This window comes from Echiichthys vipera, assembly GCF_963691815.1.
Source record: "Echiichthys vipera genome assembly, chromosome: 17".
NCBI classification, from domain to species: Eukaryota; Metazoa; Chordata; class Actinopteri; order Perciformes; family Trachinidae; genus Echiichthys; species Echiichthys vipera.
This window is the reverse complement of record NC_139842.1, coordinates 2475306-2547394: the sequence shown is the minus strand read 5'-3', so window position 1 is coordinate 2547394 and position 72089 is coordinate 2475306.

The following is a 72089-nucleotide window of genomic DNA, read 5'->3' as shown; positions in this document are numbered from 1 at the left end:
GTCTGCACCTTCTCACACAGGCTGCTACAGCGCCGCGGCTGAAGGGACAGATACAAGAAATCTGTCCCTTCAACATGCCATCAAACTGTACAACAACAGTTCATCTGTTCAGAAAAATACAATCGCAAGCACCTTATGTTTTTCTCATAATCTGTCCACTGCACCTTAGATAATTATATGTTTACATTTGCAATACAATTAGACCGCTTATTTATGCATTTATGTTTTTTAGGTATATTTTTAAATTGTATTTCTATATTACTGTTTTGATGTGTCCCAGCTTGGGATCAATACAGTATTTCTATTCTATTCTATTCTATTTTTTGGTAAAAGGAAATGAGGCGCAGTCAAAGTTCAGCGAAGAGTTTGGCGCTCTTAATCAAGCACCTGCTCTGAGTGCCACCACCGAGGGGTTTACTTTTGAAAGCCCGGTTTGGCGACCACACTAAAGGCAACCATGAGGGGGGCTGTGACAAAACAGCTCTATTTGAAGCGCTGGGAATGAGAACAGGCCGCCTCAGTTAATCAATGATTCAAATAGGTCTGATGTTTCAGGATTGGTAGGCGGTTTTAAATCAATTGTCCAGAGCCAGAAAAATTGTCAAGAAAAGGACAAAAAGCATACATGAGATCGACACTGGCATGCAGTGAATACATTGAGTTTTTATCAAGAAAAACACTTATATTTGCCTATTTATTAAAGAAACGTTGATTTCATTCGCTATTGCAGCTACTTTGTTTACGGGAAATGCATTGACATCGCACGCTGCAAGAATAACAACCCCTCCCAAACAGAAAACAGCCAACATGAACATAATGTCAGGCTGAATAATGAAGTGGAACAAAATGGCAATTCAGTCTGATTGTCAGGCAACGTTTATACAGCATCATCTCTCTGCCTGTGATTGAGTTTGCATTCAATTTGAGGGTTTGGTTTGCTGGACGAACGGGCACTTTGTCTCTACTTCTACATTCATCATGACCTGTGTGATGCTGCTGTAGATCCTAATGGATTTGACTGGTCTAATCTTTTGGATCTAATTGAATGAGTGCAGTTGTGAAATGCTGTGTGGGGTCGACCATGCACAGAGCTCGAGGGAAGACCTCATAGAGTAATAATAATGTCAAAGGTATTTGGAGCCATTGGATTACTTTACTTCTGTGCACAAAGCATCACGTAATAACCTTTAAAAAAAAATACAACAACACGGTGGTGTAGGGGTGGTTAGCACTGTCGCCTCACAGCAAGAAGGTTCCAGGTTTGTGTCCCGGCTTGGGCCCTTCTGTGTGGAGTTTGCATGTTCTCCCCGTGTCTGCGTGGGTTTCCTCCGGGTTCTCCGGTTTCCTCCCACAATCCAAAGACGTGCAGGTGTTCGGTTCATTGATGACTCTAAATCACCCGTAGGTGTGAATGGTTGTCTGTCTCTGTTTGTCTCTATGTGCCCTACGATAGACTAGCGTCCTGTCCAGGGTGGACCCCGCCTCACGCCCGATGTCAGCTGGGATCGGCTCCAGCCCCCCCGCGATCCCGACAGGGACAAGAGGTTGAAGATGAATGAATGAACAATGTAGCAGTTTCTCAAACTAATCCGCAGACCTCACAGTGAGCAGTTTTTACAGAGGAAATAATCCACACTTGAGTTTCAAGCGTGTTTATTTGAATCAGTGTCTGAATACAGTCAGTGGAAGAAGTAATTTCAGTGTTATTACCCCAACGGATGCATTAAGAGTCAACAGCAGCATTCAGATTGTTGTGAAAAGAGTGGAGTGTTCGCACACCATATGCAAGATTTTATAGTGTGTGTTCAGGTGTGTAATGTAAAATTAGTTTGAGTGTGTGTTCAGGCTTGGCTTTCTGCTTCATGGTGTCTGATGTTGCTTGGTGGGTGCACTGGGGATAACTACGGCGGCCCATGGCGGTGACCCCTTTCTTTGTTAGGACAGCACAGGCGCCAATTCTTCTCACGCTTGTATTTTACACCTCTGTCCTCCGCTAGATGGGAATCCTCACCTCATCACATTAACCTTACCTCAGAACTCCAGATAGCATCTTGTTGTTGTTGTCGACAAGATCAATGGACCACAAAAAGCTTAGTGTAGAGTTTATGAAAGGAATTATGAAACAGTTCTTATGAGTTGAGCTTCCCGAGCGAGACTTTTCTTTTAACAACTCTGCGGTGTCTGGCAGAGAAATTTCAGGTCTCCTGTTGAGTCAATATGTTTCCTCTCGAGCTCTGTTGGCAAAGACGCTGAAGAGAAATAATCACTTGGTGTCCTCTACCATTATTGTTTTTATGACTGATATGATGATGTTATTTTAAACCCAGTCTGTCGTGTGCCAATGTATTTATACTTAAATAGGAAGAATTCAACAACTGAAACTGGCTTTTGACTGTTAAGGGTGGTGTCGGTTGATCTAACTCAGGGGTGTCAAAGTGATCCAGTAAAGGGTCGCTGTGGCTGCAGGTTTTCATTCCAACCAATCAAGAACACACCCGATCCAACAAATCAACTGTGTCAAGACAGTTCAGGTGATTGCATGACTCAAGTCAGGTGTGGTTTTGCTTGGTTGGAATGAAAACCTGCAGCCACAGCGACCCTTTACTGGATGCCTTTGACACCCCTGATCTAACTTGTGCTGTTAAATGGATGTAGATGGTCTTTTCTATCAACAATGAGGAAGCGTTTTTCATTAACATCTCTGGCAAGATGAGTAATGTTGATCCAACCATCCAAAGTTTGGGGCCGAGTCGTGGTAGCAGGCTAAGCACGGTATTCCAGACGTCCATCTCCCCAGGAACATTTTCCTGCTTTTCCGAGGCATTCCCAGGCTAGTCGATCTATAAATAATCTCTCTCCAGTGTGTTCTGGGTCTGCCCTTGGGCCTCTTACCAGTTGGACGTGCCCAGAATGTCTCTAACTATCCTGATCAGATGCCCAAACCACCTCAGCTGGACCCTTTTGATGTGAAGGAGCAGCGTCTCTACTCTGAGCTCCTCATCCTATCGCAAAGGCTGAAAGCGTATTTAAGACGCTTGTATCCGCTGTTCCTTCAGATCTCATGACCATAGTGGCGTTTGGAACATAGATGGACTGGTGAGATGAGAGCTTTTGCTTTCCAGCTCAGCTCCTCTTCATCAGGACGGTCCGGTACAAAGCCTGCGTCACTGCTAACGCCTCACCAAACCACCTGTCCATCTCCGACTTCTTTTTACCTTGAACAAGACTCAAAGATACATTCAGTTTTGCTCAAAACTTAAGAAAAAGAAAAAGTCTAATCAATCCTCAAGTGCTGTGGAGGACAACAACAGGGCATTCATGTGCAGTATAAAAGCCGCCTATGGGTAGAAAGAGACCGTCTAGACTGGATTCAATGTCAATGATGTGAGATGTCAGCGAGCTCAAGTCTGGGTTGTCTAATATCTCTCTGCCTTTAACGCACCTCAGGTTCAACAGCGGTACTCGTGTTGAGCTGACGAATCGGACTGTGAAACTTTGGAGATGATGCACATGAACCTATGCTCACTGTTTCCTGGAGCTCCATGTATTTTAACAGTTAACTGGAGCCGTCTAAAAATCATGTGTCGCAAAGCACTCGTCAAAATGTGACACGTTTACTTTTCAGCCCTGTTACACACCCATCACTCCTTCAAATCTATTTTGCGGATTAATAATTAACGCTTCAGGTCGGCCCCTGCTGAAGGCACCGATCAGAGAGGAAGCCATTTCAAAACAAACAATACGACATGGCCCTGACTCCCTGTGTCGCACTGAGAGAGAGAAAAATTACAACATCAAAAATGAATGAGGAAACAAGTTTGAAGTTACACAAAAGAGACGATTGTATGTGAAGTCATTTTTCAAAATATTCAGAATAGCTTCCTTTTAAACTTAATTTACTGTGCTTCACCAAATAACTGAGAAAATACTTAATACAACCTTTTAAAATCCAAAATATTTTCAAATATATGGCAATGGGACCCCAATGCCCCTCCATGACTGATCCATGAACTATACTTTACTATTATTTAAAAAGCAGTGTGCGTCCGATCCAATGTGTTTTCTGTGTGTGTTACTTTTTATGGGCTTTCATGTTACCAATCAAAAGGGTGTCAAAGCATTAAAAATGTATCTTCCACAAATTTTGTCTTGAAATATTGAAACGGCTGGGATGAGGATCAGCACCTCTAAATCTGAGGCCGTGGCTCTCAGCAGGAAACCGGTGGATTGCTTACTCCAGGTAGGGAATGAGTCCTTACCCCAAGTGAAGGAGTTCAAGTACCTCGGGATCTTGTTCACGAGTGAGGGGACGATGGAGCGTGAGTTTGGCCGGAGAATCAGAGCAGCGGGGGCGGAGCTGCAGTCGCTCTACCGCACCGTTGTGACGAAAAGAGAGCTGAGGAAGGCAAAGCTCTGGGTCTACCGCTCAGTGCTGGTTCCTACCCTCACCTGTGGTCATGAAAGCTGGGTCAGGACCCAAAGAACCAGGTCGCGGGTACAAGCGGCCGAAATGTGTTTCCTCAGGAGGGGGGCTGGAGTCTCCCTTAGAGAGAGGGGGAGAAGTTCAGCATCCGTGAGGAACTCGGAGTAGAGCCGCTGCTCCTTTGCGTTGAAAGGAGCCAGTTGAGGTGGTTCAGGATCATCTGGTAAGGATGAACCCTGGGCGCCTCCCTAGGGAGGTGTTCCAGGCACGTCCAGCTGGGAGGAGGCCTCGGGGAAGACCCAGGACCAGGTGGAGAGATTAGATCTCCACACTGGCCTGGGAACGCCTCAGGATCCCCCAGTTAGAGCTGGTTAATGTGGCCCGGGAAAGGGGAGTTTGGGGTCCCCTGCTAAAGCTGCTGCCCCCGAGACCCGACCTCGGATAAGAGGCTGAAGATGAGATGAGATGAGGAATATTGTCTTAAAAAACTGTAGTGGCTGTGGGGTTACATTTACCTACCAGAGCCTTTCCCAGCATGCAGTGGTTCAGGATGGGGTCTCTGGACAGACTCTGGGCCTGGAGGCCACATTAACCACTGGTCCACCGTGATGTTTAAAAACTAAATCTCTAACCCAACCAAAAACTCGTGCCCTGAAGAAAACGTACGAGTCGTTCTAACAAACCGAGGCTCCTGCCTGAGCAGCTTCTTTCTGTGAGTCACTTTCTCATTGTGAGTGTCAGAGTTCATTTTTCACACGTCAGGACGGCGGCCATTTGCCACTTTTGTTGTGAACCATAAACACAGAAACAAGCGTGTCAAAGAAGGATCAACGACGCCGTTCTCTGTGAATAAAAGACAGAGAGGAAAGAACAGACGAGGAGCTGCGATCGCACATATCAATGCAAGTGCTCGTGTTTGTTTCACATAATTCAGCTGAGGACGAATCGATGAGAAGCGTACACTCCCATTCTTTTATAGATGCCATGCAGCAGTTTGCTTGTTTTCTGGAACAATATCTGAAACTAATTCTGTGAACAAACAATGACATTAATGAGAATACAACTAATGAATACAGTCATACTTTTCATATAGATTCAGACCACTTTGATCCCTGAGGTCTTTTACTTTATACTTTTACAAATATGTTTATTGTACTACGGTGTGCTAAGTAAACCATTTGTTCTTGAAAAGCATGATGACACTAAAAATCCTAAAATGAATCTGTATATGGGGTGCCCTCTCTACCAGGTGAGCTACTGGGTGCTCCATATACAGATTCATTCGATGCATACTGCGTCTGTACTGAGGTTGGACTCCGACCTACGGCCCTTTGGTGCACGTCATCCTCTCTCTGCTGTACTACAAAATAAAAGCATCTGTATGATTCATAGGATGTCTGTAGAAAGTCACCATGAGTTCCACAAGGATCCCACATTGGTGCGTTTTTGCTTTGCTGATAATGATGTTGAATGCAACATATATTAAGTATTTGCTATAAATCAAAGGTTGAATATGTAGAATCTTGATTAAAAGCTATATTTAAAAATAAAATAAAACACCCACAGGGCGTTTTGACGGGGAACAGAATGAACGTATTGCTTTTCCATAAAAAATATAGTCTGAATTAATATTTTACATCTTTTTTTGAGGGGTTTGACAGTGACTTCCTGTCCCCTTCTGTTTCCATGGTAGCAGCCAATAGCGTTGGGAGTTGCTGGTTGCCAGGGTTGTCTGTTGTTGGGTGCAGCTACTGTATGCTGGCACTGTGTGAAATGGAGTTTGCCAATCCTGCAGCTGCTTGGGAGCCTCAGTGAAGGGGGCGTTCTTTGTCCCAGCAGCTGAGTGAGCGGAGACGGGCAACAACCAGAGTCACTATAGGCCGAGCATTCACTCCATGGACTGAGAGAAAGGAGAGGAACGCCATTCAAACGCACGCCCCCATGGCTACGCTGCTCCTTGATCGCTAACATCCCTTTCATCTGTACTTAGCTGGAACGGCTAACGCTAACGGCTAACGCTAACTGTCAGTCAAACTCCTCTAATCCTTGTTTTTATGCTGTGGTTTTCTGGAGGGGACGGGTTCAAACAGGTTCAAACAGACTCCGGTCTCCTGTAGCTACTGGGCCGGGTCTGACCAACCTGGCAACCCGGCTGCTGGACTTATCTTTTGTTGTTGCGACTACGATCTTGAGACACTAGATACAATTTGCCAACATTAAGAAAAAAAAACTGGTGTTGCATGAATTGCTATCAGTGCCTGCTAGCATGTGCCATTAGACAGGAAGCTGAATGTGCGAATTGAGTCGATAATGTTACAGAAAAACGTCTTAGCATGACTTTTAGTGTTGCTAAACTTCTTCTAAACCATAAACCAGAGATGTTTCTGTTTTGTAAATGAGATAATAGTAAACCAGAGAAGTATTGGGGAGGGGTAAAGAGCTTTTGACTTGGTTCGAATTGCGAACTCCTTGAGGGGCAGACTACGCTTTCAATACCTTTACGACTTCTCATTAAAATTTCTGGTTCTTCAATTTTAACATCATCTTATAAACGAGACACTGAAAGAAATGAATGTCCCCCGAACCTGACATCCAAAAGTGCTTAGACACCTGAGAGAATATTAAAAGTTCTCTCACCGGCGTCCGTCCATGTAATGTGATATGAAAGATGGGCGGAAAGCAGAGCGGAGTGGAGGCCACCCTCTCATCACCTGGTCACCCAGACCGGCAGACAGAGCGGTCGCCGTCTGTCCACGCGTCTGATTTCCATCCCCTTGGCACACTGGGTAATAGAGATCAGTAATTGGGTGCTATAAATCCTGGCCGAGGACAAGGTGGGTCAGAACAGGCTGATTACTTAGGCATTACAGTCAATCTAAGCAAGTCCTTGAATTGAAAGATTTGGTGAGGTGGATTCTCATTATCGGGCTCAGTGCATGTATGCATTTGTGTGGAAGACTAAGGGCCAAGGTCCCCTTCCCTTCCCCTGTGGTAGGATGACATTACGCAATGCTCCAATGCTCTCAACCGGGCACACTCATAAACATCACAACACATTTATTTTCCTCACCCCCCGCAGTTTTATAAGAATGTTTTTGAGAATTGCCGGTGGTCGGAGGGCCCGCCTGGAATTTTAAGACCTCTCTGCTCAAGACGGCTCCTCCGTGCATTAAGGACCTCTGCCCGGGCGACACACTCACGGCAGGTTCAATGTTCGACCACGGGAAGGTCTCGGATTTCAATCTGCAACAGGCGTGCGAGCGGGACAGACTCTCGCCATCTGCCTTCATCATCCCTCAGCTTCAGTTTCACAGAATGTTGTTTATCTTTCAGTGTCGCTCGGCAAACAAGCTCTCGAGGTGATTAGCTCTGTCGTTTAACACGAAGCAGATTGATGGCTATATGGTGAAATGCACCTTTCCGTTATTTTTCATCTCAGGGCCAATGAGCTTAATCCATTTTAAGCTTCTCCGTTATAAAAAAAAGCAGTCTTTGGAAGGTGAATTAAAGTGTAAAGCCGATAGTCTTTCTCAGCATTCTCTCCAGCTGAGGGTGTGACTTACTGGATTATGGGAACAGTAGTTTCTGCTCCAACCCCCTTAAATTCTGTGATGTGGCTTTTATATTCCTGCCTATTTTCATATCGTATTGTATCAAGAGCGCATCGACACATTCTGACTGTGAATTTCTTCATCACAAGTTATCCTGCTCCTTTTGTGCCATCACTCCCCAACCCCCCCCTCCAAAAAGTCTTTTATTCACAGTCTTCAAAGTCATCTGTCTGGGGAAAATATATATTTATATATATATATTAAATAAAATCAGCAGAAGCCTGAAAATGTAAAATCACGTTATGACTAGTTATGTAGCTGGGATCCAAAAATTTGCACTAAATGAGCGCGTGTGATGAATGATCTCATATATTCGGAGCTGAAGGAATAAAAAAAAAATAAAAATAAGCAAGAGAAAAAGAGATATATGACAAATTTATGCTGTGGCATCAGTGCAAACCCCTACAGTGTGAAGTGTTCCCACTCAGAAAAGCACTCATGCTACCATCATCCCTCGACTCCTATAACAGCATGCTACTTCACTTAGCAGCCTCCATTTGGGATGCAGCACAAACACGGTTTTAGCGCTTTTATCTTAATGCACTGCAACACTCTGTAGCACTAAAGGCATGATTATTGTACAGAGAGAGGAGCGGCGTGTATTTAAGCAAGACCTATTTAGACAGGAACTTAGCACCAACCTCAGCACTCAGGGGCAGATGGCTTTGTGATTCTCATTGCTCATTCAGTTCATTCTGTTAAATGGACTCTTTGTATATATATTTTAATATAACACTAATTCCTCGCGTCGTTATCCCAGTTTAAACCATAATATCCTACTGAGTGTGTTTACTGTTTTGGAGAGCTATTTATCTGCCTGATACCAGACTGTTGTCACTTTAAGCATCTGCCGGCTGCTTTGGCGGTGAAATACTCCTCAAGGGGGGAAAAGAGCTGAAGGTTAGAGGGATCACAGCGAGGTTGGGTTGCTTATTTCCATTTTTGTGATGGGAGCTGAGCGGCATATGGCTGCTGTCCGCTTTGCGTCGGAGCCAGGTGTGGAGGCAATCCTCGGCGAAGCCTCGCTCTGCCACACCCATCCGGCGGCGTCATCCTCAACGACGAGGATAAAAATCGGCCCCTCACCCTCGGACTCAACGTGACAGCGAGGCTTGTTCTCACACTTTCAGACGCCGCTGATTTAATAGAGGCACACTGTCAGCGCTGACCTCATCCACTGATGTCTTCACAGCTAATGCCCTAACATGTGACATTGACACTCAGCAAGACAAACATTAAAGGGGGAGATGGATTGACGGAGAGACTCATATGTCTCTCGCTGGATGGAGGAGAATGATGGACATTAGACAGGAAGACAGCCGGGTCAGGAAACAACAAAATCAAGCATGACCTACTTTATTTTGTGAAGTCTCGTTGTCATGTAATGTTCCATCACATTATGTCATGTCATGTTAGTGCGGTGTGGGCAGCTATGCACCGACTATATTATCATAGAGTAACCTGTAGTGCAGCACAGTCAGAGTTCGTGCTAAATATTGATGATATGTTCTGGGGTCTTATGTCAGTTCGGATAATGTTATGCATGCTTATTATTTTGAATAACAACTGAAACTATTTCCATTCATTAAACCTTAATTAATACTCCGGGGATCATTGAGGGGGCGACCCTCATTTACAAAGACATGGATTCAATACAAAAACAATAAGGAAAGGAAAAACAAAGACACGCTACAGACACGCTAAATCAGAAAAAGCTATTAAAACTTTCCAATTAGAGACAGTTCTTTGACATTAGGATCTTAAGATCACGGCCTGAGCACTATGGGATGTCTGCGGTAGGTAAAGATATTGATCCCAATAGCGTTGGGCGTTGCGTGTTGCCAGGGTTGTCTGTTGTTGGGTGCAGCTACTGTAGGCTGGCACTGGGTGAAATGGAGTTTGCCAATCGTGCAGCTGCTTGGGAGCCTCAGTGAAGGGGGCGTTCTTTGTCCCAGCAGCTGAGTGAGCGGAGACGGGCAACAACCAGAGTCACTATAGGCCGAGCATTCACTCCATGGACTGAGAGAAAGGAGAGGAACGCCATTCAAACGCACGCCCACATGGCTACACTTCTCTTTGATCGCTAACATCACTTTCATGTTACAGTAACGGCTAAGGCTAACGGTAACGGTATCCTCCTGTAGGCTACTGGGCCGGGTCTGACCAACCTGGCAACAGTTACGGTGACGGTAACTGTCAGTCAAACTCCTCTAATCCTTGTTTTGATGCTGTGATTTTCTGGAGGGGACGGGTTCAAATAGGCTCAAACAGACTCCGGTCTCCTGTAGCTACTGGGCCGGGTCTGACCAACCTGGCAGAGGGGACGGGTTCAAACAGGCTCAAACAGACTCCGGTCTCCTGTAGCTACTGGGCCGGGTCTGACCAACCTGACAACAATTACATGGAGTCAATACAAAAACAACAAGGAAAGGAAAAACAAAGACACGCTACAGACATGTTATAAAAAGAATAAATCAGAAAAAGCTATTAAAACTTTTCAATTAGGGACAGTTCTTTGACATTAGGACCTTAAGATCACGGCCTGAGCAACATGGGATGTCTGCGGTAGGTAAAGATATTGATCTTAGAGGGGATCATTTACCGATTACCGGTATGGCGGCCAATATATTGAACTCTTGAGCCGGATGAAAATAGATCTTCTCTATGTGGGTTGTGCACTGATTTTGATTTTGGGGCGGCAGTAGCTCAGTCCATAGGTGACTTGGCTGGGAACAGGAGGGTCGCTGGTTAGAGTCCCTGTGTGGACCATGAATGGAGCGTCGACTGGTGGCTGGAGAGGTGCCAGTTCATCTCCTGGGCACTGCAGAGGTGCTGTTGAGCAAGGCACTGAACCCCCAGCTGCTCGGGGTGCCGGTCACTGGCAGCCCCCTCGCTCTAACATCTCTCCATTAGTTGCATGTATATAGGTCCTGTTTGTGCGTGTGTGTGTATTTCGGGCCTGTGTGTGTAAATGAAAAGATAGAGTGAAAATTGAATTTCCCCATTGCGGGACAAATAAAGGAATTCTTCTTCTTCTTCTTCTTTGCACCGATATGACTCTGTAAAACTAATAACTTCATTAAAAGAGGTACTGTTCACTTAAACGTGTGTTTGAGCTGTAAACTAAATGACTGTGCTGTGATGGAAAACATGAAAGTTGGCGATAATATTGACATTTCTTAGCAAATTGATAACATTCTGCATTTCATGTTTTTGCAAATGACTCAACATCTGCTGTTTTATTTCAGCTAAACTTGGTGAAGTTACTGAGAAATAAAGAAATATGTAAAAATATAATTAAAACCTCAAACAAACAAACAAACATCAGGGTCCGTATCAGGCATCTGTTTCTGCTTTATGTGTTTTGTAAAAGTTGTCATATTGCCACATTTTGGAAAACAAATACAAAGGATCGGTCTGGCTCTAGTTAAGATGTGAAATAAAATATAGTTACATAAAAGTCCTGGTTAGCACTGTCACCTCACAGCGAGAAGGTCCCTGGTTCGCATCCCGGCTGGGGCCCTTCTGTGTGGAGTTTGCATGTTGTCCCCGTGTCTGCGTGGGTTTTCTCCGGGTTCTCCGGTTTCCTCCCACAGTCCAAAGACGTGCAGGTGTTCGGTTCATTGATGACTCTAAATCACCCGTAGGTGTGAATGGTTGTCTGTCTCTGTTCGTCTCTATGTGTCCTGTGATAGACTGGCGTCCTGTCCAGGGTGTACCCCGCCTCACGCCCGATGTCAGCTGGGATCGGCTCCAGCCCCCCCGCGACCCCGACCCCGGGATAAGCGTTGAAGATGAATGAATGAAAAAGTCCTAACATTTTGCGATTACAGTAGATCATCTGATAGATACATTAAAATAATTGAAATGTAAAATAAACACAAGACTGGCGTCCTGTCCAGGGTTGTACCCCGCCTCACGCCCGATGTCAGCTGGGATCGGCTCCAGCCCCCCGCGACCCCGACAGGGACAAGAGGTTGAAGATGAACGAATGAATGATAAAATAAACACAGTTGTGTTAAAACAATTAGAAGTTGGGTGGTTGAGGATCAAGTTTTTATGTCCAAAAGATAAAAGTGTATTGATTTCGGAACATAAAAGTGATCCAAAATGTATTAAAATAAAAGCAAATTGATATTCAAAGCGTTATATAGAAATAAAAATGACATTGCAGGCATTCACTGGATAAAAATATTCCACCACCCCCCTCATACTTGAAACTCTAGCATGATACGTAACAGTTTAGGAGAGCTGATGTCGTTCTATCTTCGTTCACGGAGCATTGACTTATGTTCCTTCCTGAGCAACAGAAGATGAGAGAGCAACGATCGCTGGCTACCAGAGGTATCAGAGCTGTGTTCCTTATGTCATTTTAGTATCAGGTATCTATTGTGACACGAGGATCGATACTTGCTAATTATAAATAATGCCGACTCGCCTCTTTTGGTCCAACGTGAAGATTCTTCTTCTATTTGCTGCTCAGTTGCGGCAATGCAACATCAATGTCACTCAATGGAGTCAGTGGAGAGACTAGCTGTCATCTAATAATGGTAAATGTACTTATAAAGCGCCTTTCTAGTCTTCTGACTACTCAAGGCGCTTTCACAGTGTTTGTCACATTCACCCGTTCACACAGAGGACATCTACATACCATCTAATCTAACCATTCACACCACATTTACACACAAATGCACAGCACGAGGAGCAATTCAGGGTTCAGTGTCTTGCCCAAGGACACTTCGACATGCGGACCGGGGGAGGTGGGCATTGAGCCGCCGATCTCTTGAATGGAGGACAACCCACTCTGTCACTGAGCCACAGTCACCCTCTGGTCCTCAGACCCTCACAATGAAGATGTTGCATTTGTCAAATGGCTGTTTTCAAGGTCAAGAATTAACTTGTATGCTCAATTGTTCAAACTTATCAGAATTCATCAGATAAAAAAATGTACAGTTCTGCTACCAAGGAGACGGCAGAGGTCGGAGACATATTTATGTTGAAGGATGTTCTTCAGAAAAGACAGTTTTCAGACATAAAGAGTAAAGAACGACCAGAAGCTCCTCTCAGATGTTGTTTTGCAGGCTGTGCCCCTGCTTTGTGATTCCTGTCAGGTATTGAGAGCAGCCTGTGATGTCGACTCACGTCTGAACGGATGTCGTATGTGATTCTTAACTTAATCGGAGCTCAAAGTTCTCATCAATGAAAAGTATCATTATCAGCAATAACTTTTCCTGGTATTGCTTGGTATCAGACTGCGACTGTGGCTCAGTGGAAGAGTTGGTCGTCCTCCATTGGATCCCCACCTCCCCCAGTCCACATGTCCACATGTCGAAGTGTCCTTGGGCACGACACTGGACCCCTTATTTGCTCCCTGTGCTGCACATGGGTGTGTGAATGTGGTGTGAATGGTTAGATTAGATTAGATGGTCTGTAGATGTCCACTGCCGTCAATGTGAATGTCTGTGTGAACGGGTGAATGTGACAAACACTGTGAAAGCACCTTGAGTAGTCAGAAGACTAGAAAGGCATTACATAAGTACAAGTCCAGATCAAAATGTATGGTATCATGTGTCCGTATGAGGGCGATTTTGTTTCTTCATGCAGCTTATTATGACCCATATACACTCATAGCGTTGGTGACCGGCTGTAGTGATCATGACAGGAGTGAAGGAGAAATTAGGTGACGTAGTATAAAGAACGACAAAGTCCGAGGAAGTGGTGGTGGATGTTGTCAAACAAGCACAAGACTTTCCCATCTGGACGACCTCTAATTATTTTGCTGTACCTGAAGATCAATCAACAGATACATTTTTAAGCTGAAATAACTACATCACGATGAGGTTTATAATTACTGTGAATTCATACTTCGTGTCAGTTCTATCTGCAAGAAAACAAGCAAACGACTTTGATTGATCAAGGCTATGCTAACGTTGTAGCTGCTGCTGTGCATCAACACGACAGATACCTCATCTTCACAACTTTCCTTCCTTTTTGTCCGGTACAGATTTTGCATATTCATAACATTGAAGCCACTCCCTGTGAATCCACGTCTGTTCGCTTCTCTGCATTGACTTTATATGTATTTGTGCCACGCAATTCGTGAGACACGTACTGGACTGAACATACCATTAGAAGGTGGAAGCTAATGCTTTGTGGTCGTATTGGGTGGAGCACCTATTGGTACAAAAGTTAGGTTTGTCTCTGCTCTGTAAGAGTCATGTCTGGGAAGGCGAGAGGAAAGATGTGGTCAAAGTCAGGGATAACCAAAACACAGTAAACACTACCAGAGCTAGCAAAGAGCAGTTAGCTAACAGAGGCTTCGGTAAGGCTGCTGTGATCAGAGCAGTGAGCAGAATACAAGAGAAGCAGCTTGTTTAATCAGGGATGTTTACCAGGTTATGTGAAATAATCAGCCTTCAAAAATTGCTGGGACACCCAAATTTAAAAATTCCCAGTGGTGTTTCTCGTTGCCTCCAGATTGAGCTGAAACTGAAATAGTTTTATAAAGTAAAAAGTAACGGAAATGAAAGGAAAATTACTAGTTCGACGAGAGCTCGTGTGAAATAAAGGGGAACTGAAGCCAAACTCCAGCTCTGAATGAACTGAAGTGAGAATGTGAAACTAAAGTAACCTTGATGTGATCCTTCTCCTTGCCACGCTGCGGTGTGTTTTATTATATTTGTGTTGTATTTTATTCTCTGTTCATACATAGCTGAACTCTGCTTAATGGACTAACCTGCCAAACCCACAGCAGCGCAAACACAAAGAACCTGCTGTTTTGAAAATGATTGAGCCATGACTTGTCAGCGAGAATCTGCTTTTGCCCTTGAATGCTAATTACTCGATGTTTATGCGGAGTCACGTACACGCTCCCGAAGGATCCAGGAGTGGGAACGTGGAGGCTGGATTTCCAAACTCTTAAAACAAATCTTAACATGTTGTCAGCATAACAATGTCAATAAAGTGACACTTCACTTTCTGTCACTGAGATATTTTGTAGTCCCCCAACAGGAAAAAGCTTCAATGAAATCCCTCCCTGGCAATCCGCATTATCTCAATCTGTGACACAATTTCCACAATCAGCCTGACAGCTGCCCTGAAACAAATTAAAATGTATGAACTGGAAATGCAAATGCAGTCCAACTAATTCCAGAAAGTTTCCTGTTGTTTAAATGTTTGCTGTAATCATCGTTCATGCTGTGCGGGGCAAAGCCAGAGGCATATTTTATTAATATTTCAAACTATTTTTACAGAGATGTTTCCGGCAGAAAAAGTTGCTTCAAAAGTTTCCCAAAGCGTCTCTACAGAGTGGAGTGCCTGCCGGAGACTCAGTTTGGAGCTTACTTGTGGTTTAATTAAATTAGTTTAGGACTTTTAGATGAGCTCTGATTGGTAGATTTGTGCAAATTCACAAATTCCCATTGAATCTTATGTATTCATCCCTTTCATATTTAAGGATATTGCACTGATGAGATTATATAAGATCAGTTGACAATACTGTTGTGGGCCAACCACTCTTGGGGTGTAACTTGGTAAAGATACAAGACAGACACTAGGAAATCCAACACATGCTGTCGGTCGTTTAACAAAACGTTGGCTCCTAAATTTTGCAGACCTACCTGAAAGAGAAGTACGTTTGGGACCAGTGACGCCGCCATTTAACCAAACTGAAAACTAGTTTGCCAGTGTTTTTGTTTGGCTGTAATAGTAGAACCCTCCACATGTTACTTTGGATACTTTAGTGATTCAGTAGTAGCCTCGTGAGACCATCCTGATCTCTGAGCTCCATTGTATTGTACATGCAGATCAGTCCGGTAACGTGCAGCAGAGAAAATGTTTGGTTTGTCAAGCAAACGAACCAATCAGCGTTGTTTTCTTAGGTGTTATTAAAACGAGAAGTGACTGTTGAGTGAAAACAACATGGAGGCTTCCACGGATGAGATGAGCAGCTATGGAGCAAGCCGCTCACTAACTCTTTGTTCTCTGGATCCTTCTGTTGAATATGGACCGGGCTCCTGAAATTGGGCCTTTGATCCGTAAATTCACGTTAAACACAAAGGGAAAATCTCCTTTACCCACATGTTGTTTCCTTTCTGAGCTTTGCCTCAACGCTGTTAGCACGTCACACGCTTCAGTGATCTGATTGGTTGGTTTGGCCCGTATGTTGGTGATAGATAGATGGTTTATCCAATCAGAAACCAGGATTTTCGCCCCTTCCCAAAATATCTTCAAACGAGAGTTCCCAGATGGATCTGCTGAGACAATAGGAATCAATCCATCTGGTGGTTAATTTAGTAGTGCTTTTCCATAATGTTGAGGAACTCACAGATTTAAAAAAAAAAAAATGGATGCAGCAGAGATATCCTGCTTTTTACTTCCCGAAACACTGGATCCTACACTTCCCACAATGCATCTTAATAGTGCCTCTTCCATAGAAATAGAGTGAAAGTAGAACAGACTTTGAACTCTTTCAAAACTCTGCAAAATTCGCCGGATGACGCTGCTCCACTCAGCGGGGACTTCTGCCACTTAGACAGGTCAAACACAACGTCCACACTGCCGAGACACATACCTTGATGACCACTGCACTACAATGGTCACAGTTCTTTGCAATTATACACGTAAAATTGGCCATCGCTCTGACCATCCTGCTGTGTTCATTTGAATAGGAATGTCAGTTTTACTCTCATTCTATTTCTAAGGACTCTTCATTACACCCTCCCTGTCTGGTAAAAGTCCTTCAAACATGCACAGGTACCAATATCTGAACCATCTGCTGTGCATAACAAAAGCTAAAGGTTATCTGCCCAAATCTCACCAAACTATCATCTTTACAAATCTTTTCCTACCGTGCAGATCAGAATCCTTGTGTACATTCACTCCATGTGTCAACATCTAATCAGCCAAATTTGGAAATGCAATGAGGGGAAGACAAGGAGAGAGACAGGAAGCTAAAGAGCAATGAAGCTGAGGGAGGGAGTGGGGGAGGGGGGGTCAACACAGCCCACCACTGCCTGGCCCTGACACCTTGTGAAGAGTGCTCATTCATCACGCGGCGCAGGGCTTGAGCCTCCGTAAATCACTGTGGATAAAGGACGCGCCATAAAGAATGGAATTGTGAAGGTAAGGGTTTTAAATCCCCCTAGATGATCCGAGATAAACACGGAGAGACTTTTGACAGTCCCTCGTTACCGCCACGAGCGAGAGGAGCTGTCACCGCTCCCTCCTTGCCTTTCATCTCCTGGTAACAGTCTGGCTGCTAATATCCTCAATTATCTCTGCAATATGTTGCAGGGAAAAGGGAAAGTTCCGAGGAGGCATTCACACAATTTAAAAGTTTTAATTTGACAGCTTGTGGTGTAATGATGACTTGCGATGAGGGTAGAGGGGCCCTGCAGCCCACACAGAGTGTGTGACAAGCGATTGGACTGGACTGAGAATGGTTTGTGGATGTCAAGACTTTCTGGATCAGATGTCAGGAAGCCAAATAGATGTTTCACAGGTTGATGTGGGGAAAGAAAAGCTCTAAGCTCCTAATTGTGAATGGCAGTGGCATTTCATCTAGTGGTGGTTTTTCGTATGAAGGCAAAAAATTTGTTCATTCCCTTCTGGTAATTTTATTTTTTTTTTACAACACAATTAAATTCTTCACTCTCCGAGATGATACCTGTAACAGTGTCTCACGTTGATGTCTGCAGCACCTCCATGACATTTACCTTGTCTTGTATCAAAGAAAAGTAATAAGGTAGTGTTGCGCAGTGCTCTTTTTCTGAACCGACTCCTGTTCCTAAATCCATCCGAAGGTGCAGGAGTAAGAAAAGAGTGCATTTGCATAGACGGAGCAGCCGTCTGTCTGATAATGACGGCTAAGTCACAGTGCGTGATGGAGACACAAAGGGCACAAGACTGTCGCATGAAGGTTGACTCTCAGGAAATATCCTCCCACCTAGGTACCTAGGCAGGTAATTGTCTTTTACCCTCCTTTTTTCCTATCTGATATATATACATAGCTTCAACTTAGAGGATAAACCAATCGATCATTCCAAGTGTCTCAAGTAATAAGTGAAAGTGATAAATCACAGCTTTGCACTCAGGTTTATGAAATATCGTCTATCCTGCAGGTGTGGATGCATTATCTAGCAGTCAGTGTTCCTGGGCTTAGGTGCTGGTGTCAGAGCACGTAGGCAGCACTGTGCTGCGACTAATAGGAGGATCCGCCTACGGTGGAAGTGCCTACTCCATCAAGGGCTTTGTGCTGCAGTGCAATTAGTACACAAAATATTAACATAAGGATCAGACGTGGTGTTCCTGCCAGGGCGCAACTTAAAAGTTCAAGGTAGTTCACATCGGCATAGTTGTGATCTTCTTTCACTGGAGTAATTGCCTCAGGTCCATTCGGCTTGAATCAGTGTAAGGTGAAGTCAGTAGCCGCAGTGGCATAATGACAGAGTACACACTTTCCAGCCCACATTAACAGCCTTTTCTTGATAGATAAAAGTCCCAAATAATGGCTTCTGTGATGGAGTGAAACCAGGATAACAAATTGTCCCTTTGTGATAACAACCCCCCTGTGAGCTTCCCGGGGTCTGAGAGATAGACGGACAGCTTTGAGAAGAGTCAGGTCCGCAGCAGCTTTTGCGCCAGGGGAAACGCTCCATGCCCTACACAAGGATGGATAGTGTCGATTTGTAATGGTTCCTCTGCTTTTGACAGAGTAACCAAACCCGCAACTTTCATCCTCATTGGCTGAGTGAAAGGGCATCGGCAGTAGGAGCTGGCCTGAGATAAGCGAGGTCTGTCGCTCCGGCTGGTATGTTAGAAATCGCAGCTACCTCAATCATGTGCATGAGACAAGCGAGCTGTCTCCTGTGACAACCTCCCTCTGACTTGACATGCAAAAAAGAAAAAAAAAATGATACAAGGCGGAGAAGGAGGGATGGAGAAGAATCAGGGCTGAGCAGATGTGGGCGGCGATGTCTTCCTCCACAACTTTGATTTTACGTTGCATAATGCAAGATTGGAATATATATTAAAATGCTGTAAACATTTCAAAAAGTAGAGCTGCAGGAGAGAAGAGTGTCCAACACTTATTAATTAAAAGCCTCCTTATTTGTCCAGCTTTAGCACAAGTGCGGTTAGCACTGTCGCCTCACAGCGAGAAGGTTCCAGGTTCGCATCCCGGCTGGGGTCCTTCTGTGTGGAGTTTGCATGTTGTCCCCGTGTCTGCGTGGGTTTTCTCCGGGTTCTCCGGTTTCCTCCCACAGTCCAAAGACGTGCAGGTGTTCGGTTCATTGATGACTCTAAATCACCCGTAGGTGTGAATGGTTGTCTGTCTCTGTTCGTCTCTATGTGTCCTGTGATAGACTGGCGTCCTGTTCAGGGTGGACCCCGCCTCACGGCCGATGTCAGCTGGGATCGGCTCCAGCCCCCCCACGACCCCGACAGGGACAAGAGGCTGAAGATGAATGTGTTTCTGCTCAGTGTGCAGGAAATGTACCTGTTTTAGACTTTCCATCACTTCCCGTCGAGACTTCCTTCAGGAAAAACTCTCTCCAGGGTCAACTGGTGAAGTTAACTGAACCAAGCTAATGAAATCCTCTTGAGTGAACTTCTCTCTGTGCATGACATGGAGCCGCCAAAGGAACGGTTGACAAGAATGCATTTAATTTACCCGTAATGACCCCCCACTCCCACTCCCCCGAGGAGGGTAATGAAATTCTGTTAAGAGCGAAAATTGGCATTTAGAAAACTCTCCAGCGCTTTCACACCCGATCGTTCATTCAGTTCCAATAAAACCTTATTTTGGAATTTGTTGCGGACCAAAAAACTAAATGCCATCACCTCCAGTGTATTGGGTGGGTGCAGGATTGTCTGCAGCACGTATATTAAAGCCTTACAAGCAATCAAAATGAAACAATCTGCATATACACTAGGGATGGACATGGTGTGTCATTTCCATATTTGAGTACTATGAGGTGACTCAACGCAATGAAATAATGTTCACTAATCAGTAAATGTATAAGTTTCATCCACATTGCATTTAGTCACATGATGTAATTTCATTATAATGAAAAAGAATGCAAGTAACGTTAGCTAACATAGCAATAACATAACTTACTATCAATGAATCATTAAAACTTTATTTGTCAAGTGTAGTATTTAGGTGCAAGTGATGATAAGGAGGTGTTTTGTAGAGACACACGCTGACGCTGTCTTGTCTGCATATAAAAATGTTTATTACAAAAAGTACAGCGTCGTTCAAGTCTCTAGAAACCTGGGGAGCCTTTGGCCAATGATGGATAAAACTCTGATCCTCAGCTTTTATAAAGGGAAAGACAAAGAGAGGACAGAAACATCTGGTACAGCAGAAACACAGGGTGATCTCATGATAGGGGGCAGACCTGGGAGGGGATGCCCACCCGAGACCCAGGAGGAGGAAAAACATACCATGAGGCCCTTTATCCCCCAGTATATCATGTGAGCATATAGGACACCACAAAAGCACCTTTCATACAGGTGCAGTTCAAAGTGCTTCACAGATGACGAGAGAATAATACAGAAGAGGTGTCGACCATAAAAACTATTTAAAAAACCAAAAGACCAAATCAAAATAATTGACAATAATTGAGACCAATGAATGAATGAATGCTTTATTTCAAACATATGAAAAAAAATAAATTACACTTGAAACACGAGTCATTAAAAACCCTTTGTATGTTTGAAAAGGAGCAGGAAGAAGCATTAGCTTATTAATTCCTACCCCTTCTCCACTTAGTACCTATACTATAGGTTTTCTTACTTCCTGTGTATCCTGACTAATGACGATTTAAAAGCTATAATAAAAGTACAAGTGAAATAAAACGATGTTAAAGAACTAGATCAAAAATAAAACAATAACATAGATTTCAAAGTTAAAATAATGTAAATAATGTACGTAAACCATTCTAATACAAACGTCCCTCGTAACGACGAGCCGACCACCCGTGCAGCTAACAGCTAACACGTAGCTAATGTTGCGAATTCAACCGTAGGTGCTTTGACGGAGTACTGACGTCCACATTGTGAACTTTAATGCTCATGACAATCCGTTTGTGGTTTGCGTGAATTTAACCGTTTTTGCTGCACCGGTGTTTTTATGTCCTCTGACTGCGTTGGGCTTGAACGGATGCCTTTGATTGACATCTCACTGAATCTCTTGTTTGTTTCATTATGTTTAGTCGGGCTCTTTTTCAACCCGTACCAGTAATAAATGCAACAGCACTATATGTTAGGAATCAGCTTGCCATCCATTTGTGCAGGTCAGTACCATCAATGGACGTTTTCTCTGTTGCTAAGTGCTGAAAACCTTCTGTTATATGTCATGCAAAGGAGATTACACAACCTCGGCTGTGTGTTGTATGTGGGTGTTGCCATGGACAAGCACAGTACTTTGTTGATCAAAGTCGCTGTGAAATACTGTGAAGATATTTGACAGAGGAGTTGGGCTGAGGAGATACATGTTTCTTTTTTAACCCACCCCACCAAGTGTGTTCTCGCTCTGGAAAGGCCTTTGACTGTTTCTCCTTGTTTTGACCATAAGCACAACACAAATCTCTTGTTATTGTAAACCAAAAGCCAGGCATTAGCTATTTGGCAAAGTCTGAGACAGGGGTATTAATCTCATGACCACAGTTCACTGAACTCTGCCTTGAAATATGAGACTCATTTCTCCTTCCTGGATAATCAACTTAGGGCTGGAAGAAAATCAGATATTTCACCTTGAAATGCTTCATAACTTGCTTGCAGGGTTTTAAACTCGTCATGCTCATGCCTGTTTATACTAGAATGAGAAAAAACCTAATGAAATAAACGCTGGGGTTCTGCAGAATAGCTTCTCTTAACCCATGCACACCACTCTGTGCATGCCAACAAGCCAATGAATCAAACTGCATGAAAAGCTCATATTCACTGATATGTTTTCCCACTTTTAAGGCTGACAGCAGAATTTGGGGGTCTCACCGCTGCAGACTATTTTCACCAATTCTGGTCCGTGAATTGGTTTTCCACACTATTTTCTTCCAGGGGGACACAGACGGAGACCTGGTAGACAGTTCTGTGCCTCTCTGACTGCATAAGGAGTGGATTATAGGCCAAACATTTCCCTAAAACCTGACATTACCCTATCTAAACTGAAAATATGTGGTGCAGTATTGTCAGGACTTAACCACTTGAACACCAAACATATCGTGTACGTGACTTCCCCGTCGTAACCACGAGCTCATGGGTTCCATTTGAAGCCAGCACGGGTCTGATTGTATAAAAAATGGACGTAGCCTCTCCGTCGAGGTTCGTTCTCTCAACTTGTGCTAATCCTCCTTGCCTGGAGTCGACATCTCCGCCTCATTTCCTCTTACCAAAAAAGGGCAGGTATGTGACGTTGGAGGGAGGGGCGTACGTCTGTCTGGCTGACGTTTAACTCCGAGGAGAAGTGAGGGCCAGAGGCTAGCTGTCACTCAAGAGGCCACGCCCCAAATTATTCATAAACTTTAACCTCCAATAAAATAAACACTAGCCCCTCCCCCTCAGTGTTGTCATGGAGATATGACCTAAACACACAGACTAGAATGTTTTAAACAGGTTTAATGATGCTGTGTAAACGGCCTGTTTAACATGGGGGTCAATGAGAAACTGCTCTATTATGAAACCTGCCCCTAGTGGACACTCAGAGAACTGCAGTTCCTTACAAGGAAATCACTATGGTTGGGGCTTGGTCTGATGTTGTGCTCATTGACGTCTAAGACAACTGAACCAATCAGAGCTTTGCAGGAGGGATTTAAAATGCAATCTTGTGCAATCTTCTTGTGCTTCTTGTGACAGGAAAAAAAAACCTCAAAAATAGAGCAGATGTAGGTTGGTTGACCCTTTTACTGTTGTATTTCCTTCATAACTCTTACCGAACGTTATCGACAGGATGGATACATTGGTCACTAGTGATGATGACATACATTACATACAGTATTTAGTGGTGTTCTTCAGCCTCTGCCTGTCTTTGGAGGTGCAAAAAGGATAACAAAAAGTAAAGTAGGGGTATATAACGATGCTTATTATTGGAGCACTTAGGTCTGGCTACATTTATACAGTATCGGCAGTTCGGCCATTGTAGACTGACCTTTTTTTACCCACCCTCACACCTACACACCCACACACACCCACACACACCGGCCTAAAAAACCCTCCAAAAAACAATTTACAATCATGGTCTCGCATTTTTAAAAGTTTGGAAAACCCCAATTACTTTGAGGGACTTGAGGAAAAATGACTATTCATGAAGGTGGTAAGATGTTAGAGGTCAAAGTGGTTCCCTGATGGTTCCACGTCCTCGTGCTGAGCAAAGCCTCCTCTGTCACCTCCACTGCTGCTCTCCTCTCAAACAACGCTCTGCATTCAATCCTTTCAGGAGAAACTGTGCCCTTCCTACCAACATGCTGATGTTTAATTCATCCCCGGACACCTGGGGGACACTCATAACAACAACAGAGAGAGGGAAAGAGAGGAATTAGAAGGAACTAAATGTTTGCTTTGTGTTTTCTGTCGTTGGATGTGAAATGAATCGAGGGCCTAAAACAAGACCATGAAGACTTAAGACATTTGAGAGGGAGCATCAGGGACGGACGGCTATGAAGACAAATAAACCCGGGCTCCTTCTGTTTTGTTTGACTTCAGGAGTGGATGGGGGCAGTGAAGATGTGGCCGGACACCTCGGCGTGCTCCCACTTAATCAGAGGTTGATTAAGCACACTTTCAGAGGCATGGATTAGGGGACTCCCCTCGGACTCTGCTAAATTGGTTGGAAGGGAAGGAAGACAGAGTGTTGAACGCTGCTCAGGGAACTTTTGATGTGTCAGTCAGAGAGTCGGGCATGGTTTGCTTTTATTGACCTTCCCATCCTTGATTTTTGACAGATCCCCTGGCGCTAGGGTAGGTGGGGAAGGTTAAAGGAGATTCAGCTTTTGAAGAATTTCCAAATTGTGCTGATCCGGTAGAGCTGCCACAAGCATTCCTGCAATTCATAACAATGAAGGGCAGTGAGCTACGAAGCATTTGCAGCCTTGGCGTTTTTTTGTAAGATTATATATCTGTCATTTTTGCTTTATTTGACAACAATAGGAAAATACATATGGCGAGGATCCTGGGGGGTGGATTCAAATACAGGATGTTGCACCTGCACAGTGAGAATCTGCCACCAAGTCCTGGCCAAGTCATTTTTATAATCTGGTACTTTGCATCAGGCTTTTGTTTGTTGTATCCATCATTAATAGATTCAGCAAAGTACTACAGCTGAGCTCTAAATATATCTGTATATATCCATGGACAGTGTGTGTGTCATTTATGGATTTATGGTTAATAATAGTCTGATGTTTTTTCTGCTGTCAGGCTGGTTTGTAACCCCTTCACAGAAGGAATGGCATTACTCATGTTGTGGCTGTGGCACCGCTATTAATGTAATGAGTCAGGCTGTTAATGTGATCCCGCTTCAGACACAAAGGGGATCTCTCAACCTGAGCTCCTGCTGCAGACAGGAGACCTCTGTGCCCTACATAACAACGATGGGACGTGTCATCGCTGATTTATTTTGCCCTTGAACCTCCTAGTGATAGGACCTTGTGGGATAGCCTTTAAGAGAAGCGCCCCGAGATGAAATGAATGCTCTGTTCCAAACTATTGAAAGACGTGCACTACAGCTGAAGGCTTTTAGAGGGAGTGCTGTAATCTGAAATGTGCTATTTCTCACTCGTAGCACAGCTCTAGGACGGGCTGATCAGATAGCCAGAGATGAATCTGACTTGACCTGTGAGCAGCAGTCGTTGCCTCCTGCATTGCCGGCCATGAGAGGAATTTGCAATGGATTCCAGATAGATTGAAATCAATTCAAATTCAGCTGAGGCACTATACCTCGATAAGGCATTGCCACACTGATACTCACACATTTCATAACGAATAGATAAGGATTAATGTAATTTCAAACTGTCAGCGCCTGCCAGATGGCATGTCATGAATGAGCTTATCACTTTGCCGTGATTTCATTTACGTCCAAGAACATAAACAGACGGTCCATTCGTGTCCTTTCCGTAAACATGACTCCATGGAGACCGACCACGCGGCTGCACCCTCACAAGTGTTTTAAACAGCCTTATTAACTCTGTCCACTTGCTCGTGTAATTATTGTGTGCTTACAAAGCGGCTAATATCCAACATGTAACCCGTGAAGACACACAATAATTATGGGACCGTTTGAGTGACAGAGATCAGCAAAGCAAACAGAGGAGACCTGTTCTCAGCCTCATCAGGAGGAGCCGTGGGAGTGTTAGTCCAGGTTAATAGGCATCCTCTAGGGATGGATTAGCTGGAGTTAAAGAAACTTAAGAGGGAGGCATTTGAATTCAGTATAATAATGTCAAATACCTGAAAAATCGAGTATAATCTCACCGCCACAAGCCATTTGTAAGTTCTTGGTCCAAGGCATTATGAATTTCCCTACACAGGCATTAAACAAAACACTACAATCCTGTGAAAGAGCGCTTTATTTGAGTTGGACACTCTGTAGTACCATCCAGAAATAGCCAGCCATCTGCTTCCTGCTTTAGCACTAGCCAAGCACTGAGCTAGAAACATCCTCCAACTGACTGAGTCTTGAGTAAGGAACAAAGGGGGGGGAGGACAAAAGTGCTGAGTCATACTGTAACTGAAGACATTGCCAGACCAAAGTCCAGCCCGGTGTCTGGATCCTGAAAGTCTTACTTTTATAAGATGAATGCCACTTTTAGTAGAGTGGACCCGTGATCGATTGGGATGTGAAGTGGCTTAACCGTGCCTCTGTGTGTCAATAGCTTCACCCTTTCCCTTAACCCTGTGATAAAACACAGGGCCCGAGGTACTAAATCTCAGTCCGTGCACACCTGTGAAACTGCCTGTTTGACCTCATTTTTGATCTTCTAACTAACTTTATTTACTAAGATTCGTCTTGACTCACCGTCGAGAGTGTCCAAACTTTTACTTGAGCAAACCCAAGCGAGACCAGAGAGACCTAGAGGAGTTAAAGGTTGAATTGACAACAAATTAGGATGCGCTCCACAGCGCCATAGATTGAGACAAGGATTTAATTGGCTCCATATCAGGGTTAGATAGCACCGTCGTTGACTTCTGATTAGGAAAAATAAAGGAACAAGGTGACTTGATATTGTGGTGATAAGCAAAAAAATCCCAACTCGATCCCATCGATGCTTTCCTCGGGTGCACGTAGGTGGCTCACCTTGTAACCAATGACAGTGGCCGCAGTGGCTCGCCAGTAGATAGACATCAGAGGTTTTCTAGCGAGCGTGCATTGTCATACATTTATTGCTGTGTGTGCACTGTCTGTTTTCCTTACGATCGTTCCAGTTGTTCTCAACATACTGTTGACTTAGAGGTCAAGCCGCGCAAAGGCATAAATTTTCTGGAGCGTTGATGTTGTCTAATTCACAGCATGTCACACAGCGGCTCCTCAAAATAAAGGTCACCTCTGAGAAGCACTTTACGGCTTTATATCTGTTTTATAGGCAGCCGTGCAGATTCACCGTGGCACATTTTCAGAATCTGAATCACCTTTGTGAGCTTTTTACCTTTTATACAGGACTTTGTTTCAGTGGGAAGCAAAGCGTGTGCTCCTGGGCTTCAGTGTGATCGAGGTTAATCAGTTAATCACCCAGATTATTAAAAGAAGTGGATCTGTTCAAACTCATTTACAGCTAAGTAGGTACATCATCAGACAGGACAGTCACACTGAAGGGATGAGGACTCACTCAGCCTTTTTATATTTCTTCATCCTATCGTTGAATTTGGTTTTCACGTGATTATTTTTGAATATGTGCGTGGAAACTACATTATCTTTAATGGTTGCGGAAAGTTTAGGCACCTCCAGCTCCTTGGTTAACTTGAGGAAAAGCCCAATAGGGAGGACATGTTCTGTACATCCTGTACTCCTACAGAGACTCGCTGGGAATATTGATAGTGAGGAGAGAAATGCAGCATCCTTGTGAGGACTGGCTGAATGGTGGACGGAGTCATACTGAGGCCAAGGTAATCTTCACCTGGTGTGTGATTGTACTTTATATAACACCAGCAGGCATTCAGGCTGGTTTTGGTGAGGTTGTGAAAACAGAATTATAAACCAAAAATGAAAGCACAAATAAACTAATAAGAATATCCTCAAAGCAATTTCAGTCAAAAGCAACTGGACTGAAAGACGTTTCACCTCTCATCCAAGAGGCTTCATCAGTTCATGTACGCATCTGACCAGGACCAGGACCAGGACCAGGCTGGGACTGGACCTGGACCAGGACCAGGACTAGGCTGGGACTGGTCCAACTAACTGGTGTGGAGATCCAGGTATTTAACCTCTCACAAGGCCGATGATGTCACCCCCTTTGTGCTCCAAGTGCCAACGACCGTCGTTAGAGTGACAGTCGTTGGTGGGAAGTTGGTTTCGACTTCGTGCTTTGAGGATAACGATGACCTGGACGATGAGAACATTCACAGGCCTAATAAGAATATCCAAAAGTCAACAAAATAAAAGGCAGGCTTTGCCCATTCACTCACCAAATAAGCCATCAAGACAGTTTTTTTTTTTTTCGTGTATCGACTATTAATGAAGAAATCCTAGGGAGTCGCTAACAGTGCCACTGCCCCCCTACCGCGAGGTGTCCTGGCTTTGGGGGCGAAACATCAGTGAACGGTGGCACCAGCTGAAGACCCTGCAGCTGACCTCAAAGTGCACTGGAGGAGGTGCGACAGGAAGAGATGCCAAGCAGCTTAGCTGTATTATCTAAAATGGATGCGGCTAACACTGGTTAGCTCGGAGCAGCACGTTAAAGGCATTCAAAGGTCTTTTTTAACCACTAATACTGCTGAAAATGACATCAAACCTCCAAGGCTGGTTTTGGTGAGGTTGTGAAAACAGAATAACAAACCAAAAATGAAAGCACAAATAAACTAATAAGAATATCCATAAGTCAACAAAATAAAAAGCAGGCTTTGCCCGTGCTGTTAGGTAACCCCTTACTCGTTGCCTTTAAACAGGGAGCTCCAAAGTTTAACCGTAATCAGTTAAAGTGAAAAATCTGGCGTAATCTGGTTTATTTTTTCGGCAAATGCACTCATCAAATAAGCCATCAAGCCAGTTTTTTCCCCGTGTAACAACTATTAACGGAGAAATCCTGGAGAGTCGCTAACATTTGGATGCGGCTAACAGTGATTAGCTCGGGCAGTACGGTGAAGGCATTCAAAGGTCTTTTTTAACCACTAATGCTGCTGAAAATAACAGCAAACCTCTGCAGCAGCATGAGAAGAGTCCCTACACACAAAACAAAGCACCAACAGCGTAGTTAGTGAAGCCAGAGTTTATTAAAAGAGTGTTTTAAAGACTTACCTGCTGGCCCCTGTACCAGCTCCTCTCATAGTAAAGTCCATTACAGTGGATTACCAAAGTCAATCCCAAAGGAAGGAGCCCATTGGTGCTTTGTTTTCTGTGTAGGGACTCTTCTCATGCTGCTGCAGAGGTTTGCTGTTATTTTCAGCAGCATTAGTGGTTAAAAAAGACATTTTAATTTAATTTATTAAAGTGTGATTTCAAGTAGAGGAAGAAACTCCCACACACGTCTTCTACACCTGCAATAGTAGGAGGTTTAATGGGACCTTTTGAGAAAATAACCTGATGGAGGTCTCTGAAGCGAAACCTTCTCATTAAATCTGATGTTATTGTGTAGAAGTGTGGAAGACAGTGTGCAGGAGTTATTTCTTCTGCTGCAGTCTCCGATGCGTTTGTATCACCTGCAGGCGTTCTTGCCTTTTGTTTGTTAAAGCAAGTCCATCCGGGTGTTTGCACAATTTCTAAAATCTTAATTGAACTATAGTTTTCCTCTCCTGGTCCCTAAATTAAATATCAATATTGATCTTCTCCATTACATAAACTTTCTTAAGTCCCTCTCTGTCCAGATTTGGAACCCAGCATCCAACTAGTGTGGTGAAATATCAACAATCTTAGCTATTTTTACTGCACGTGATATTGTTAGAGTTAAATTTAGTTTTATTCATAGTGCCAAATCCTAACCAAAGTTATCTCAGGACACTTTACAGAGTAGGTAAAGACCACACTCTATGACTTATTTATGATTTACAGAGACCCAACAATTCCCCCGTAGAGTACGGTGGCGTTGAAAACCTTCACTATAACAGACAGGAACGTCAGACAGACCCAGCTCTGTGGAGGACGCACACCTGTCTGCACCGGAGAGAGGAAGAGAAGGAGAGAGAGAGAGAGAACAGACAGACAGATGGACAGAGAGAGACAAAGACAGAGACAGACACACTTCCAGTAACTATAATAATATCTATAGTAATGTGAATATGACTTATTAATACAGCAGAATAGTAGAAACAAGCACAGCTAAGGTGATAGATTATAACAGCAGCAAGAAGCGTCATGCAGGACCACAGCAGCAGGCACCACCACCATCAGCAGAGACCTGCGAGACGACAATACCTGCAAGACTATAATAATATCTAATACCATTATAATGATACTATTCTCCTCTTTACATTTTACCAGAATTTCTTTCTAAAGGTGATGGTTGTTGTTTCAAAGCGTTCCATTCAGTGTGCGACAAAAGGTAATCCCTCAATCGTAAGTACCTGAAGAAATCCTGAGACAATCCGTATCATGTAATTGTTTAAATGACTTAAGTGTTTCTCCATTAAACATCTGGTTTATGGTCATAAAGCCTTTCCTTGTCCAGATTTGGAACCCAGCTTCCAACAAACTAACTATTGTTAAAGGAGCACCTATTTATTTCCTCACCAGAGACCAAACCCTGTACGTACAAACGCAGAGTTCTTTTCCAAAACGAGATAAAAGCCAAATTTAAAAAAAATGAGTTTGAGCCACTTTGCTGTATACAGAACCTATTCACTGCTTCATCAATGTTTCTGCCAAATCGCTATATTTCCTTGTTTAAAATGGTCTCAAGATGCAGTTCCTTTCCAAAATGACACTAAACAACCAAAACCAAACAAATACAGACTGAAAGTGACTCAAAATGACCACAAATAAATGCAAATCAACTAAAAATCGACGTAAAAACGCCACAAAAGGTGCAAAATTACCAAAAGTGGATGCAAAACTCTCACAAAGGTGTGCAAAACGACTACAAAGACGTGCAGAATGACCGTAAATAGTTGTAAAATGACCACAAATTGACCCAAAGTCATTACAAACGACCAAAACCAAACAAATAGCGAACGCAAATAACTCAAAACGACCACAAAGAAAACAGAGAGCGACTCAAAAAGTTAAAAGTTGAGAGAGTCCCTGTTTAGGATGGTCCTCAAGATGCAGTTCCTTTCCAAACCGCGACCAGCGCCAAACCTATTTTTAGCCTAAATGCGATACGAAAACGATGATGTCATCGTAGAGGCTGTAATGTGTTTATGCTACAAACAATGTAAGGAACACCGTGACTCAAGACCTCATTTACGCTGTCGACCTATGTTTATCCTTTATTTTGAATATACATAGTGTTCTTTTAATATCGTAGCCGGTTCCTTTGAAGAGTGGTCGATCAAAACACCATACAGAGCTAATGTGTGGCGCCTAAATCCATCAGCCGTGCAGGATGTCTCCCACATTTAGCAGCTACAGTACATGTTGATTACAGGTTGAGCCCTCTGTGGCGAGACTGTGTTGACATTATGTGTCTTTGTCTAAGCTTGTTATCTTTGTGCCCCACAGTTTGCTTTTACTTGTTCCAAAAAAGCCTCTCTATGTATCTTTAGCTGCGAGCATATTAGTCTCCATGGAAACTAATTTTACCAATACTTCATTGGCGCCAATGACCCTGTACTGTTACTTAGCTTCTCGCTGCTTTGTGTGGAAGTGTTTCATTTGGGAGATTATACATTCAAAGGCAAATTGAGGTCCTGCTGGTTTTGTGGCTGGGATATTGAATAAGCATATGTGGAAAATACCAAGCGTGGTACAGAAATGCATCATTTGCAAACGGATTGTGATACATTTCTGTGCTTCTTAGGCCCCCGGGGGATAAAGGCACGTGTAATTCCAGCAGTACAGCAGGAATTTGATCAGGTAGACACAGGGTGTGGAAGGTAGAAGCAGATACATTTGACTGTTGTATTACACCATAAGAATATTATGGCGACTGTGGCTCAGTGATAGAGTGGGTCGTCCTCCATTTGAGACATTGGCGGTTCGATCCCCACCTCCCCCGGTCCACATGTCGAAGTGTCCTTGGGCAAGACACTGAACCCTGAATTGCTGCGCATGGGTGTGTAAATGCGGCGTGAGTGGTTAGATTAGGTTAGATCAGGGGTCTGCAACCCGCGGCTCTTGGGCCTCATGCGGCTCTTCAGTCCCTTTTCAGTGGCTCCTGTAGCTTTGCCAAAAAACAACATGGTAATAGATGATTTCTTTTTTTTGAAAGTGCACAATCTTTCAAAGGGAGCACCTGTTCTCTTGGAGTTCAAGGTGATTTTTAATAAATATTATGTGAAACTAAAATATACGTCACATGCTACGGCTCTCGCTCAGCGCCTTTCCCTGCTAATCTGGAGTTTCCGACCTGCGCTGTCAGGACGCTAACCGTGGATAAACCCCCCCAAAAAAAACGTATCAGAGGAGAATAGAGTGTTGCTTTCACTGCCAACATCGATGACTTACCTGTTTGCTTGATATGTGGTGAGAAACTAGCGAACAACAATTTCTTTAGGTAATAATAAACATAATAGTAATAGGAATGAAATGTCAACAGTTTTCTTTATTTTTGTTCTATAATTTCATAAATTTCAATAAACTGTAGTTTTTTTTGTACATGTCATATCACTATATATACAACTTTATGAGCTGTGATGTCAAATATGTTTTGCGGCTCCAGACAAATTTGACTTGGTGAAGAGGCGGCAAAATGGCTCTTTTGATAGTAAAGGTTGCAGACCCCTGGATTAGATGGTATGTAGATGTCCACTGCCATCAGTGTGAGTGTCTGTGTGAACGAGTGAATGTGACAAACACTGTGAAAGCGCCTTGAGTAGTCAGAAGACTAGAAAGGTGCTTTATAAGTACAAGTACATTTACCATTTACCAATATCACTGACCCTTTAAGAAAACACATTTGACAGCCTCAGACACGGACATAATGAGGCTGGTTGTTTTTTATGTAACCGTATTTTGCTTCCCGGGGTTCGACCTGCTCTCTGTATTGAACAGTATCTGTTTTGGGATTCCCTCTGGATCATTTACACTCTTTCTCTCTCCAAAATGTCCACAGATAATTGCTGGAAGGCAACGCCTGGGAAGGTCAGCCAAGAATCCCACCGTGGGTGCCAAAGTGAAATCTACAGGACTACAATTACTTGGACAGACTGAGGCGGCAGAGCAAAGTGAATGACAGGTAGGAAATAATTCATGTGAATCACCTGCTGTATTATGAATAACCACCTGCTGAGAGGACATAGCACGGTCAGTTATCCTCAGAATTGGATCTGAATAGCCCTTTTTGTCATTTGTTGGTAATTGCCTTAATTCTCTTGATAATATAGTGAAATTAACCTCTGAGAACATTTCTTCCTTATGGCATTTATGAGACAAGGTTGTAGTTGACATGCCAGCAGTCACACAATTATATTTAGATTATTCTACGCGGCTCCTATTTGGCTTCCTCTTTTGATGTTGACACTTGAGAGGAGTCCTTCTCTGCCGCTCATAATTCATAATCTTCGTTTTTACCAAAACATACAGTGTTGGAGCCGACACGAAGGGCGTCCTTTAAGGAAATCCAGGATCACTCACAACTACTTTCTATTAGGGGTACAGCTGACCTTGTAGTGAACAGACATAAAAGGCTGTCAGTCAAACCATCACGCCGTCTTTGTTTCTTTGTGGTTGTCATTCTCCAGAGGAGTCAAGCAGCCACTGACTTAAATCTAGTGATTCTGTGCTCCTGGCAAAATGCTTCTCTGTCCTTGTTTCTACCGAACTCAGCGACCGCCTCAGGGTAAGGTGGGAAGAAGGTGAAAAAAGGAAAGTTTGAGAAATGCGTTGGGGGTGGTTACAGAATGCAATCAAGGCCAGGAGATGGTGAACTAGTTGAGATGTGCCCCATAATGATGCAACGGCTATCAAGCAGTTTTTCATTTTTAGGTTTGTATTTGTGGAAACGGCATCAAAGCCTGTATCATAACCCTGAATGTAGCTTCAGGGTTAGAACAGTGAGGCCAAGGGTCAAAGGCCTTAAAGCTGCATTCTCTCTAACGTCCAGCAGGGGGAGACTCCACTTAAAGCTGCATTCTCTCTAATGTCCAGCAGGAGGAGACTCCACTTAAAGCTGCGTTCTCTCTAATGTCCAGCAGGGGGAGACTCCATTTAAAGCTGCATTCTCTCTAATGTCCAGCAGGGGGAGACTCCACTTAAAGCTGCATTCTCTCTAATGTCCAGCAGGGGGAGACTCCACTTAAAGCTGCATTCTCTCTAATGTCCAGCAGGAGGAGACTCCACTTAAAGCTGCATTCTCTCTAATGTCCAGCAGGAGGAGACTCCACTTAAAGCTGCATTCTCTCTAATGTCCAGCAGGGGGAGACTCCACTTAAAGCTGCATTCTCTGTAATGTCCAGCAGGAGGAGACTCAACTTAAAGCGGCATTCTCTCTAATGTCCAGCAGGAGGAGACTCCACTTAAAGCTGCATTCTCTCTAATGTCCATTAGGGGGAGACTCCACTTAAAGCTGCATTCTCTCTAATGTCCAGCAGGGGGAGACTCCACTGTTATTACATTACGGTCCCATTTGGAGTCAAATGGACCATAAAGCAGGGGATGTTTTAGGGCGGGGCTAGCTTGAAAGGGTTTGTGCTACATATCCATCGCACTGTGTACATTAAAATAGCCTTGAACTTGTTTCAGGGTGTTCTTTAGTTGCACAAAAATGATAGTTCTTCATCATATTCAGTTATCTAATTATGTAAATGTACTTATATTATATATATTGTGTATTTCTATGACTAATACCGTACCAATAAGGCCCCATATTTGACTATGATACTGCATGTTAATGGTATCTCATGCACCCATCCTGCCTCAGATCTCCCTGCGCGTTGTTGACCGCAGTGTTTCGAGGGATTTCAGACGTTTGTCCGTCTAACCACCCGCTGGCTGACCGAGTCAAACCCTCAGCACAGCATCAAACATCACAGTATCTCACTGCTTGGCTCAGTTTCACATAAACAGATCAAGGTTACCACAGTGTTTTTATTCCAGTTGATATGGAAATGTCACATCATTTCAAAGAGAACTTCTGTTTTATTCATGTCTAATATCCTTTTACTTCTGACTGCCCAATATGGACCCGGGAGAGCCCCAACCAGGCGAAAAGCAGAGAAAGATTTACTGTAGGAGGAACAGTGCACTGCACACGCAATTGTTTTAGTGCATTAGTTTAAACTGGAAATTCACACGGATACTACGGAGGAGAAATATTAGGCCTTTTCTGCACGGAAGCAGTTTATGATTCAAAATCAGAGTCTCCTTCCTGCTTCGAGACAAATATTGTGAGATGTGTGCTCCGTTGATGCCGTGCCATTTGAAGTGATGATCAGGTGAGTGGGAAAGTGGTCAGGATGAAGGATGAACTAATAGGATTTTATCTGCACTTATTTAGAAGCAGAACAAATGTGATATCTTTTGCCCTTCCTCTCTTGTTACCGTAAGAGCAGTTCACTACTTTCATTACGGATTTGTTATCCTAACACATGTTATGAGGGCTCTTTGAGAAATGAGAATAGTGAGTGCCGAAGCATCTGACGGGATGGTATACTGAAATATCGCTGATTTTAATGTCTGTTTCCTCAAATTAAACATGTATATTTTTCCTAAACGATGCTGATGGCACTGTAATTAGTGTCTGTACTCAAGGAAAAATATCTAGAAGCTAATAGGGCAGAGTGTATAGTTAATTACAACGATTTATCAAGTGCTGCAACCAACAATTATTTCCATTATCTATTCATCTTCCGATTATTCCCTTGATTAATTGATGAACAATATGGTGTGTAAAATGTCCGATAATAGTATTAAATATGCCCATACTAATATGAAAACCGGCCATTACAAGTTTTTTAAACCCTAGATGTCTTCATCATGTTGCATATACCTAAAGATATCTGGTTTATCATGTAAGACAAAGAAAAACAGCACATCTTTCGGTAACAATCGAGAACCAAATCCTTTAAAACTGATATGATAGTGTGTTGCCACGAGAATAAAGTTGAGACACATTCTACTTATTTTCGGGTTCATACCACAGACTGTATAAAAATGGACGTAGCGTCTCCGTCGGGGTCCGTTCTCTCAACTTGATCCAATCGTACTCGCCTCTGGGAGTCGCCATCTTGTCAGACTTTGACTCCTCCTCATGTCCTCTTACCAAAACAGGGCATGTATGTGACGTTGGGGGGAGGGAGATACGTCCATCCATCTGACGTAAACTGGATTAGCGACATTAGTTCCATCGGGAGCTAGGCTGACAGCACACGTTACTAAGTAAATGGGAGTGGGAGTCAGTGTTAAGATTATTTCCGGGTAGGGAGGGAACGGGAGTCATTCTTTATTTTTTAACGTGAACAGGACCAGGCCAGAGAGTGACCCGGCAATCTCTGTCTCTAGCGGAGATTACACCGGCGCCACGAGCCAAGTACAGGCACTCCTGTGTCAGTCTAGTCAGCCAGTTTTCATGATATATGATTTAAACTGATATTCAACACAGTAACACTCACATAGACTATAAAACACGGACTCTCATGGCCCGAATCCTCCCGCTGCTCTGGATTAGCATCTAGTGTATGTGCCATAGATAGTAGGCTTCATGAGTGACTATTTAATTAGCATAACAGAGCTAAAGCTAACACATTATGTTCCTAAACCATCTGTTGGTGCAGTTGATCGGAGAGCAAACCATCTGGTCACTTATAGTATCACCACCACATGAATGACTGCAGTCCAGGTCAAGATGACGGAGTTAGCATGCTAATCCTGACAACCAGTGGCTAGCTGTCACTCATGAGAATGGAAAAGCTAGTCTGGTCCCTGGTTCACCCCCCCCAGTGTTGTCATGGAGATGTGACCTAAACATACAGATTACAATATTTTTGGTTTCTATTAGAATATGATGACATGGCGTCTGTCTGAAACCGTCCATTTTAGCTTTCTCAAACACACGGCGGTGGGTGCTGCAGCTCTGCAGTCCGCCTCTGACCTTCTGTGCTGACAGTCACGCTACTATAAAGAATAAAGTTAGCAGAGTGTGGTGCGACACGTCTTTTGCTTCCAGAATGACCACAAAGCCGACCTTACTTCACTGCGGCATGTTGTGTGAAAACGTATTTCTTCCTTTAGATCAGACGGATGAAGGAGCAGGTATGATGTGTTTCAAACAGTATAGTGGATAAGAAGAAGCCGAGTTGATGACATTGTGTAAACTAACAGCTTTAATACCTTCTAATGTCGGGTTTGACCTCATCGGAGCCCGTTGGCTATAGCTGAGTGTGACTGGCACCTTCCTCTAGGGGTCTGCTTAACGTTTCCACTATGTGTGGTGCCACACCCTATAGATCTCCATTCTCAATTATACATGGCTGGAATGGGGAATGAACATAGGGCACATCATAAAAAGCTTGATAACAGAGCTAATACAATTACATTCGAGTGATTAAAAAAGGTTAAATAGGTGATCTATTACATTGATCTTAAATGCATTCAGACTTAATTTAATTTAACAGTGCTATAATGCTGTAGTTAAAATATGTCCTATTAGTGTTTGGAGCCTGCATGTATAACGATTAATTATTGAATAATTGTTCGTGCATTTCAACACTGGCAGGCTCTGAAGGGTGATTTATTTTCTTCAGTGGCTGTACAGAGATAGGGCTTAATTACAGTGGATAGCCTTATCTCCCCTCTCTAATCCTCTCTTTGGAGTCTCCCGCGTTCACGCCATCTAGTCGTCGATATCATCAGACTGTTGGCAGAGCCAGACAGAGAAAGTGATCCCCAATTTCTTTGTCACATTAAGGCTCATTCATGAAGTCTGCTGCCGCCGTGGACGCGACTAAAGAAGTCCAAAGTGGGAGGAAAGAAGAGTTGCTGAGTGCTGGAAACTCAGTCTGACCTCAGACTGGCACATTACCCACTTGTGCTGTCTTTCTCAGCTGGATGGACTGACAAATGCGTGGTCAAATCTGATCAGATAATGGGCTCAGTTTCTTGCCAGGAGCAATTTGTAGCGGATATTCTTGTGCTAATGTAGGCAATTTAGTTGTTAACCGCCTCACTATGAGTTCTACACTGCACTGTGTGTCTGTGCAGTTGACAGTGGTGTTGGCCAAATACTTGCAAGATACGACATTTTAGCCCCAGGTGCACGCAGGCAAATATCTTTTATGACTTGCAGTTGACCGCTGGTTTTGACTTGATGATTCACAGCCAGCCGTGCTGATTCTTAATGAGGGACACTCACAGTTTCATTATTGTAGATTGATGGAAGATTTCCACCACAGTTGGAACTGATAGTTGCATATATTGAATAAAGTTGGGATGAATGGAGCTTGCAGCTTGAACAGATCGTATTTTTCAAGTGCAAACTGGGGTCATGTGATGTGCCTGAGCAACAGTGGAGAGCAGATGCTCCGGAGAAACCGTTGAAGTCAGAATGAACCTGCACCTTCAGTTGAGGAATGACATGAGTACGCTCTTCGTGGCAAGGAGAGTTATTTCCAGGGCTGTTTTTTGTCTTCTTCTCATAATCATTTGACAAGTATTTCAAAAGAAAATTCAGTGCCTTTTATACAATATGTGGCCAAAAATATGTGGCCGCATTTGCCCGCAAGTTCTGGCGATCCTTAGTTCTCATGAGTGAGGATCTTGATGCACTAAACAGCGTTTAGGGGGAACACTCTTTCCTGTATTTAAGCTGGACTCTGGTCATGTTTCCATCGACTTCATGTGCATTTTGAAGTATCACATTAGAAAGAGCTGGACGGAAAGTTTCCTCAAAAGTTTACCACTTGCTTAAAGCTTCAGTCGGGAAGTCTGGCAGACCGAGTTGACTCCGTTAAATTTTGAATGTTTACATCTCACACACCCCTCCCCCTCTACCACCGAGCTCTTCCTCCCTCTCCGATGGAGTGCTCATCAGTGCACGTGCACCAGATTCCTGTGAACGTGCCCGTGTCTTCTCTCATCAATAAACGGTATGGAGTACATGCTACATGGAGGTAGGCTTGCTAACTTACTCATAGATAGAAACTGCTAACGTCATTTAGCGTATGCCTAGCTTGAGGCGTGTGCTAACAACAGGCTCTACTTGCACGTAGAGGCATGTTTTTTTTTTTTTTTTCTAAAACCGGATAATTTATGTTTTTCTATCGGAGCAAAGTCGGCTTCAATGAATATTACCAACCAATTGTTGCAGACTGGGGCTTTGTCCTTGTTATTAAACCAGCTGTTCCTGCTGTAGGTGTCTTCCAGGGTATTCCCAGAACGTATCTTTGTCTGCGGACAGAAGGAAAAATACTAACTGACATTTAAGAACCATTTAAACTTGCCTAATGAATCAAAATCATGAAAATGTTAATTTTTCATAGAAGAGATGGTCCAAGCGAACATGTTTTGATCCCTTTTAACAACCTCTTCTTCTTCTACTGTTTACTGGCAGATTACAGCCATGCGTAGCCTAAAAAGCCAACGTCAGACCAAACTGTGCTGTAGCTTCGTTCATTTGCTCCAAACCAGTTGATGGAAACATGCCTAATTTGCATTTCTTTTATGCAACATTTAAACGTTTGCTTAAAATAAACTTGACAACTAAAGCAAAGCATAGCTAATGTCCCCATGCACAAATCCTAGTCCAAAAATAAATGGTTTTCCTAGTTCGGTGTGGAAGAACTGCAGAAGGTCCTGACCTCTACCCAACACCTTTGAAATGAACTGGAACAGGAGCCAGACCTTATCGCCCAACATCAGTGTTGGACCTGACTAACGATGTTGTGGCTGGAAGGAGCAAATCTCAAACCTGACTCCACCAGATGGTTTGATTCGCATTTTCTCTGCATATGCATCTGGGAACTCTGGTTTGGAGATGACGTACTAACAGCGTCCAGGCAGAGCTCGGATAGTAACATGTCAGTAAAGGATATTTGCCGGATTTACGGATAAAAGGCACAACAATTGCCAACCCTGTCGCCAGACAAGAAAGCTGACGTTGGAGGATTCTGCGAAACCCCAGGTTCAAACCAATGTTTTTAAAATTCTTTCTTTTTTAATCTATATGTCAGCTGGTTGAGGTTAGATGGAAGGATTTGGATATGGCAAATATACCGTACAATGGTTACGTTATGGATTAACATATTCTTATAGACATGTTTGTATGATATCTTACGAAACGTGACATTCTATTTAATGCCATGGAACGGCCCAAAGTGGACCACGATGGTTACTTTAGGCAACGAAAGGTGACATAAGGGTAAAGGTTAGGATAAGAGAAATGGTCGTGGTTTGTTTTAGTACTTAGAGGAGTTTTGGGACACATCCGCCACCCCAAACCTCCACCCGATGCTGATTTTGGCGCTCTTATACTACATCACCTGATTTCCATCTTTGCTCTGGACGTAACTTCTACAGTAATATATATGTGGATCCCTGTATATACAGTATTACAGTGAATTGCTTTTCGTATGTTAATTGTCCAAACAGTGAATGAGGATAGCCTGTATGGTGAAGGTAAGGCAAAGCGGTTAAAGTCAGAGAGAGACGGAGTGAGTAAGTATGTAAATAAAGTAGATTTAGTACAGCACCTTTTCACAGAGCAAGGTCACCAAGGAGAGTCTGTTGAATTTAGCCTCCGGTTTCGCCAGTGGCTATAGCTACAGAAATCTGAAGGCATAAATCAGTCCAATTACGGCATACATATGCAAGAGAATAACACTTCAATTAAAATGGTCTCCTTCACATTTTAATGAGTGGTACTTGAAGCTGCAGTGGGGTAATAATACTGGCAGGGATAAGACGTGAGGAACGGGAAAATAACCAAGAAAAATGACATTGTCAGGTCAGTTTGACAGGAAGTTTAAAACAAAAGGTTCAAACATCGCAACTCCCTCTTAAGGGTAAGGACGCTGAGGGCGCACTCACACTGTCCCTCTGCACCGCGCCCCAGGCTTTAGGGTACTTGTTCCACCCTCCCTCTCTCCCCGCGCCCCAGGCCCATTTGTACTCACACTGCCTGGACCTCGCGCAAATGCTTCTTGCCTGTCCATACGTCATCAGGCCGTAACACGTCACACACATTGATGACGTCATGGCGATGCGTGGCTTTGTTTCCAAATCTTTCTGTAGACCTCTGAGTTTTAGTGCGTCTTGTCGACTGTTTTTGAATCTTTTCATCGACCAAATCTGCCGTAAACACTCCACCTCCACATCACACCAACATGAACCTTTCACCGCCATTGTTGTTGTTAAATGTCCGCGCATGGTCCCTCCTTCTATTTTCTATGTCCCAACAGGTGCACATAAATTACGTCAGAACCGCCGTAGTTGTCGTGCTCATGCTCGTACACATGCGCACGCTCATGCTCGTACATGTGCAAACGCGCTTTACAAAAGCCCACCTCTCTCTGACGGGGTGTGGACGACCAGCTAGCCGCAGTTACGCCGGAGCAGTTGCACTCACACTGGTCAAACACACTAGGCTTGACCCGAAAAACCTGTTTTGGCCCGGTGCGGAAGGACAGTGTGAGTGTGCCCTGAGTGTCTTTGAGTCCTGACTACCTGTTTTCTGGAGTGACAAACACAGAGAGAGATGCTCAGTTTGCTGATTACTCGGAGAGATGACAGAAATGACTTTCATAGGCTGAGTGAGTTGATGTTTGTCAGAGCGGCAGGCATTATAGCTTGACCGATGAGAAACATGTCAAACCAAGAAAATTCACTCCTACAACGTCATCCTGGTGCGTCGGGGGCTCGGCGACAGCTCTACCAGACACTGACACAGCTCCCACCGCAAAGAGACAAGTAAGCTAACTAATTAGAGATCCAACACAAATGTTTAATGAGGAGATTATACATCACCGCACGGTATCCTGGAATAATAAGACTACTTTGTCGTTTGTCTTTTCTTTTTTTTTGACTTCTTGAGCGTGAGATTTTACTTTTACCATTCTTACTGTAGTTGAAAAGTCTTCACTCGCTGCAGAAAGTTATTAATGTCATTTAAGTTTTCTTTTCACTTGCTATTCTTCCAATACGTTCATGACGTATTGTAAAGTACCCTTCCCCTGGATTTCATTTAGTTTTCATCATCAGTTTTAAGGCACATTAAGCTTATTTGCTCCCTTTTCCTTTCAGCTGATGATTCTTGTATTCTTCACATTTTCCTGTCATTAATCTGCCATTAAGCTACACAGAGACCTTGTTTTTTGATTTTGAAAAAGAAACAAAAGCTTTTATTTCCTCACTCTTTTTTGTTCTTGTCCCAGACTTTACTCAGCTTCCTGCTCCTTTACCTCAGCATTTGTTTTAGGGTTGGTTTTTTTGGCTTTGTATTCACAATTTAGTTTAAATCACTGGAAACAACAAACGTTTCCGGGAATTTTGGATGTTTGTAATTCATAATCATAGTTTAGTCAGGTCAGACGCAGTTCATTGTTTCCTCTGTCTCACCTTCTTAATCTCATCTCATCTTCATCCTCTTATCCGGGGTCGGGTCTTGGGGGCAGCAGCTCCAGCAGGGGACCCCAAACTTCCCTTTCCCGGGCCACATTAACCAGCTCTAACTGGGGGATCCTGAGGCATTCCCAGGCCAGTGTGGAGATCTAATCTCTCCACCTGGTCCTGGGTCTTCCCCGAGGCCTCCTCCCAGCTGGACGTGCCTGGAACACCTCCCTAGGGAGGCGCCCAGGGTTCATCCTTACCAGATGATCCTGAACCACCTCAACTGGCTCCTTTCAACGCAAAGGAGCAGCGGCTCTACTCCGAGTTCCTCAAGGATGGCTGAACTTCTCACCCTATCTCTTTCGGTCCTGACCCAGCTTTCATGACCACAGGTGAGGGTAGGAACCAGGACTGAGCGGTAGATCCAGACCTTTGCCTTCCTCAGCTCTCTTTTCGTCACAGCGGTGGTAGAGCGACTGCAAAACCGCCCCCGCTGCTCTGATTCTCCGGCCAAACTCACGCTCCAAGTCAAAACAATACAATAATAAAATCCTAATCAGACAAAAATGGGTTAATACCAATACACACAAGGGGATAATGGTTTAAGCTATATTAAGATATAAAAAGCAACACGTCAAGGATGAGAAATATCAAACAATAACAAAGATGTTAAAGTTTTGAGCTGTTTCTCAAAAGCTGAAATCTTGGTTCCTACCCTCACCTGTGGTCATGAAAGCTGGGTCAGGACCCAAAGAACGAGGTCGCGGGTACAAGCGTGTGAAATGTGTTTCCTCAGGAGGGGGGCTGGAGTCTCCCTTAGAGAGAGGGGGAGAAGTTCAGCATCCGTGAGGAACTCGGAGTAGAGCCGCTGCTCCTTTGCGTTGAAAGGAGCCAGTTGAGGTGGTTCAGGATCATCTGGTAAGGATGAACCCTGGGCGCCTCCCTAGGGAGGTGTTCCAGGCACGTCCAGCTGGGAGGAGGCCTCGGGGAAGACCCAGGACCAGGTGGAGAGATTAGATCTCCACACTGGCCTGGGAACGCCTCAGGATCCCCCAGTTAGAGCTGGTTAATGTGGCCCGGGAAAGGGAAGTTTGGGGTCCCCTGCTAAAGCTGCTGCCCCCGCGACCCGCCCCCGGATAAGAGGCTGAAGATGAGATGAGATTGGTGATTAACTGGAATTTAAATTATAAATGAAAGTGAGAAGTGTTCAATAAATCTTAATTTGTGTTCTTTAGTAATGTATTCATCGTGTACAGGTCTTTAATGTATGGATGTTTTTGTTTTGTGTGTTTATTATTTTTTAAGAAAGAAAGGGAATTCTTAAAAGTTTAGCCTTCATTGACCTCTTCATATTTTTGAACCGCAGAAGTCATCCTAACTTTTAACGCTCGTCATTATCACCTCACCCTCTTTAAAGATGAATATTTCAGACTGGTTTCACATTAAAACTTTAAGAATCTCTCTGTAAATGAAAAATTTAAAACCGCACATCTCAGCACCTTGTCGACTGAGTATTAAATTATTAGTTCGGGCCAGTTACATTTATATCAATGACTCCAATTCTCTCCTCATATAACGGCAATTTCAGCCTTATTATTACCTTATTTTAAAATGTTGACGCTATAAGTCATCCTCTTCCCTGGAACGTAATCAATATTCAAGCGTGGTCGCTGATTTCTGCTAACTGAATACCATATGCCAGCACCTGACGTTACAGTGATGGTAATAGCACTGTCAAGTTTGACAATACGGAGAAAGCAATACTGTCATTCGCCATATTCACTATTGAAAATCTCATTTTGCTTTCATCTCTTCACTAACACAGAGCTGTCAACACGTAATTCAATGAGTGTCACCACTGTGCTTAAACATTTTCTTCATCTCTTTTCGCCGACGGCGCTCGCCCCCATCCGGCACGACTTCACTTCTGTTGTGTTAAAATCACGTTACGGCCATTTTTGGGTTGTGATCGTAGTTAATTATCATGCGGAGCAGCGTCCCCGCCTTTTTTTGTATTATATACACTAAAGGTGTCGGGGAACATTCGATCTGAAAGTGATGTGTTGATGTTTGCGGTAATGCCTCCGCACAATAGCCGCCTTTATTCAAAGTTGTGGATGAAATGGGCTGTCAGACTGGAGGAAATTGAAACCAGTCAATTTTTCAGGCATTGTGAGAAGGCTATCTTCTGTTGGCGAGAGCAGTCAAAGCACAAAGCACACACACACACACGCATACATGTCCTTATACACACACACGTATAGAATATAGCATGTAACCTTTCTGAGCACCGGGTCAAATGCACGTCAAGAGGGAGTAGCTATTAAAAAATGTGCTTTAACCAAGTTCATCCATTAGAACTGAAGCAGATGCCTGCACAGGGTTCCTACGCAGCATGGAAAAGTATATAATTTAAATTGAGTAATTTCCAAGTTTACTAACGCAACACAGCCGACCTGTGGATGGATATGAAACTAATCAAGCTGGCTGTGTAATGGTTTCAGGTTACCATGGTTACCGTTCGCCGTAGAGCTCCAAAAACACATCAATGATCCACACACCGTTGCACTTGGTGACATGTTCCTTCATTACCATGAAAACACACTGTAGTTTATATTGACACACACACTGCCCTGGTGCCAAATGTGGATTAATCCGCTCCGGACCAAAACTACATCGAGCAGCTGTTTTGGGAAATGACCGAGAATCTTTCCAACAAAGGAAAGTCTATATTCATGAGCTGTTGTTAAGAGCAGTGTGGTCAGTAGGAACAGATGGACCTGGGGCTGAGGTCGACGAACAAGGCAGAGGAACATTGAGAGATATTGGCAAAACAATTGTGTAGTCTCATCATTCTGTATACTCCTCTTGTCCTTAGCGTCAAAAAGACCCGTCTTAGCGTCAAAGAGACCCTATAGCAGCTTCAAGAATTTTAAACCCTAGATTTAAACTGCATTAAGAAACAACCTGTCCATGTTAAACCTTTTGGATATCCGTTTTCCTCTTAACAATTCATTAAAAGGGTATTTTGGAGGTGGACCAGCAACTTTCTAAGGCAAAATTCAGACATTATCGCTCCATACAATGGGTGTAACTTACCAGTAGGTTCAGAAGGGGATTATCATCTATTAGCTGGCCTGGGAACGCCTCGGGATCCCCCAGTTAGAGCTGGTTAATGTGGCCCGGGAAAGGGAAGTTTGGGGTCCCCTGCTAAAGCTGCTGCCCCTGAGACCCGACCCCGGATAAGAGGATGAGATAAGATGAGAGATGACAACAAGGGCTAGTGAAAATGGGGTACAAACAGTAAATGACCCTCAGTGTGAGAGTGTTTAGCCAGCTACTGTTTCCTACCAGAAATTGAGAGACGGCACTAACACATTGTTGGTTTCGTCCTTTTCCTAGGAGCTGTTGACAAAACAAACGTAGAATAATAGTCATGCGTTTTCCAAGGCAGACATTTTCTTTCTTCAGGCAGGTTTCGAGTCACCTGTTTCATCTATTCCTTGTTAAATGGCAAACCCTCTCTACGTCCCCCTTTCTTTACCGGAGATGCAAAGATTCAGACGGATCATTTACATACAAAGGGATGATCCCTCTTCCTCAGCCCTCTCTCAGTGGTGGGAATTATCCGCTGTAGAGCTACTTGTGTTGTTGGCTTGTTTCACCATAAGACGTGTGAACAACACTTCAGTTGTTTCCAAGCAGGCTGCCACTACAGTCATTTTCATCAGCACTCTTGTTCAGGTAATGTTCCTTCAGGCTCGCTGATTTCAGGGCTTATCTTGTTAAGAGCCCCCTGCCTTGCGTCGGATCTGCACGGCTGTCAGAGGCAGGGCCCGCACATTTCAGGACTATTATTGGTGATTGTGGAATGACACTAATTAAAGTCATTGATGTTTAAAATGCAGCGCCGCACGTCCTGGTTGTTTTGTCACAAAGGCTCAGATAGCTTCTCAACCCGGCCCCGTCATGTAGTTATCATGTCATTTGTTTTCAAGCCATGTGGAGAAGCTAGCAAGCGTGTGTCACTTCATTAAAAAAAACAAACCTGGAGATAGGGGAGAGCTCTGCTTGATGCATTTACATTTTAATTTTAGCATGGGCATTCAGTTGCTTACGGCGTGCTGTAATACTATAGCTCACTGAGTCAAACTTTAATGGAGTTTTTATATGATTCAGCCAAACATAAATAGCAAAGACTATTTATAGAGCCTTCCCTCTCAGCTGACTGTGGGGATGTTATTTATGCTGGATTCATTATTTGAAATACTAAGTGATACACCAATGATACACATAGTCCTTCTGTATGTGTAGTTGGAGAGTCTTGTCCCCAGCTCTCATGGTAAACAATGTTAGTCAGCCATGAAACCTTAGTCTTTATTGAACCAATGGGTCTATCGAGTGCTGCAGAGGGGACGTATTTTTGTAGGTCAACCTGGAAGTTAGCATCGCCCTGGTTTCCTTCGACTAAGGGCTCCCTCCCACTGTCCATCCGTACCGTGCCCCGGGCTTTAGGGTCCTTGTCCCCCCTCCAGGCCCGTTTGTACTCACACTACCTGGGCCTCGGCGAATGCTTCTTGCTGCCTGTACGTCATCACGCCGTAACACGTCACACGCATTGATGACGTCATGGCGATGCGTTGCTCTGTTTCCAGATCTTTCCGTAGACCTCTGAGTTTTTGTGCGTCTTGTCGACTGTTTTTGAATCTTTTCATCGACCAAATCTGCAGTAAACACTCCACCTCCGCATCACACCAACGTGAACCTTTCGCCGCCATTGTTTTAAATGTCCGCGCATGGTCCCTCCTTCTTTTTTCTATGTCCCAACAGGCGCACAGGAAATGACCTCAGAACCGCCGTAGGCCTCGTGCTTGTACACGTGCGCACACTCGTGCTCGTGTATGTGCAAACGCGCTTTACAAAAGTCCAACTCTCCCAAACGCTCTGTGACCGGCAGGCTGGCTGCAGCTAGGCGTGTTGCGGTTGCACTCACACTGGTCAAAGGAACTAGGCTTTACCTGTAAAACCTGTTTGGGCGCGGTACGGATGGACAGTGTGAGTCTGCCCTAAAAGCCCCCTCTTCGGATGTTGGTTCAGAAGGCGATTATCATTTATTCACATGGTAACAGTCCCTGTTAGAACCCCTTGGCGTCACTTTTAACGGCCTGGGAGTTGCATTGTGAATTCAATCGAAACAGACGCTATTTGGTTAGCTTTAGAACTACGTGGCTTGTTGTTGGTTAAAGATCTTTCTTCTCACATGGAATAACTGGCCTTATTATACTTCCTACTGTCATGCTCCATCATCATACAGCGCTGCGGCTAAGCAGCTTAAAAGCGACACTGATGGGTGGTCCAGCTCACCGTTACAATGGATCAGAACGACCTACTAAAGGTAACTAGGAGGTATAGTAAGGCCATACCGCGTTATATCAATGGCAGTGATAAGCAACTGGTAAGTCCGATTGTCTGGTCTGGACGACCAAATGGGATGCAAAAAGTTAAATTGAATAAATAAAAAGAAAATGACCAATACCAGGACTAGTTCCTGCAGCACTCTATTAAATATACTTAACTGGACAGTAGGTCTTATTTGTTGAATATCTGGATGGAGGCAGAGATGCTATGCGGTTTTAATTTAGGCCTGTTAGTCTTTAGTGGGAATTACAAACACAATATACTTCATAATCACCTCATCAGTTCCTTATTTAGACACTAAGCAACACCAGCATTCATTTTGAATCATTTTAATGTCCACCAATGAATGTAAGTCCACTATTTTCTCTCTTTATTTCTTACTTCCATCTACTCCTGATAAAAAACGTCTCACTCTTGAGCTGCAATTCACCAGCTACTCTTTAATTTTCTGTCTGCTGTTTGGTTCTGGGCAGGTAACATGCAATCATTTTTCAAAGCTGTTTCCTGAAAAAGAGGTATGATCACCACATAAAGCAATACATCTCTGTATTCAACGTCGGACTGAAGGTACACAAGGATCCTCATTTTTGTGGTCCAGGCTAATCAGCTGCGTCAAGCGCGACTCACCGCTTTTAGAAACTCCCAACAATCTTTCAAACCATTGTTATTTGCCCATAAATATTTTCATTTCCATTCAAGCCGCCATGTTGGTTGTTGGTCTGTTTTGAAATCGTGGGAGCAGGCAGCCAACAGCCTAAGGGCGCACTCACACTGTCCTTCCACACCGGGCCAAAACAGGTTTTACGGGTAAAGCCTGGTTCGTTTGACCAGTCTGAGTGCAACCGCTCTGCGCATAACTGCGGCCAGCTGGCCGTCCATGGACCTGTTTGGGAGAGGTGGGCTTTTGTAAAGCGTGTTTGCACATGAACGAGCACGAGCGTGCGCACGTGTACGAGCACGAGCACGACGCCTACGGTGGCTCTGATGTCATTTTATGTGCGCCTGTTCGACATAGAAAGAAAAAAAAGACGGACCATGCGCGGACATTTAACAACAACAACAATGGCGGCGAAAGGTTCACGTTGGTGTGATGCGGAGGTGGAGTGTTTACTGCAGATTTGGTCGATGAAAAGATTCAAAAACAGTCGACAAGATGCACAAAAACTCCGAGGTCTACGGAAAGATCTGGAAACAAAGCCACGCATCGCCATGACGTCATCAATGCGTGTGACGTGTTACGGCGTGATGACGTATGGACAGGCAAGAAGAATTTGTGCGAGGCCCAGACAAGGACCCTAAAGCCCGGGGCTACGGACGCCCCGTAGGGAGGGCGCCCTAAGTGACATTTGTCCAATGGGGTGCAGCCATCTTGTTTGTGGGAGGGTAGAGCTATTGACGCACCCATCAAGAGTGCAATACTGTGAAGCTGGGCGAACCCTCGAGTGCAAAATCACCATTTTGGCCACGTACCATTGAGCTGAAACAGAGAACTGACCAGGTAAACACGTCTGTCTTCCGGCATAATCTGATTTTTCCCACTCAGTTGCTTCACGCTAATGTAGTTCTGACTTCCACTGGCTGTTAACACAGAGGCAGCACATGACTGATAACTGATAACCAATAGTGTATTCTGTTATTGGTGGAAATTTACATAAGACAGACACATTTTATCGGAGAACTGAGTCAATACGGTTTCCAATTGGCCTCCCGGAATAACTCAAAGGGCCCTTCTGAAATGACTTAAGGGCCCTCTTCGACCCAAGGACCACATTTGAATAACCCTGCCTTAGGGTATAATAAATTAAAAACCTTGATTTGAGACTTTTGCTTCAGTAGCCACACATCAGCTCTCACCTCCCTGTTGTTGAAATGGCTTTACAGATGCTCGATACATGTTCCACCTTTATTTATGGCCGTAGTAGCATCTGGCTGGCAGCCACAGACACCCCCCCCACACACACACCCTTGCTCCCCCCCCTGCTTAAGATGCAGTGGAGCCTCTATGGGTTAGGAGGGCCAGCTCTATCAATCTGCTCCCTTCCGGCCCCCACGTTCCCAAGTGCGGTTAATCACTGCCACTAATTAGTGCTAATTACTCATCGCTGCCCGGGAGAGCCCCCCTCGCTGGCTCACACTGATCTGAAGGTCCTCCGTGGCACCCTGCTGCTTGGCATTCCTCAGGTACGGGAGGAGGCGCAGGGACGTGGGAGGTGCTGAGGGGACGGAGGAGGCTACAGGGAAGCTCATCTTTTCTAATTTTACTTTTTTTTTTGGGTGGGGGGGGCATATTTGCTAAATCACATAACATAATCACAAACACATCCCTGGTGTTTAGCCTCCGGTAGCGGCGGGTAGAAGGCTACGTCCCTGCGGACCTGCAGGGCTGCAGACTAGTTTGTGCTGGTTTGCTTTGGTGTGGCTGGTGGCCTTGTCTGCATGCACGGGCCAGCCAGGCTTAATGAGCCAGCACCTTTTTGCTCCCTCTATCATTAATTGTCTGCGGCCATGACTCCGTGGGTTACGTTGCGTTCGGCCTGGGTTTTTTCTTTTTTCTCTCCCAGTAATTTTGGTTTAATAGATTCAATTTGCTTTCATTTGCTATGTATTGATTTATTTGTCCTGCTTTGTCTTGTCAACCACAGAAACCTATAATTTCTCACAAAAGTTTGTGATGAAAAGGCAGTGGGAAAAAAACTCATTTAATTTGCTAATATTGAGCGAGTTATTAAAAGGAGAGAAATGACAAATGATGTTGATGCGGTGTGAAAGCGAGACTCGGCTGAAGCTGAACTCATTTTCTTGGAGGCAAGGAAAGCACATACAAATACAGATTTCAGATCAGGGCAAAAAGTGAAGCTTAATAACAAGTTGAGAGGTTTTTTAAATGCTATCATTTGATCTGTCAGGTTTTAACCCGTCCAAAACACAAAACACCCCGGTAATATCTGGCAATGGAAGGTGAGCATGTCAGCCCTAAATAATTATACACTGACAGCTGACTGCAGGAAATGAGTATATTGGTATTTCAGACAACAGTTTGGACGTAGGGGTGGAGGACGAGACTAAAATAGATTGCTTTAGCCTCTGTCAGAGGGACATGGAGCACAGCGCCGAGTGTCATTGGGAATCAACGGAAGGGTAAAGCCTTTACCTCTCACTGACCTCCAAATGTGAAGTGTCCAGCTGAAGTAACTGTGACGGATGAACCAGCCGTGATCATAACACACACTCACACTCACATTTCAAACACACACATCAAAGTAAAAGTAGGTAAAAGCTGTAAGTTCACTCCGACTGAAACTCTTATTTCACTTCATAACTATGTATAAATATTGCAAGTATGAACTTCATTTAGCTGATAATGCCTGAAGCCGCTCTTTTTGTTAAAGGTTGAATGTAGCATCTTTATTAAAAGCTATATATATATTTAAATAATACACCCACGGGGTGTTTTGAAGGGCACAGAATGAAAGTATTGCTTTTCCATAAAAAACATATATTTAGTCTGAATTAACATTTACAAACAATTCTGACGGGTTTGACAATGACTTCCTGTCCCGTTGTGTTTCCATGGTAGCAGCCAATAGCGTTGGGCGTTGCTGGTAGCCAGGGTTGTCTGTTGTTGGGTGCAGCTACTGTAGGCTGGCACTGGGTGAAATGGAGTTAGCCAATCCTGCAGCTGCTTGGGAGCCTCAGTGAAGGGGGCGTTCTTTGTCCCAGCAGCTGAGTGAGCGGAGACGGGCAACAACCAGAGTCACTATAGGCCGAGCATTCACTCCATGGACTGAGAGAAAGGAGAGGAACGCCATTCAAACGCACACCCACATGGCTACGCTTCTCCTTGATGCTAACATCACTTTCATGTTACAGTAACAGCTAACGCTAACGGCTAAGGCTGCTAACAGTAACGGTAACTGTCAGTCAAACTCTTCTAATCCTTGTTTCATGCTGTGATTTTCTGGAGGGGACGGGTTCAAACTGGCTCAAACAGACTCCGGTCTCCTGTAGACTACTGGGCCGTGTCTGAACAAGCTGTCAACCCGACTGCTGGACTTCTTTTTTGCTGTTCTTGAGACACTAGATGGAGCTTTTCTGCTCATTTTACATATTCAACCTTTAAAGTACCCAGCTATATATAGGAAGGGGGCGTTATTTGTCCCAGCAGCTGAGTGAGCGGAGACAGGCAAAAACCATGGACTGAGAGGAAGGAGAGGAACGGCATTCAAACGCACGCCCACATGGCTACGCTTCGCCTTGATCAGTAAGCTAAATTTCATGTTTACTTAGCTGGAACGGCTAACGGCTAAGGGAAACCAGAATTCTTCAGGTACCGAAATCATGTCCTGTAGCAGACGGAGTTAGCCTCATTCTCACAGGTTTGAAGATGTTCAAAGTTTCCATTTGTCTGAGCACTTAAAGGTCTTCTCAATGTCAATCTTTGCGTCAAAGCTGAGGTTTAAACATACTGTATTTCTTGTGAACAGAAGTTGGGACATCAGGCCTGCAGTAACACAGGATTGATCGACTTTTCCGGAGCTTTTAACTCAACGTGGATGAGAAAATTGACATTTGAACCATTCGGTGACAGCTGGGTTGCTGATTAAGAACATGTGATATGATCGAAAAGCTCCAGACAAGCTTCTAAATTGGCTTCGGCCAATCTTACGACACTAGCACTTGGTTTACACGACTTTAAGGACTGAATCACAGCCAAAAAAGTGGGATCATTAGTTAATCACCAATTAATCAAGTGATAATGATATTCAAGAATATCGATTAGAATGTGAAGTATACACAGGATAATGAATGAAACATTAATTTAGAAAACAAAACCAAAGTAAAACCAAAATCCCTCCAATCATCCAGTCATACAAATGTCAGCGAGAGCATAACCAGGAGATCGGGACAAACTGAATGTTAGCATTCATTCAGCAGCTGAACTGAGCTGACCAGACGCTCTCATGCTGAAGAATTTCTTATCTTTGTGATATTTGCCGTCAAGGCCAAATAAATCTATATGTGCAGGTTAGACCATGAATAGAAAACACTCTCTGTTTATGTCTCTCTGTGTCATTACTTTCAGGAGAATAGCAGTAGTTTTGAAAGCAATCTCAGCCTCTCAAAGAAAAGGAAAAAAAACCTCGGAGTCGGGAACGTATGGGGGCAGGATGGTAAACGTCAGACTTTATACAAACCGCAGGATGATGTTCTCTCTCCACGCCAATGACAGGAAGGTGGAGTTAACTCATGGTTAATAGCATTTTTCAGATGAGATGATAAGTTGACAGAGATGGATATGCATATAGATTTTAATTTTAAAGGAGCAATGTGTAGGAGAGAGACGAGCAGAGACAGACAACCATTCACACCTAAGGGCATTTTTCAGAGTCATCAATTAACCTAACACTCACGCCCGATGTCAGCTGGGATCGGCTCCAGCCCCCCCACGAGCCCGACCCCGGGATAAGCGGTTGAAGATGAATGAATGAATGAATGTGTAGGAATTCAGGGCATCTATCGGCAGAAGTGGAATATTCTCAATTATGTTTTTTTTTATTAGTGTTTAAATCCCCCAAAACTAAGAATCGTTGTGTTTTCCTCATCTTAGAATTAGCTCTTCTACATATCGAGGAGGTCGTCTTCCACAAAGGCCGCCATGTTTCTGCAGTAGCCCAGAAAATAGACAAACCAAACGCAGGAGAGAGGCCCTTTCCAGGTTGTTCTAATTCCCAGGACGTCAAATACCGCTGTTTTGTCAGGGTGCTCTGCCTGTTGGTGCCAAAAACACCAGGCTTTCAACTCTAAACCCGGCCGTGACACTCGGAGCAAGTGCCCCAGCCACTCAGTGTCCTGTGAGGAGCTACTGGCAGCTAAGGGTATTTTTTTAAGTGTGTGTGCGTGTGAGTGTGTGTGTGTGTGTGTGTGTGTGTGTGTGTTTGTAGGGCGACAGTTTGTTCACAACAACAATGGCGGCTCCTAAGGAGGTTAGCCTAGGAGCCGCCCAATAGCATCAGTTTTATCAGACACTTGATTCAATGGATAATATGTTTTCTCTCTCGTTCTGATTGACTTCAGTAAGAGTTTAACAGACAGATGGTTCAACCAATCACCTGCCAGAATTTCCCCACCACGGTTGCTCAGATGGTTCTCTGTAACAAACCATCTGGCACGTCATCTTATAGCCACCTAAACAACTTTAATTGGGTTTCTTATATTTCTTCAAATTTTACAGTTTATACTAATTCATTAGACAGTTACTTTGGTTTAATACAACATATATTAATTGTGTGCTATAAAGTAAAGCTTGAAAAAGTAGAATCTTTATTAAAAGCTTCATTTAAAAAAAGAAATACACTCTCAGAGCGTTTTGAGGGGTACAGAATGAAAGTTGACGGGTTTGAAAATGACTTTCTGTCCCGTTCTGTTTCCACTGTAGCAGCCAATAGCGTTGGGCGTTGCTGGTTGCCAGGGTTGGCTGTTGTTGGGTGCAGCTACTGCAGGCTGGCACTGAGTGAAATGGAGTTTGCCAATCCTGCACACCCTCCCTGTGGAGGGGACGGGTTCAAACCGGCTCAAACAGACTCTGGTCCCCTGTATGCTACTGGGCCGGGTCTGACCAACCTGGCAACCCCACTGCTGGACTTACTTTTTGCTGTTGTGACGACGATCTTGATACACTAGATGGAGCTGTTCCGCTCATTTTACATATTCAACCTTTAAAGTACCCAGCTACATATAAATGAGTTACAATTTGTTCCACCTGGCCCAGCTACAGCGTTAAAGGGCCACTTACATGTGAATGCATATGAAATATTAAATAATCATGTATAGTAAGGAATGCCAAATGAGACCTTTAACACTTTGCTGCATCATACTTCAGTTCTAGGATTTTAAATGGAGGACAACTTAGAAAGAAGAAGTTTATTAGTCCCATTCCACTCCAGTAGAAATACCTTGTCCGCATTGATACACAGCCTGCTCTATGAAGCTAGCCTTATTGCACTGAGCTGTTACTCTGCAGCAGCCCTTAAATGGGCCCAACAAAGCTTTATGCAGGCATTGTTCCTTCTTTTCCTCATGTGTTTCTCGTGGTGGGACTTTAAACTGAGACACCAAAGCAATTTTTCCCCGAATGAATTTCTCTAAATGGAGATATGAAGCCTCTTTACTGTTTGAAAAGACATTTATTTCTCCTCAGTATGCCTCCCCTGAAAGTATTCATCTCTCCAATAAGATAAATTTCCCCAGCACAAACTTCGTTCATTAAACCTCCGAGATTCATTCAGGTTTATTTTTAGAGGGAGATATTCTTCGTTATGGCTTTGTTGATTTTCCACACAGTCTAGTGGGTTTTATTCTGTTGCTGCAGGTGCTCCAGCAATATGTTTCCTTGGAACAAGCACGAGAGATGAGGCGAGGAGTGATCTCCCCAGTCGTGGCTTTCAGTGCGTTTAAACATTCAGGTCCAGGGACAATAATGCCATCTCTTCTAGGTATTCCTTTGTCAGGCACCTTTTAAAGGGATCTGTGGCATTCATACATCCAACTGTGTTTTCTTCTGGTCCCTGACAAATTCCTGCGTGTGAAGGTCAAGCTTGTCTTTGTGTTCACGAGCGCTTACAAATACATCCTTGCGTTTTTTATTTACCCCAGATTCTCTTAAATCAAGTTTAATTGGTGTTTCATTATTTTTCACAGTCATGCTGTGTTTTAAATGGTCGAACAAATTGACAGTTTTAGGGAAAAGGAAAGAAAATATAAAAACAAAAGACCTGGGACAATAGAAGCAAGGTAGCTCGTGCCAACGTTTCAATTGCAAAGGGTCCTCTTTGCTCATGTGGTGTAAACAAAAGCGCCCCTCGCCCTTAAAAAACTCGCCAAATCTGTGCTTTGTTTATGGGAGTCTTCTGGAGGATTTGTCTGCATGATACTTTGTTTGCTTTGTGTTACGTCCCCCCCCCCCCCCGTCGCTCTAAACCCCGAAATACTTCCACATAATCGAGCGGCGGTGGGTGTCCAATGAAGACACTCCATCTGCAAATAACGTTTTTGTCGCTACACTGCAAACTTCTGCAGATGCAAATGTATGCAGACGTCCCCAAAAACACCCTCCATGACACCTCCGTATGAGAATTAGCCTGAAAGAAAAAGACAAAAAGAAATGCAGCCCATCAGTTTACACCCAGCTACTGTTTGCATGCAATTAGAAATAATATTTCAGAAGAAATGGCACAGATGTCACAGACGTGGGGGACGACATCAAACAAACGCTAATCTGTTGCATTTCACAACTCTTAATTGATCTTTTGTTATCTGCCCTTTTTGCTTTTCCTCTTAATTCCCGAGGAATAAAGCCACAAACCTGAAACAAAAACAATCCCTTAAAGCCAAACCTAAAGGCCATTCTTACTCATTAGACTAGCTCGTAGTGATTTTGGCTGTCCCTGCCACAGAGGGGCCTGTCTATGCTGCAGCTGACATCTGTTGGCATAATGTAGAGTCCAGGGCTGTGATGGGCAACAGGAACTGATTTATAAGCTCCCCTGTTTAAGTGGGTGTCTTAAGGTAATTATAAACTAGTGGGGGTGTTGCTGCTAATTGCACCTTCCCTGATCTGTAATGAAGGCCAAACAGCATGAATGAGCTTCATCCTGTGCGTCTCAGGCAGCGGAGGAGCGAGGGCAGCTAAGCTTGACCAGTTAGTGTTGGTTTAGCTCTGGGCTGGAGCTCCTCACCTGCTGTTACGCTGCTTCTTCAGCCAATTTCTCTTGAGTAATTATCTGTGATGCCACATATGGCGAAGTGGTGGGAAAAAAATCAGATAGCTGGCGGATGCAGAGGAGTCGAAGAGGAACACTATAAACACGGGAACCCTGCGGTGACCGAAGCACCGAAACACCCAGCGCGCGCATAAACGGGATGACTGGAAAATTATTTTGACATGCGCAATTAAAAACAAATGTTGTTTCCACATGACACAAATGAGCGTAATTAATCACTGAACAAATGAATTATTAGGGAGATTAGAAAACGAGGTAGATTAAGTACACCAATGAGGCTTGAATTATTAACAATATTTGCATCACTTGATTAAGATGTTCTAGAAAGAGAGCACATTATGACAAAAATAACATATTTAATGTCATGTACATGCATTTTCACTTTCATATGTAAATGTTATAAGAAACGCATGCATATAAAGACAACTGTGTATAAGAGGAGAATGGATGTGTCTGTGACAGGAGAGTGGAAATGGAAGGAAGGCGCGTCACACGTTGCACTGTGATTGGCTGAGAAGGTGGAGCAGGTTGTTTTCAGTTACCAAGCAGCATGGCAGGAGATGAAACACAAGTACTACAGCGAGCAGTTTGGGGGGTTTGAAGTTTGCCTTTCAATTAAGACACTTAGAGGCTGCAGCACAAAGCGTACAGTATTTATTCTCCAGCCTGTTTGTCTCTATGCTTGCATTTGGCAAAAACACATGCAAGGAGGGAGTTCTCCAAATATCCATACAGCCTCTCACAAATCTGCAGCGTCTCGTTGTATTTGCTTAATGCATTTCCTACTATTGCAAGGAGGATAACCCTGATAGCATCATTGTGTAGGAACGCTACTCCACACACAGTGTTACAGGGTCAGGGAGGAACATCCTGTGCCAGTGCTGGTCAAGTATTCCAAAAGCAACTTTATCTATCAAACATTATATTCAATTTCAGAAGTAATGGTTTCATCGGATGTTTATAAAGGAAATGATGTGTTAACTCTACAGCTGCCTTCAGACAGGATGCGTTGGCTGCGATTCAATCACAAGAAAAGCCGGTGTCTCATCGATGATCATATTAAGGTTACGACACGGCCGACACAACCCCGGATATTTTACTACTTCCAAATAGGCGCACACTCGCGTCTAGGGCTTCCGAGGCTTGGCTGCCCCTTCATACGTTTCAAAGGGGAACGTTTCGGCTGCCAGGCTAGGGAGTGAAGTGTGAGTGTGTGTGTGTGGGCTCACCTGCTTCCTTGTTGGCCTCCTTCAACGCCCGTCACTCGGTCAAGTCACTCCCAGCGGTGCGACACACTTATTTTCGGACTCCATTCGACAGTTCATTTTTAACACGTAGCACACGGACAAAACTTAAACAAACGTAATCGCACAAAAGAAAGGGAACATGGTAATCATCTCTCCTCGAGGTACTCAGGGTCATTCGTCTCAGTAACTCTCCTTTTCACACCTGTCCTCGAACGCCCTCTTAATCACTCAGGCTGGATGGAACTAGGTAAGCCCAACCCCCTAGCCTCACAGCCAAACAGGACAGCCAATCATAAGGTGTGTGCCGTGACGTTATAATCGCTTCAATCATGTCATCCCAGCGATAATGCAAACAACATTTTCTCAAGCTAGTTTTATTTCTCTCGTCCATCCTGGCTGAGGTAACCACCATTGATGCATTGTTAATGTTGTCGAAGGACAAACTAGCTAGCACGCCTGGCCGAGCAGCTGCCAGTTGCTCATAGGTGGATGGCTCTGTGACAAATCAACTAGGGTCCTGAAATGGCGGTCTCCAGGACTGCAGCTAAACCCTGTTCTGCTGTTGTGCTAAATGGTAGGTTGTGTTAGGAGTAACCATGGAGATTCTGAGCATAGATTGGCTGTTGCGACACAGCGTGACAAGAATTTTCCCGGAAAGTTCAGTATTTTCAACTTGTGCGATGCAGCCATCACATCCGGTCTGAACGCACCTTAAGTTTGATGTGTCACTGTTAACATTCACACTATTTATTTATTTATTTATTATAGCAATCCCTTCCTAATCTTAACCAAGTGCTTTGAACAGCCATGGAACGATTCTTTAATACGCATTTTGCAGGTCAGTTAATGAGTCCTGACCCCAAGTGAAGGAGTTCAAGTACCTCGGGATCTTGTTCAGGAGTGAGGGGACGATGGAGCGTGAGTTTGGCCGGAGAATCGGAGCAGCGGGGGCGCTGCTGCAGTCGCTCTACCGCACCGTTGTGACGAAAAGAGAGCTGAGGAAGACAAAGCTCTGGATCTACCGGTCAATCTTGGTTCCTACCTTCACCTGTGGTCATGAAAGCTGGGTCATGACCAAAAGAATGTGGTCGCGGGTACAAGCGTCTGAAATGTGTTTACTCAGGAGGGGGTCTGGAGTCTCCGTTAGAGAGAGGGGGAGAAGTTCAGCATCCATGAGGAACTCGGAGTAGAGCCGCTGCTCCTTTGCGTTGAAAGGAGCCAGTTGAGGTGGTTCAGGATCATCTGGTAAGGATGAACCCTGGGCGCCTCCCTAGGGAGGTGTTCCAGGCACCTCCAGCTGGGAGGAGGCCTCGGGGATGACCCAGGACCAGGTGGAGAGATTAGATCTCCACACTGGCCTGGGAACGCCTCAGGATCCCCCAGTTAGAGCTGGTTAATGTTGCCCGGGAAAGGGAAGTTTGGGGTCCCCTGCTAAAGCTGCTGCCCCCGCGACCCGACCCCGGATAAGAGGCTGAAGATGAGATGAGATGAGATGAGTTAATGAGAACATGTTTCCTTGTGATGTTGATAGAATAACACGATGCACACGGCATTGACTGCATTATTGTATTTGCTGTTTCAATAGAGTTGTATCTACTGTAAGTGTTATTTTTAGGAGACGGGGTAAGAAAATATGAAATGCTAAAAACACAAAATTAAATATAGCTGTGGATAATAATGAATTGGTTGTCAACTGTTGAATATGTTCTGGTTTCTTTCCTCCTCTGTGACAGAAAACTGAATAGATTTGACATTTGAAGACGTTCATCTTGGACTTTAGGAAGCGCTGATCGACATTTCTCACCATTTTATAGATCAAACAACTAATCAATTAATCAACAGTGAAAACAATCGTTAGCCGCAGCCCTGGGGTAAATGCACGTATGTACCTGTGCATATGTATGAATAATACATAATATGATAATGACTTTAATTAAATGGATAGGAGAATATAGTGTATATGTATAAATGTATGTATGGGTCAGTAATTATATTTTTGAAGTTGCACAGAATTAATTATGACTTGCATAATTAATAGGCACTGACAACATCTCTGGCATCCACATTTGTGAAACAGCCACAGAGCACTGCTGTATATTACATCGACTGAACACGTTATAATGATCGGGAAGTATTTTGGTAATAAATAGTTTGCGCGGAGTGTTAAAGCAGGGAGGTGACGTTGTGTTTAAGCACTGAGTTACGGAGAAAGAGTTTCTGTTGAGTGAGTGACACAAAAGCAAGATTAGGGGATCAAGTGCGGGGAGATGAGAGAGGAGTTTAGCCGAATTGACAGCACATTCAAGGGTTTCCGAGAGGCAGAGAAGACAAGAGACAGGGTGATAATTTTGGAGATTTGAAGGGTCAAGATTAAGCTGCCTGATAATAAGCAAGAGTGAAATGAACCAATTTTGAAAATATATGCTGATGCGGTGTGAAAGGAGGGGGGGCAGACAAAGAGAGAGTTGTCAGTGCTTCCACAAATGACTCGGTATCAGACAACAGGCTTTTGGAAATATTGGATTGTACAGTCAGACGGTTTCACTGCACTATATTTATGCACAGATCACATTCCAGCTCCAGCACAGTGCCGCTTCTTCACGGTTAAAGTGAAGGCCCATTAAGAATCCAGGTTTCTCGTGGATGTAATTAGCCAATCGCTTCTAATAGTGTCCATAGCAATGCATTTTCACGCCAGTGTCATTTCACCCTGGGCAATATGCCTTGAAGTGTAATTTCTGCCCGGGCGTTTAGACACAGAGCTATCGATTGCACTCAGTGAATGATCTGCTCAGAAACCCATCATCTACTTTAATAATGTCACTCACCGCCACATTCTCTCTGCTTGGTTTCCATTAATAGCCAGCCTACGTGACATTGTCAACATTCACTGCTCAAACAACAGGGTCTTTGAAGCATGGATGGTTCGCAATTGGGTCATTTAATCAATTTATACAATTGAACCTATTTAACATATTGATATGCAGTTACCCTGTAATGTGGGTGGCCTTTTATCCCCTCCATTGAAGGAAACTCCAAGGGAGCTTTTCAGATCTTCTGCCGTTATTTATCATGTGACATTTAGCCGAGCTCTGATGGCGGCAGCTCTCCACTTTAATTAAAGGTTCAACCTCTTCACCGGATGACAAATTGACTGGTTTGTGCCTTGGAAAAGTGGTGGAACATGTCTAGTCCACCCCGCTCCTCACTAACGGTGGGCTAACACCGGGGAGAGGGAGGTGGAGCTGGCATTTTAGTCAAGTCACCGCCGAGCGAGGTCAGAGAATGAGGTGGAGTATCTGATGCACAGCGCCCTTGGACTAAATTGGACAAAACCGTTTCCATTAGCCAATTCCACCGTTGTCAGATGACTGAATAGGCATTATCAGTTATCATTATAGATATAGATATGAGGGGGCATGGCCTACTCTACCTGCTAGTTGGCTCAGTAGGCCGTGTATCATCTGTTCGACTTGTACGCTGAATTACCATCAGTGTCGCTCTCAACTGTTTAAAGAGTGTAGTTGTGTTGCCTAAACCTAACCAAGTAGTTGTGTTGCCTAAACCTAACCAAGTACTTTTGTTGCCTAAACCTAAAGTTTGTTGACATAACAACATGGTTTTGTTGCCAACGGGTCCTAACAGCGACCATTAGCATGTGAATAGACAGTATGTCCTGTACCAGCGCCCCTTTTAGCCCGAATCATCACGGTCGTTCAATGGAACGATAATGTCAGGAGCGCGTGTTTCCATCTGTTATCGGTTCTGTTATAAGCTTATTTTTAGGATAACATGTTTTTTTGTCTGTCCTTATTATTTCCTCCACGCGCCGTCCTTTTGTTAAGTTTCTTTTGACCTTCTGTTTGTGCAGATGCGAGATCTGCAACTCAGTTGGTAGCGGCAAATGGCTAATGGTCCATCCCCCGGTTATTTTACGGCAGGCTGGAGAATATGTCCACTTTGCATGGTTCCCTTCTTCCATTTTTCAAACTTCGCCTGAGTCGGGGGTGACACAGCTTGAAAGGGGGTTTCAGGAGAAGCAGCAACACAAATGGAAGAGCAGGCCCAGATGATACAATCACTTTGTTCAGCATGAACACTTCTGCAAACATGTTGGAGGGGTTCTGCGGGGCAGGCGCCAAGGCTTCTGTGTAAGATGAGATGGTGTAAACAGGCAGATTGGCTCTCTTCTCCACGTTAGCTCCTTGAGATTTCATGCTGGCTGGATTTATAGAGAGTCACAGTGCAGGGGAATCTGCCGTGAGCTCCTCTGGGGCTGGTATCAGAGAGAGAGAGAGAGAGCACGGAGCTGTGAACTTCAGATGATAAACCAAATATAAATCTATAAAAAAAAAAGGAAATGAATACATTTTACTATCTTAAAAATAGAGACCAGCCTTTTTATTGTGGCTTTCACATTGAAGCGACGCTCCCTCCTCAGCCCTGACGATCATCACATCCACACTGTACGCTCACAGAGTTCATTGTTTTCAATGTTATATATATATATATATATATATATATATATATATATATACAGTATATTATTATCTTTTATTTTGTTTTGTTTTTATGAAGGAATTGTGGCTGTCTATATTCATACAAGGTGCTTTCAAAATAAAATAACACTTACTTTTAGACCGATATATTTTAGATTTAGAGTTAATTAATTATATGTAAAGTTTATTATAAATGGACTTGTACTTATAAAGCGCCTTTCTAGTCTAGTCTTACTACTCAAGGTGTTTTCACAGTGTTTGTCACATTCACCCGTTCACACAGACATTCACACTGATGGCAGTGGACATCTACAGACCATCTAATCTAACCATTCACACCACATTTACACACCCATGCGCAGCAAGGGGAGCAATTCAGGGTTCAGTGTCTTGCTCAAGGACACTTTGACATGTGGACCGGGGGAGGTGGGGATCGAACCGCCAAACTCTTGAATGGAGGAAGACCCACTCCTGCACTGAGCCACAGTTGCCCTGGCTCCCTGTATCTCCATTTGGCACTTCACCCTGTCCGTCTGTCTGTCTACACTGTTCTCAGGCCTGATACATCTCTCCCCATCTCTCTCTCTCTCTCTCTCTCTCTCTCTCTCTCTCTCTCTCTCTCTCTCTCTCTCTCTCTCTCTATAGTATCACTCCATGCTGGTCCCATTCTTAAATCTATGACAAACCTGTGATGTTGCTTTGGATTAGAAATGTTGTTATTCAGATCTGGGGCGAGCGCTCCTATTATAACACACAAATACAGACTCGTGGCAGTGTGAAGAGTCCTGGTTTATAGTTCTTGACTGCAACAGATGGTGTACATTCAGGTATTACATAAGATCATCCAGAGCTCATAGGACTGTAGTTAATATGAACCCACAGTAGTCCTCAGCCTGCAAGACCAAATAAGCACAGAGAGGACTGTTATATTCAGTTTATAACAGAATCAGTAAATCCCTTCATTATAGAGGGGCCTGTAGTGTCACACACAGGGGAGTGTGGGTGTTCACAGTGGGGGTTATAAGTGTAGTTTATTTTTAACATAAAGAAACACACACACAATAAAACAAACCGATACATAAAGCACACGCAAAATACAAACTGTCCTCAGCAACATAAATAAATATTACATGTTTGAAAAGACATGTTCACTTTTCTGGTCCTCCCCCTTAAACATCATTAAATCATTATCATTCAACTCAAGCATCTTAAACAACCGACCCAGAGCTTCAGCCTCTTGTCCCTGTCGGGGTCGCGGGGGGTTCCCAGATTGAATCCTGGCTGGGGCCCTTCTATGTGGAGTTTGCATGTTGTCCCCGTGTCTGCGTGGGTTTTCTCCGGGTTCTCCGGTTTCCTCCCACAGTCCAAAGACGTGCAGGTGTTCGGTTCATTGATGACTCTAAATCACCCGTAGGTGTGAATGGTTGTGTGTCTCTGTTCGTCTCTATGTGTTCTGTGATAGACTGGCGTCCTGTCCAGGGTGGACCCCGCCTCACGCCGATGTCAGCTGGGATCGGCTCCAGCGCCCCGCGACCCCGACAGGGACAAGAGGCTGAAGATGAATGAATGATGATAAATAGTTTCTTTCTTTTTACTTCTGGATAACATACATAAATGTTCTCAGACAGGGAGGGAGGTTAGTGTGTGTAGTGTGTAACACAGTGTGTTCGTACCACGTTGAAAATGTGCATTTTAATCTGTGGGGGTGAAAGAGGAAGTGAGAGAAGTGATCACATCCATAACAATCTGTCCTTCCTATTCTTCACAGGATGATGTCGTTGTTGTTGTTGTCATTGTTCTGAGAGCCGTGACTATATTATATTAAGATTTTTAAAGTGTTTATTTTCAAAACTACACTCCTCCTTTACCGTGTCGTGTAGGCCATTTCATTTCGTTTGTTTTCTGGGGTGCTCGTGGGCGGGGACGAGGGGACGGCGGACGCAGCCAGGGAGTGAAGCACAGCTGATACGGGTTCGGTGCTGATTACTGTCTTTGTGCAGTTTCAGCGTGAGCGTCACGCCACATCCGTTGATCGTAAGTTCAAACTTCTGATTGTGAATGGAAAAAATATCTGAGACATAAACGAAGCCTTTTTTGGTTTGTGGACGCGCATCGAAGTCAGACTCCCGCTGACTTTAGTGTCACCTAATTCACCTGGAAGGCGCCGCTACACGGGTCCTGTGTGGGGGACTCTGGGACTCGCTTTGTCTCATTTTCAACCGTATTTCAGGAAACAGATGAGTGAGGAAGTGTCTGACACACACAGATGCACGCGCACGTACTATGTATAACCACTTGTAAGCATGCACAAAGCTTTAACCCTGCTGTTCTCCTAAGGGTCAATTTGACCTCATTTAATGTTTAACAGCTCTAAATAACGACGTCTTTCTTTGTTTTTTTGCTTTATATTTATGACTTTTCCTCATTTTATGGGGATGACTCATCAAAAACCTAAAATTGTCATGATTATATATATTTTTTTATTGTTCTTATCGTACATGTTCTTGTGGCATCGGTGTTCCTTTGGGTCACTTTGATAATCTGGATGATTTAATCATTATTATTATTGTTTATTTTACAATTCAAATATCATATGAGGTCAAATTCATGCTGCTGTCCTTGATAACGGACGTTACTTTCATTCCAGATGTTACAAATAACACAAAATAGCACTTAAAATAACAGACTTACTTTAAAACACACACACAGAAATCCCTCCATGCAGTTTAACATCAGTGATATTTTTCATTCTGTTAAATAAAAACATAAAGTACCCGACTTCACTTGAGTCACACATTGATTATGATCATTTTCAAGATGTTTAAACTGCTGCGGTCAAATTGACCCCTAGAATAAATGGTGTTAGTGACGTTTGAGGGCAACAGGAGGGTTAAATATCACATATCTTTGAATTTGATGATATAACGTAAACGTATTTTTGTGGAAAAGATCGAACCAAAGTCCACTTCAGGGGAAATGTTTTAAAAAATAAACAACAATTCTGAGAAAGAACATCTTTATATGTTTCTTACCTTCCAATTACTTAAATTATGCATAAAATAAATTAAAAAAAATGTCAAAAAAAGCATAAAAATAGTTTTTCCCCTCCACATGGTTATTTCATATAAACTATTTAATTATTTAAGTACAGGAAAACATGCTATAGTATGATATTTATTGTTAAGGAGATATGAAATAACTGATATTAGGATAGAGGATTGTTGCCATACCTTCATAATGATTGAATTTTTCTCCGGGTAATTGTTTAGATGTTGCGTAAATTAAAATATGCAACAACAAAATACATTATTTTTAAAAAATGCACGCCTGAGGGGGGAGATCATCTCACCGATGCGGACTAAAAACCAGTTGGTCATTAATGAGGCTGAGGGAGGAGCATTTGTTGTTCTTTATTACCAATATACCAAAGAAGCAGTAAACAGGGAGCGGGAGCAGCGCGTCCCTCCGCGCAGCAGAGCGGACGAGGACCTCACTGAGGGACCGCGCTCCTTAATAACGGTCCTGCGCGGAGGGGACGCTCGTCTCGTCTGTAAGCCCTACTTCCTTGACAGCCCCCGGGATCTCTTTGTCCTGTTGTAAACTATTCTGAAGGAAGGACATTTAATTGCCCGGCACACACTAATGAGTTTGCAAACTAATTAAAGGGGGTATATTACGCCCTGTGGAGGCCCACATCACTAAGAAAGCCAGGGACATCTTTAATGAGGAGCCTTGATAACCCTTCAAAGGAGGAATGTGTAGTGTCTGTAATGATGCCCAGGGTAAAGCCGAGCTCAGCCAGAGAGAAGTGTGTGTGTGTGTGTGTGTGTTGGTGTGTGTCCCTCACCTCGGGTGTGTGGAGACTTGCAAGCAGATGCCAAGTGTTTTCAGTCCATCGCCCACAGCTACCTACCTACATGTCCTAATCAAAGAGTTTCACTCTCCTTCCAATAGGTTCAAAGATAGACGCTCCGGCTCCTCTCTCGGTGGGTGGTGCGCCCAGATTTCTGGGTTGTTTCATTTTGCCTGTATTGTATTATTTAATTCGGAATAATCTGACTTATTAAGGAATCAGAGGAGGCGTTTTAGGAGTTTTTGGTTTTCTTTTTACGAGCAAATCCAAACGACCTATATCACACGTGAGGATGAAGATGCGTGGAGAAGACGGAGAGCAGGAATCACGGCCGAGTGAGGAAGGTGTGAGTCGGACAGATGGACCGCGTGTGCCATCAGAATCGATCAAGGTCATGATTAGTCCTCGTTTTGGGATTCATTAAATCACCCAGGGAGCTTTATTTGTTTCAAACAAATTAAACTCTGACTGTTGAGGTTCGGCCGTCGTATCAGCCTGAGCTCCTGCTGGGCTCCTGAGCTCCACACACACACACGCACACACACACACACACACACACACAGACCACCACCAACAGCCAGTAAACAATTGCATTTTTTTTGTTTGGTCACAATATTTCCCTCCCAGACAGTGACGGCTGTTATTTTGCCCGTGGCTCCTGTCAAAACTAACATGGCTTAATTGACTGCGAGCGAATGAGCTCCTGGATTGATCCTGTCAGGCTCCTCAGGAAGTGATGCCGCTCCATCTGTGAGGCGCAACTCCAGCGACAGCAGCAATCTGTTGCTTGGGAATGAGCCAAGGCGTTCAAAAAAAAAGAGAAAAGCAAAAGAAAAAAGTCAAAATTACAGAAAGTACCTCAGGCGCTGTGTGTATTCTGATCAGCTGTCAGTGATGACACACTCAGATGAACACGCGCACATGCAGAGGCAACGAGACAGAGCCACATATACACAATGTAATTTTTGCATCATGGTTAGCAATGTCACATTCAAGGAGGGCCTGTGTCTCTGCCTGAAGGTACGGCAGGGAATCCGAATGGTCTTATCAGGCTTGTTAGACATTTGATGTCAGCCGAGGTTGTCCTCAGGGTATATCCAAAAAGCAGCCTGTCATCTATTCCTGCACCGCTGTCATTTGTCCAAACAATTGTGGCATATGCTGTCAACTCGGGTTTTTACCTGTAACTCAACTCAGCCAGGCCCAGTCGTGACCCCCCCCTCCAGCCTTTCACCTCTTCTCCTCTCTCTCTCTCTCTCTGTCCTCGCCTTTCATTTCTCACAGTCTATCTTTTCACTTGGCGATACTGTATTTTTTTCTCTCCCCGGCTAAAGTGTGCGATGCAGCAGCGCCTTCTGGCACGATTAAATATTTAGACGGCTGTCTATGTAGATGGCGGCTCGGAGACGCGGAGGAATAATCCGGGAGACAGCTGCTATAGCACATCTGGATGTCACCGATAGCAGAGGAAGGTGTGCGGCTGGTGTTGCCATGGAGGGGGAGACTTAAGAGACACAGCTGTCAATCAGCCCGGTGGCACGAGGCGCCGAGGCTTCACAGCGTCCCGGCGTGGTGGGCCGGCTCGCACAGACTGACGCGTGACAGTCTGACGTCTGAGCTGAATGCACTTTTTTGGTGAGGAAGAGGAGCGTATGCTAATGTTGCCACCAGTCACACGCCCCGCTCTAAAAATAAATCCGTCGCGCCTGCCCCTGCTCCTCGATCCAACCCGGTCATGTTAGCAGCGTGCTACGATGAAGATCAAAATAAAAGCAGCAGTTAATGATTTTTCCTCTCTCAGTGTGACTCTGACTTCCTGCCGCAGACATTTAGGGTTTTTAAATAGTGCTGATCCTTGCTTAGGTTCGCTGGTGACGGGGGGGGGGGGGGGGGGTGGGGGGGGGTGGCTGTAGGTGCAATGTGTCAGAACATTTGAAGAAGATTGAGTGTGAAAAGCCGCCCACTTCTTCCCCCCGCACTCCTCATCCGCCAGCAGCCTGAACTTGGAGGCTGCGCGGCGGCACTACCAGGGCCGGCTGGCCTGAAAATCACTTTGTGTTCCTCTCCCAGGCACATGTGATATGGATGCGTCTCGGCTCGGCTCAGGCCCTCCCGACACCGTGATTAATGGCACTCGCTTCTCTCCCCATCTCATTCTGTTACTGTCAGAGTTAAGTGGGCCGAAGACAATAATAAACAGTCAGTCTTCTGTGAACCCCCTAACACGATCATTCCACCCCACCCGATTCCCCCTTTCCAATGAGAAAAAGAGGAAGAGAGATGGAGTGAGAGATAGAGAGGAAGTGTGTGTGTGTGTGTGTGTACAGGGCAGACAAATGAACAGTTAAAGACACAGGAACAGGCTCGGTAATGGGAATTGAGGCTGGGAGATATCAGTGCATCATATTGCCTCATAAGCATGTGGAGTTTACATCATCCAAAGGGGAAAACACACACTTTCAATCTTAAAGGACACTTTTAGCTTGTGCATTTTAATAACTACATTTCCTAGTGTGTGCTCTCACTCCATTCCTGTACAGTGTGGGTCAATTAGCAATTTGCAGAGCCATGAAAGTGCACGTTATTGCATCTAATGATATAATTGCATGGTAATGCTGTTGCCGTGCAGATTGATTTAAAAACACAACAATACACAACAATAATGCAACATTAGACCCCATCTGCACTCTGATCATTGAACAACTCATACTGTTAGTATTGTACTTTTTATGATTCTGTACTGTACCACTAATCCACTGTGGTGGAACAAGCCCCCCCACCACAGTGACTTCCTGGTTGATCCAATCAGGAAGTGCCAAATACTGCAGTTCTCCGAGTGTCCACTAGGGGCAGGTTTCATAACAGAGCAGTTTCTCACTGAGCCCCATGTTAAACAGGCCGTTTACACAGCATCATTAAACCTGTTTAAGGACAAAAGAACATTCTAGTCTGTATGTTTAGGTCATATCTCCATGACAACACTGAGGGGGTGAATTTTTTTATACCAGGCTAGTTTTTATTTTATTGGAGGTTAAAGTTTATGAATAATTAGGGGCGTGGCCTCTTGAGTGACAGCTAGCCCCTGACCCTCACTTCTCCTCGGAGGTAAACGTCAGTCAGATGGACGTATCTCCCTCCCCCCAACGTCACATACATGCCCTTTTTAGGTAAGAGGAAATGAGGTGGAGACTCTAAATCACCCGTAGGTGTGAATGGTTGTCTGTCTCTGTTCGTCTCTATGTGGCTGTGATAAACTGGCGTCCTGTCCAGGGTGGACCCCGCCTCACACCCGATGTCAGCTGGGATCGGCCCCCGCCCCCCGCGACCCCGACAGGGACAAGAGGTTGAAGATGAATGAATGACTGACAGCCAGACCAGTCGAGGATCCTGTCGGGTAGTTTAATCTGCGTCAGGGCATCATATTCTATAAAATCATCATATGTTTGAGACCTAAAGAACACTTTCAATGAACATTTTCAGGACTTTTTAAGTATCTTAAGTATATTATTTCTACTTTTTTTAAGTAAAGGATCTGAGAAATTCTTCCACCTCAAGAAATAAAACGAAACAAGTGGTGCTTTTCGAAGAACACTAGAACATTTCCATTTGGATTAATGAAATACAGCAAGTTGTTTGCATGATTTGAGATGTGAAGTATACACCGTCTTTAGTAAATGGATGAATCACTGCTCTGCTGTTCAAGTTTTTCTTTAAACCATTCAATATTAATGTCATTTGCAGCAGGAAACTCTGGAGATAGCAGTGCATGACAATCCCGAGTACGCATTTAGAAACTTTTTAGTGAAACATTAAAGTGGTAAACATGTTTAACCCAAAGAAGATGACTCCTTTTCTCTCATTGACTTAAGGGAAAACAGAACACTCGGCTAATCAGCTGCATTAGTACATAGAAATATCCCCCATCAGCCTTTTTTCAGCATCGAAGTGCCTTCTTCAAAGATGCTCATGGGAAAGAAACCGCGGTATTCTGACGTTGGCACGTGAAACTGTGTGTAAATCTGAGAAGAGATGATCAGCAGGACCGGAGAGGTACAGTCAAAAATACACGTCTGCGACACACGATAAGATTCTTTATTCAGACATGCTTTAATATTTGCCTTCAGGCCGCTCAAATGACTCATATACATTATGTAAAAAATGGAAAAACCTGTGGGTCTGAAGTGCACATGTCTCTGTTTAAAGGGTCACGAGCCAAAAATGGTTGGGAATCACTGACTTACAGGAAGAAAATACCTTTTTTAGGACAAACTATCAAATCCTGGCTGAAGGAAAGCAACAGAAACAGAGCAGGCGGAAACACTTTGGCTCTCAGAGCTGCCGTTTTAGTCACTAGTGAGTTGTCTCTAACTGCAACTCTAGCCTCCTCCTCCCTCCCCTGGACCTGTCACTTCACTCTGCCATATCCTCTTCAGTCGAGCACTCCCTCCTTCTCTCTCTCTGTCTCCGTAAGACACAGACCCACTCGCTCACACGGCGGCAGCAGCGTTCAGTCCTCGGAGGGGTTCCCGTAACGCAAGCAGGAATGAAGGGTCGCAGTTTGAGTTCCAGTCACTGACCTTGGTTTCAGGGCCTCAAAAGCCTCCACTGAGGCTGTGAGACCCTTCACAACCATTACATCCTCCTCCCCTCCTCCTCCTCTTCTCCCCTCTCTTATTACTGGGGATGACCTGCCTCGCAGCCCTGGGCTCAGTGACCGAGAAATCCTCCGGCCCTCACCATCCCCTTCCTCCTTGCTGCAGGTGGATTGTCTTTGTGTCTACCAGAGTGGCCTTGGAGAAATGAAGTGCCATGATCTCATCACACCGAGGCCCATTGTTTTCACTCTCATGCACACTGTGTAATAGCCATGGAGATAAGGGGATGATTCAGGCCTTTCACGCAAGGAAATGTGAAAAAGCCTGCCTGTGAAAAAGTGAAATTACTGTTTTGATGGCTTTTGATGGCGGGGGGCATAATTGCTGGATGGAAGGAAGGATGGAGAGTGAAATACACATCGGAGATTAGTATTTCTAATACGGGAGCGGGTTGGTAGGAGGCCTGCAGAAGGTTATGCACGCAGTGGGAAGTTCTAATGAAGCTGCCATGTATGTAGACTAGCTGATTTACTAAAATAGCACATTGTTCTTCTTTCCACAGCAACCTTTGCCCCTCTGGATTGAAACTACATTTTTGATGGCAGCACTGATTATGATGTTGTTCGACGCTCATTGCCATAGTAACGGTGATTATTTTCACATTGTTTGTGCATGAAATAGTCGGCAGAGCCTTCAGGAATGGGAAAGGGGCTTGAGTATTTTAACTGGCATAAGGCTCATCAACACATGCAGACAACGCGGGTCGGAGGATTACAGCTCGTAGTAATGACAGGGGCAGAGCGTAAATAGTATAAATACTCCATGGGATTATAATTAGCCTTACTCTGTGCATTCAGACGCACTCAAGTGGAACTAAAACCTTATTGACTTCGGGAGACAATTTCATATTAATTGGACGCTTCTTCTTCCTCTCTGACTACTTCTTAGGTTTTGTTTTTCAAGCTGCTGACAAATGCGCTGCCGGCGGGATAACGGGAAGCGTAGTGGATTAGTGTTAGCCACGACCCGACACGCGAGAAGCGCCACCTGCATCGCCGTCACCTGGTGCTGAAGACGACGGCGCCGGCGGCGGCTGCGATGAAGGAAATGATGAGAATCAAAAAGGGAGTCAGGGCAGCTTTGAAGTTGTCTGGAGCGACTAAAAAGCGGCGAAAGTGGGATCGATGTGGGAGGGAAGCTGATAAGATAAGGAGCACGCCGGCCGGGCTGTATCGGCACAACATGGAGGCGAGGAGGACGGGGTTTCTTGGTGATGCTGGGGGCCTGTACATGAGAGGAATTAATGTGAATCTTGTCCGCCCCCACCACCCCCTCAAACACACACACACACACAAACTACATCTTCCATCTCAGCATTCAGCATATGTCCTCCTCGTTTCTTTGTCTCCCACTCTCCCTCCCTCGTTCTATCCGTGCGTTCGCCACAAATTTTCATCCCTTATTTTCCATCCAGAAGTGGGGGAAAGTTGTAAAGCTAATTAAGGAGCGGGGATGTGGCAGCCCGACAGATGTGCATCGAGATGGGTGCTATTGAGTAGCGGGGATAATGGTGTGTGGACCTGGTGGGCAGCGGGGTTGTGTTGGAGGGAGCTCCTACCTGGGCGTGCATGTTAATCAGTGCGCCTGTCTGTTGAGAGCCGGGGAATTAAGGGGGAAGGGAAGCGTGTCGCCAGCCTCCAGTGAAGAGACAAGGCTGGCAAGCTGATTAAGAGCACAAATTTGCCAGTTTGGTCCGACAGGGAGATATGTGTACGAAGGAGGAAAAGGGCAGGAAAGGTGCGTATTGATTAACAGTGCTGCTGCTGCTGGAATTTGGGGGGGTAGAAATCTACCAACCGTTGTCAAACAGGATATTTCACAGCAC